We start from the raw sequence: 72,089 nt of genomic DNA on the forward strand, positions 1-72,089 counted from the left end.
TTCATCTTAGTCTTCCCTTCGAAATCCGGGGGTAAAATCAACAATTTGTTTAACAAATCCGACAAATCAGAAAGCAGAGGGAAAACTTAATCAACTGCAGTCATGTTCAGCTTCATTGAATCCAATGTAGTAATGAAATTTTGCACGCATTCCGCCACAATTGCAGCAGAGGTCACCCCAGAGGCGGCGGCTGCTGCCCTGTACCAACAATCTATACCTAAAAAATGCATTTTCTTTAACTCATAGCTGTTAGTTTTAGATGATACGATCATACGACAACATTAATTAGGTGATAGGATCATACAGAAGCATAAAAATCAAACATAAACAAATGATTGTTCAACCAATACAAACATAATAAAATTTCATAAACACTTACCTCCATTGCAGGGACTGAGAGGTGATGAGGGATTGTAGGAAATGTCGTTTCTACCCTCGTCCTCTAAATGTGAATTTACGGTTCCTTCCATCACCCTTCCTTAATAATATAATAATATAGATATAGATTATCTATATTATTAGAAAAATTGGTTTTATATATCTCAACTATCACCTATTGGCAAATAACATGCCAGATACATGAATTTGTTAAAATGGCTATGGCAGCAGGCTAACTCGATAACACTCGAAATGCCCCTGGATGAACTTTGCTATATGCAAATTTACAGTATAATGAAACTACCCGTAGCTTTGATGTTGGCTTTTCCAAGGTCAATGGATTGATATAGACTGTCAGATGTAAATGGTGAAATGATTTCAATTGTAAACGAACCCAAGCCCGAGCTTCATTTATGTTAAACGCTCACTTAGAAATAGATTTAGATCAACTTATTCTATTTGCAACAACTTTTTACAACTTAATGCAATGTTAATCTTATCTTCGGATTCTATGTTGCTCTTACCGATTTGGAAACTGAACTACAAGTCATTTGACTCTTAAAAGTCAAAAGTGGTCAGAAAGAAGGCTTTTGTGTAAGGCCCCAAATCTCGAGAATCCTACAGTTGGTAATCACGTCCACAAATTCACAAAAATTTAAAACCAATCGATTCGTTTTATTTAAAACAAGTTCAGAGTAAATAACAGCGGAAAAAGTGTAAGTATTTAAAAATCCCAAACACGGGTACAGGTGTCCAAAATCAAATGTAAATAAAATATTTGTTTTATTTGAATTCCTCGACCAGAAATGCCTTCAACCTCCCGAGTAGCATCCAGCACGTCCAAACAGTAGCATCCACTTCTTAACTTGAAAGTCAATCTAACATACACACAAAGTCAGCTTGAGCTGAGTGAGTTCAAGTTTTCGTAAACGACATTCATTAAAAATTTAAATTCCATAAGTATGAAATGTAGTGGAAAATCATGAGACCATAAAATCATAAATAGCTTTTCTTAACCAAATCATAAGTGAATAAAACATTAAACATCTTTTCACGCAGCACGGGCCTCCTTACCCCGGGTCTTTCCCGAGTAATATATTTGACCCAGCCGCGGTTTAACAAAACCGTTAAAATCATGCATCACGAGCCTCCTCACCCCGGGTCATCCCCAAGTAATATATTTGACTCGGTCACAGTTTAATAAAACAAAATCACACAACACGAGCCTCCTCACCCTGGTTCATCCCCAAGTAATATATTTGACTCGGTCGCGGTTTAACATCCAAACACGTGATACGGGCCTCCTCACCCCGGGTCTTCCCCAGGTAATATATTTGACCCGACCACGGTTTATAGAACGGCGGGCCTCCTCACCCTGGGTCTTCCCCAAGTAATATATTTGACCCAGCCGCGTCATAAACATGCAACACGGGCCTCTTCACCTCGGGTCCTCCTCGAGTAATATATTTGACCCGGTCACAGTTTACCATCACATACTCATTCACATACACATTCACATACGCACATACAAACATCCAATTCAAACATCCAACCAACAATATCATCACATTCAATCCATAAATAATGGATAATCTAGGAATTAATACTAGGCCTAATAGTATCCTCGAGCCTAGACCATAAATAATATATATAACCTTAAGGAATATAAGACCATAAACGAGTCTAAAATATGCTAAGACATAAAATATAAATCACACATATTTTCATAAATCCACATATACGAAAGAGACTATGTAATAACATCCAAATAGTTGTAACAAGTAAAATCGGGTAAAATTGTAATACGGTGTGTATGCTAGCCCAAAACGTAAAAAGATTAAAAAGGGCATCATGAACTCACCTGAAATCAATCGAACACCTGCAACGAGCTAGGAAATCCCTAAGTGCACAATCATAGGCAAGGGCCTGTAAATTATACACAACGGGTTACTAAACTAGACCGCAAGAACACACTTGCTTAATGGGCCGCTCAAGCCCAACACTTTGGCCCAAGGCCCAACACTTGGCCCAAGGCCCAACACTTTACCTCAGCCCCTAAACCTTTCAACTAACCAAATCCACCTTACGAATATGGCCGGGGCTAACCATGATGCACAACTCACCCGCCGGTAACCAAATCGAGTCGAATACGCGCGTAATAAATCTTAAAACAAATTGTCAAACGAATTAGCCCCAAATAGACCAAATTCCCATCTTAACCTTTTCTTACATCAAAATCATGTCACCCGAGTTGATAGGGTTGACGGTTCCTTTTTACAACTTTCAATTAACATTTAAACGAAAATTCGCGCACCGCCGACTCGATTGACCAATCACCAACCAAAACAGCCCCGAGTATCCAAATTTTAATTTTCCCACAGCCCTTAGACCACCCTAGGGCTGTACAAACTGATTCGGTCGGTCATCCGATCGATTAACGCATCAAACTCAACAATTGCCAATCCTACACCCGATAAACCCTAGTTTTCGAACTAAAATTGATTGACCGGCCTAAACACCTCCATTGGCCATGAAATTATAATATGATGTAAGTGACATACCTAAGAAGATGACGGAGCACGAACTTCAATTATAACAGCCCCGAAAGATGCGAGAAAGGGCAGCCACCGGTTAAGCCTAAAATGAACTTATCGATCAATAACGAATATAACATGCAGATTTTAGCATGCAAAGATGTATTTTATTACATATGAAAACCATGGAATTAAATTATTAAAATTTTACCAGTGTTGCATAAATATCTAAAGTTTATAAAAATATTTTTATTATATTTTTCTAGTGGACACAAAAATCATAAAAATTCTTCCAACACAAAAAGGTATGTGCAGCTATTTCAGCGCGCAACAAAATGGTTTTATTTTTATAAAATTCTTTATCGAACCAAATTAAACGATTCCAATTGGGTTTGATTCTTAACTCAAAATATTAAGTTCCAGAAGTGGAACCAACTAATTTGGACTTGTTGAAAAAGAGTTATGATGTCGGGAAGATAGACCAGAATCCGACATCCCGCATCAGCTTTGACACTTGATTTTATAAAATCATAAAAACCATTAAAATCTCGTCCAAAAATTACGTATTATACCTTTCTGGAAACTAGACTCAAGGTAGAACATCATGGAATCAAGAATCGATCAAAAACAGTGGATTAACATCGCGTTACAGACCCTACAATAAACGTATACGAATCTGTCAGCAAACTGTTATCATCAAAACTCAATATTAACGACCAATAAGCGGGTTAATATGATCAATTAAGGTGAAAAAGAGTTGTAGACACTTAATACCGACCTTGAGTTAGACTCGGGAGGGCTGGAACTCGGCTGGAGCTGCACGGAAAACGAGGTGGGAGGGCTGTAGCTGCTGCAATCGGGATTAGAGAGAGAGAGAAAGGAGTTTAGGGTTTATGATATAATATTTTTACATCTAGGTCCCCCAACTTGAAAAATGTATTATCTTGGACCAAAAGTTAAATAAATAGACTTACAAGAACGGCTAGGAGGCCCCTCAAGTTGAAGGATCGACTCTCTAATATAATACAAACTCCACGAATGTCTCATGCCGTTAAACAAAATTGTCGGGTGCTACATACTAATCTAACACTTTAAGTTATAACAGGCAATGCATTGATTAAAGGGATGGATAAATGAACTTTTGAAACGTATTACAAGGCTCAACATTAGAAAGATGTAACCCCGGCTTTTAAACGAACATTTATAAACGATCGAGCCGATTAACAAAATTTACGGGAGTTACATTTTGATTACTACTATTTAATCCAAGTTCTAATCAATTACAAATTACAAGGCCTTAGTGTTCAATTTTACATTACCTTCAATAAAAGACTTCTAGTTAAAAAAAGGTTTAATATCTGATGAGCAGGTTTGGCAATTGGCATCCATCCGATTTATTCTCCTTATGAACATCTCATATTTTAAGATAATCAAATCATCAAAAATCTTTTATTCTCGAGAAACTTACCAAAAACGATTTAATTATACTAAGCAAGCGTAAGTTACTAATCCAGTTACAGAACTTGTATCAACCATTTTACCTATAAGTGGGCCGACCGAACTATTGAAGTTCAAAGACATGAACCTTAAACATAATCTAGTGATGCAACGGTATCAACCTTGAGTTAAGTATTAAAATACCTTCATTTATTTTGATTATGAAAGTTGTTAGAGGCACTAAGAAGAAATTTACAATCAATAGGGTTGATCATATGTCGCCTTCTATATATTTTTTTCTTTGAGGGTGTCATTTATATAATAAGAACTAGGATCACGGGTAGAAAATATTTAAAAAGTCATATATATATATATAATATATATATGTATATATTATAAATTTAGTAAAATACAAATATCATATTTATATAAAAAAATGACACCTTTACATATGAGACATTAAATTGTATTTTAATTCAAATACAAAAACATACAAATGCTAACAAAGATAAATAAAAAGTTAAAACATTTTTGTAACTTATAACATGATAACAAAAAACACATATTAATTGAAAGTTAATCGTCTAACTAAATCAGCATCCAAAGTGTCATGCTTCATACACAATAACTGAAATACAACAAAAATAAGCTTTATGTAAATTTCAACACAGATACATTAGAAAAAAAAAAACAAGTAGGTCAAAGTCATACAAATACTTAGTTTACATGAATTAAACCACTACACATACCTGATCACATGAAGAGTATTCACATTTAAAACCAAGTCTTTTTTGCAAACACCCTTCATGTGTACTTGAACTACATCATTCACATGAATCCTTAAAATGAGATCTCTTGCTTACTGAATGCCCACATAACGAAAAATGAGGAATCTAATACATGTAGTCAAATTACGCGTATTAGGAACAAAAATCACAATATATAAACATAATTTTAAGTAACAAACAGATTAAACATTATATCGATTAACTGATAATTTAAAAAAAAATCATACCTTTAAACCCTAAATAGATTAAAACATAAATCGATAATAGAAATAGATTAAATATCAAATCTATTAACCGTTAGTATAAAAAATCATGTTGTTAAAACCCTAAATCCAATAATTGTGAATCGATTTGATGTTGTTCTTCACAAAAATCGATTAAACACTAAAATATAAATCCTACCTGATAATTGCAAACGATGAACATATATGATGATGTTTAGATTATGAAACTAACAAATCATGAAGAACTGGTTATAGATGAGGTGAAGAATCTAGTTACAAATGATGGGGAGCTTTGTGATTTTTAAACGAAACATGTGCCTTTTAAAAAAGGAACGATGAACAATTTAAACCAAGTAAATTTAATAAATTTTTTAATTCTAATATTAATTAGAATAATTAATATCATAATTACATTAATAAGTTACAAAAATATAAAAGTCAATATCATTGATTAAAATATTGTGAATATGTGGAAATTAGATTTATAGAAGGTTGATGATATGGAAGCCTATATGGACAACATAGGTGAAGGACATGTGGACAAAATTGTGTTGATTTAATATATTAGTTAGATTAGATTAGATTAGATTAGATGCATTATGGTATATCATTACTTAGCAAACAAAAGTTAGTGTTCTAGAAAGAAATAATTAAATTGACGTCTTAAAAGAAATAAATTAATTAGTTAATAACGTGATATATGAAAATTTCAGTTCTTGCAAATGAACGCTTAAAGTTTGAAATTCAAAAATGTCACCCCCCTCCCCCCGGCTTAGGGCCTGGGCGTGTGACCCATAAGTTGGTACCTGTTTTGTAAATATATCAAAGTTTAAGGTTGTAAAGCGGAATACTTAATAAAATATTATTATATTCATAAGACAGGATTTTTAAAACACCCGTTTGATTTATACAAAAGTGTTTGGAAAATGAAACCACGATTTACAATATTTTAATAATAATAAAACGTCCATTTGAGCCATCAGATCGTCTAACGGCTATCCAATCTCCAAACACTTACTCTCCATTACCTGTAAAACAGTTATAAAAATACGTCAGCAACACATACTGATGAATACGCTGACACAAAACATTTAAGTACTTAGTATCCCCTCTGGTATCTTATGACCCGGCCCATCGTGGCTTAGGAAACAACCAAGTTAAATTTACTATTATAAACCTCCAGTTATACTTGAAACCTCTCAGCGATACCGCAGTGATGACCGTCGTTTTAGTCATTCAAAAACCCAATTAAACTACATAGTTAGAGTAAGTAGGGTATCGTATCCACGAGGAGCATGTGGTTAGTGTTACACTTTTTTGCTTGATTATTTACTCTATTATTAACTATCTAAAGTGGACAAACTATGTCAAGCAAAAATTGAAAGATTGATTTTAAAAACAGTTTTAAGTAAAATGCAACCTCCTTCGGGTTTCAGGTTCTAGGTTTCACACAAAACTTGTTTGATTAATTGGACACCACATAGACATGGTGTTGGAAATTAGTTAAAGTAGCTATTGAGACAGACTTTTTTCATTAAGCCTCTGCAATTCAATTACCCGGTCTACTAGTATCAAGTCAACCCCTTTAGTCACCCAACCCGTTTCTAGGTTTTGTCATCAATCGAACGTGATTGTAAAGAAAGAACTCAAAATACCAACAACTGTTTAATTAACTAATACTTCAATGTGTTGTATGTTTGTCATCACATAAACAAATCCAATACATAAATAAAACCAGGTTAAATGTTTGGCCTAAACGAACCATTCACCCAGAGTAGATCACGAGTGGACTAGCCTTGCATGTAACGAACCTTTTCTTCTCGATTCACGTGTGTGGCAGCCAAAGGCTGCTGCCTTCTTGCGCTCTGCCCTACTGCCGTTCAAAAACCTCTTCCTCGTAACACCCTCTGCATTATTTTTATGTTTTTCGTATAAGCCAGCCCAACTTTCCTATTTCAGCCCATAAACAGTACTCAAAGTCCACATCTTCGTTTCTTTGCACCTCAAATTTAGTGGGCTGCCAATTATTTGCTATCTTAAGTCCATGTCCTTTTTGCCTTTATATTTGGTTCCTGTGGTGCACATGAGAAGTAAACAAATAGATGTTTTAAATCTAAATAGTAGTTATGTAAATATTACGTACTGCACACATTTAAATGTCACGGTTGTGACATTATTTCTTTTTCATTTATTTATTTAATCTCAAAATACTTTAACATTGAACAATAGATTTTTTAACTTGTTTGAGTTACAAACACATGCAAACGGAAAGAACTCAAAGTCATTGTATTCGATACGTATAAACAATTAAAACACATGAGATTAGACATTAAAAACGCATCTTTATACCTACTCATCACGCAACATCGAGGACTTAGCAACTACCAATATACACGAGATAATCCCCTCTCGGACATTACTTAGGTCTTGCCCAACGTGGCGGAGGCATTAGCAAGTGTTGTGCGGTGTGCCCACCGTCTACCCACATATGTAAGGATCCAAACAAACATATACAATAGCCTGAGGGCCGGCGATTACTTTTGTTTATAAAGTTTTAGAGATATAATCCCATGCAAATATTCACAGACTTGTTTTATAAAAAGTTGGATGTATTCACCTTTCTTTTTGGTTGGTGTTTCTCACTAATTTGTCTTGTTACCTCGGACCTATAGTACGAGAATAACGTTTTATAAGTACTAGATCAATGATCTAGCTTCAGACCTTTAGTTCGATTGCATAGCCTTTACCTACACATTTATCTCTTTATAAAATATAAGGACCTCTAGTCCTTTCTTTTGTTAATCATTTATAACCTTTGTTTCTTCTTCGTGAAGAAACGTATATTGCAAATTTCTTTTATTATAAGGAATATATAATAATAAAGAAATGTTATTTCATTTATAATCTCAACTTTATAAAAATCTATTTTCTCACTTTATAATATATTTAAGGTATGGGCTATATCCTCGACTAGGGTCTAAGCCATTTATAATATAATAACCGGGCAGGACCCCTACCTTGAACGGCTTGTAATACGAAATGCTTATGCTCTACTTGGACCGCACTTCTACTTGGAGGAAAGTCGAGAGAGTGTTTAGGTAGGGTTACGTCACGCATTTTGAGACAAAACTTGTCGGGATATCGACATATCGGGGTCGTGACACGTTTATCGAGGTAATGTGTGTGTTTTGGAGTGTGTGGGATGAATGAGAAACCTCCCCATGGCTGCCCTATTTATAGCGAAAATTCTACGTCTTCGCGTATCACGAAGATGCACTAGCTTTGATGAGTCACCGCGTAGGCTTGCCACGTGTCACCTAAGCCTTCCGCGTGTCACCGCTTGGTGACATGTGTCCCGTGACGTGTCTTGAAACTTCGCGTATCGCGAAGATGCAACTTGGATTCTTCGCGTATCGCGAAGATGCAAAATTTCAAAACTGTTCATTTTTAGTCCCTGATCTTTTGGTAACTTGTCATATTTTGATTTCATCTCATCATCCAAAAATACAAAGGGCGAAGTGCAAAGTGAGCCATCAAAGTGCCACATTGCGCCCATCGCCCTTCACCCGAGTCCGTGCCCGTGCGCGTCGGGTGCTTTGCACCCTCCGCTAGGACTAGGGAGAGTGGTTGGCCACATAAGAACATTATCATGGAAAGTGCCTTCCTTATAAAGTGATTTCTTTTCTTTACCACTTTCCATGTGGGATGAAGTCTCCTTACTTCATTCTCTAACATAAGCTTATTTCCATTCTTTGTCTTATTTTTCTCTTTACTTTTACCATGAATAATTTTAGTCCATAAGTTTTATTAGTTTGTCAAATTTGAACCAAATTTTTCGTGATGTTACAAAAAAGTTAAACAAGCTTGTAAAACAATTCATGAGTTTTAAATAAAATAAGAAGCTTATAAATGGAGGAGTTTATGGGGGAGTTAGAAAAATTAGAGGGGGTTTGTTTGTGGGCAGTACAATAAGCTAGAGGGGTTTCAACAAGTTCGGCAAGGGTTTAGAAGTTCAATAGGGCATTCAAAGTTCAGTAGAGGCTTTAGAAATTCAACATGTGGTTTATAATTGACCAGAAACACTATACATTAACCAGAAAATTTAGATTTTAATTTCATGTTTCAGAATTTAACTAGAAAGTCCACATTTAAAATAAATAAATTAAAAGGCGTATTTAAAAGATGTAAGACCCCGAATCCCGAGAATCCTACAGTTAGTAATCATATTCAAAATTTCACATAAATTTAAAACCCAACAAGTTCATCTTATTTAAAATCGATTCAGAGTAATAAACAGCGGAATATTAAATATCAGAATCCCAAAAACACCGGGAAGAGTGCCCAAAACCAAAATTTAAATGTTTAAAGTAATAAATGAAAAGAAACAATTTGCGTAATTAATCTCCGACTAGATATGCCTTCAATCGTCCGAGTAGTCTCGAGCACGTCCAAGCGGTAGTTCCCTACTTCTCAACCTGAAAATCAAATTTAACATACACACAAAGTCAGCTAGAGCTGAGTGAGTTCAAGTTTTCATAAACAATATTCATAATTTACTTCAAAGGTTTAGATCCAAAACAGTAAGGGGAATGATAAGAAAATAAATAAATAAATAAATAAATATTATTCATGGTCGAACACACGTACACGGGCCTCTCCACCACGAGTCAAGACTCAAGTAATATATTTGACCCGGACGCGGTAAGACATAAGCACGTGACACGAGCCTCTCCACCACGAGTCAAACCCGAGTAATATATTTGACTCGGTCACGGCTTACACATCCAAACACATGATACGGGCCTCTCCACCACGAGTATAACCCGAGTAATATATTTGACCCGATCATGGTTTAACATACAACGGGCCTCTCCACCACGGGATTTTAAAACCCGATTAATATTTGACCCGCCTTAATGATGATCACGTCACACAGGCCTCTCCACCACGGGGTTTGAAAACCCGAGTAATATATTTGACCCGGCCATAATCATCATGCACACACACATCAATGAGCTTACTCACATAATTCTTAGTCACAAGGAACTAAATAATATCAAAAATCGTAGGCTATAAGGTAATATATAATAGTCAGTCCAAAATATGAACCACAGTAAATGGGTCTGCTCTTATTCAGTTAACACCAAGCCTAATAACATCCTCGGGTCTAGACCATAAACAATGTATATAACCTTAAGGAATTTATGACCAAAACGTGTCTAAAATATCCTAAGGCATAGAATATAATCCACACCGGATTTCATAAATGCACAAATATTAACAAGACAATACAATGTCCTCCAAATTGTTTTAACGAGTAAAATCGGGTAAAATTTGCAGTTGAGTGTGTATGCCAGCTCAAAACATAAAAAGAGTTAAAAATGGGCATCATGAACTCACCTGATACGAGACACACAGTCAAAAACGAGCTAGAGAATCCCTAAGTATTCCCATGACTCAAACGCCTGTCGGATTACACACAAAGATTCCTAACGGAACCGAACCGACTCGTTTATCCTACGAGGCGTTCTAGCATGGTTTGATTTACCTAAAGCCTCAGCCTTACCAAGTTCAATTACAACAGCCCCCGGGGCCTTGTATTTTCCAAAACCTCCCTCAGCTAATCCCGGTGGTAAATGATTACCAAATACCCCCGGGAGTTGCTAGTTGAACGAATATGTGCGTTTATGAGTTGTTTATGCTCTTAACAACCAACTCAGCCCCGTGTGGACCAAATTTAATAAAATAACAGCCAACAAGTCCACACGACACTAAACGAGTTGGATGGGTCGGTAACTCGCAAACACAACGCACCAACTATCAAATAAACGCGAATTTGCGTTGTACCTACCAATTTGAATAACCGACAACCAATTCAGCCCCAATATGTACAAAAATCATTTTTCCACAGCCCGTATATCAAACCGAAGTTACACAAACTGAATTGGTTGTTAATTCCTTCAAACCTCGCGCTAAACGCAATAATTTAACAATCTAGACAACCGAACACTAGTTTTCAATCTATCACTAGTTGACCAATCAAACGAAAACCATAGCTCACGATATTAAAGTATGTTTCACTAGACATACCTAAGAAGATTATGGAGTGAGAACCTCAATCAAAACAGCCTCGAAAGCGTTCAAAAGGACAGCCACCGGTTAAGCCTAAAACGAAAGTATCGATCAATAACTAGTATAACATGCAGATTTTAGCATGCAAAGATGTTTTTTATTACATAGGAAAACCATAGAAATAAATTATGAAATTTTTACTAGAGTTTAATAAATATCTTTGACTTTTAAAAATATTTTTTTTATATGTTTCCAATCCATACAAAAATCATAAAAATTCCTCCAATACAGAAAGGTACGTGTAGCTATTTCAATGCGCATCAAAAGTGTTTTATTTGTTTAAAAATTATTACCAAACCAAATTAAGCGATTCCAATTGGGTTGTAATCTTAACTCGAAATGTGAACTTTCAGAAGTGAAATCAACCAATTTGGACCAGACCAGAATCCGTCACCACGCATCAGCTTTGACACATGATCTTATAAAATCATAAAAACCATTCAAATCTCGTTCAAAAATTACATATGATACCTTTCTGGAACCTAGACTCAAAGTAGAACATCATGGATTCAAGAATCAATCAAAAACAATCAATTTTCATTGAGTTACAAACCAAACAATAAACAAGTACGAATCTGTCAGAAACTGTTTTAATCAAAACTCAAACCCTAACATGATTTTGACAACTCTAGGGTTCAATAAAAGGTTTAATGGTGAAAAACACAATCCTTGATGTAATACTAACCTTGAATTAGAGTTTTAACCCTTAGGAATGGCTGGAAAAAAGAAAATTGATGGTGATGTGGCTGCCTCTTGCTGGAACGATCGGAAAAAAGAAAGGGAGAGGGAAAGCTAGGTTATAATATTATAAATGTTACACTTTGGCCCTCCATCTTGTGAAATGTGATAACTTAACTCGAAAGATAATTAAATGGGTTTTTAATAAGTACTAGGAAGCCCCTCGACTTGGAGAAATTCCATCTCGGTTAGCATAGCAAACTCATAGAGACACATAAGCCAATTAACGAAAATTCTCGGATGTTACAAAAGAATACAAAAATATTTTGCATCATTTTACTGGGTGTTCTTTATAACTAATTTTGTTAAACGAACATTTAATAACTCCAGTAATCTTTTAACATGTATGTATATATACATATCTTTTTATTCTAACCTAACCCTACATACATATACTTAAAACTAGCTAGTTAATACTATCATTATTACGAAATAGTACCGTTATAATTATTATTACTATAAGTATTACTACGTTATTATTCGAAGCGATAAGTATACAAGATTTAGAAATACCTTAGTCGGTTATGACGGTGAACGAAGACTTATCAAAGGTATGTATTCGAATAAGTAATTGTTAGACATCTCATATTAAACTTGTTTTATCATTTCGACATACAACATAAAGCAGTCAAGCTGTACGAAGTAAAAACAGTTATGATATGGGGTGCATCAAAATAGTATTGGGATACGGTATTTCAAAACAATATTTGTAACGGATGTCAAAACTATCGGATAAGACAAAACAATTACGATAGTAAAATAATTGTGGTTAAAAATGTAGTAAAAGATCTATGTTTAAATAGTAGTAAAATAGTTACATAAATGGTGGTAACACAGTTGTGGTTAAAACGGTAATCAAAATATGTATCGGTGTCTAAAAGCAGTATGAGTATCTGTAAGTGAAAATAAAAAAGCCGTATCAGTAAAAGGTAACAATATCGGTATCGGTATCTATAAAGGTAGGTGATGAAAACATTTTAACATCTTTATTGGTATAACAAACTTTTAATGAAACATTTAAATGAGAGTTCTACTCTTTATTAAAAAAAACGTTGTGCTTATCATGGTGGCGGAGTATGACCGTGATTGCCGAAAGGGCGGCGGTGCCACAATGGTGTAACCAAAAAAACAAATGGAACGACGGCAGTGTGTTTTCTAACGATAGATGGTTGGGATTGGTTCGCTTAGTACTGATTTCGTTTACGGTGATGATATCCATTCACGTACGGTAGTTGGTAAGATAACTGTCGGAAGTCGCCAGAGATGATAAAAATCAAATTCCGAGTCACCGGGTGAGGTGTGGTTGTTTTTACAATCGGTGTTTCTATTTATCTAAAGATGACGAATATTATATGAAACTATTAAAAGAATAGAGTAGGATGGGTGCTTTAGAAGAAATAGAGAAAAATGAAGGGTTGTATAAGAATTAGACACCATTTTATTTGCATACAAGAAAAAGGAAAGGTGGTTTAAACCCGTAATATTTTGTCAATTAGCCAATGCCTTCAACTCATTTTCATTTTTGTATTCATACTTCTTATTTTATCGATATTAATTAATTAATTAATATGTTTGCATTACTTATATATTATGTTTACGTTATAATCACTTGCAAAACGGATACGTAAGTAACGTTGTTTGACTTATTATAATGGCGGAGTTTTCAAAACATTAGTAAAAGCGCAAGTCAAAGGTTTCAAACGTGTTGACCTTATTTTGTAGGGTGTGTTTTTAAATTGGAGAGCAAGGAAGTTAACTCTATCAATGAAATGTTTCATCATATCATGAATTACTTTCACTTTCAAGATGATTTAGTTAAAAGGTCATTCTTTATTACCACACAAACGCAGTTGCAGACTCAGAGGTCGTCAGATATTCACCTACGGGAATGTGGCTTGGTAAAAGTGCAACAGTCGTTACAGAATTAACAGTAAGTAGACATCTACAGGTATGAACACATGGTTTAGTATTGCCTTGTAAATTGCCAAAACCACCGCTTCGCGCGGGTTCCTACTATGCATATTAATTTAACACAAAAAGCTTATTAACATAAGCTTGGGTCTTTTAAATCCCTTTAAATAAGTATATGTATTTTAATGCAACACAAAAAAGCCCATTAACATAAAGCTGGGTCTAAAATAATGGTATGTACTGCAAGTACCGCTCGAACCAGTATTCTTCCTTGCAGCAATCCATCATGACATCATATACCGCCATCAACAGATTAGGAAACCGTCTGCCCAAGTAGTAGTCAAGCTCTTTCAGCGGTTCAGACCACACCTGTGTTAAAACGAGTCAGCTAGATGGGTAACATGAGCGTAAATGTCCCGACCCCCCTCTACTCTTTTTCTTTTTTTCCAGAATTGTAAATATGCAACGCAGTAATGATTTAGTCGTTTTAAATATTTGAGAAGAAAATACCAGTTCGTTTTTTTAGTTAATGATTTAGTCGTTTTAAATATTTGAGAAGAAAATACCAGTTCGCATTTTTAGTTAAATTCAATTCTATTTTTTCAAACTCAACCCCCCCCCCCCCAAAAATTTATATAACTAGAGTGTCGTTAAAAGCAAACCTTGTTCTCACGAGCTCTGCGATTCAAATTTACTACTTTTAATTGAATGAGGCGGAGCAGCTCTTGAACAATGACGCGACGGAACAGCTTGTGTTGTTCCATTTCAGTGATAAATTCAGAATCGATTAAACCATTAAATGTTCCACGGAAGACCTTAGCAGCTTCCCTTTCTAATGCTTTAACAATGGCACGAGCTCCCTTCTTTTTACCATTTGCCCTCAAACTCGCATCTCGCAGAAACGTCATTCGCTTAAAAGAATTACAAAACAGAGGATGTAGCAGTACCTCTGACGCCTTTGGCCTGACAAATGTATGTATCAGTGAAAAAACCCTAATAAATATATAATAAACTTACAGAAAAATATGAAAAAGTTGTACCTGAGTTGAGGTTCAAATTTCTACAATCGAGAGATTAGATCCTTGGCTTCTGGAATGTGTTCCACCAGGGACAGATTGACTATGTTGTTGTCGGCCACATTGTTTTCGCTTCTTTCCCCAAACGGATGTTTTCCTCGAGTCAAAAGAAAGAAGAAAACACAGCCTAAATTAAACATGTCCATGGCCGTCGTTTGGGGCAAATTAAGAATTTGTTCAGGCGACCGCCATCCTGGAGTTCCTGAAACTGACATGTAATAAACCCATAACAAAAGTGTTGTAAATCAAGTTAAATATCTAAAAGGAATATAACAGCTCGCCCCGTATTATGTTAGTTACCAGTATCATCAGATCTCAATGATGTCTCATCCTCAGCAAGGCACCTGCAACTACCCACCATAGAAAGTTTAGCAATCTGGGTTTTGTGTATCAACACGTGGGAAGGGTTCAGATCCCCGTAAATAATCCCGTTACGATGCAAGTGTTGAAGGCCATCAACAACGTTCCTACGAAACAAACAAACAAAATTCATAAATAAATACATGTAAGAAAGAATAAAAAAGCCCAAAAACTCACCTCATCAACTTCAACAAGTAAGGTTTAGGGTATCCGTTTTCCTCCGACAACTCTGCATAGAGCCATTTGCTCTTCACCAAGTGATGAAGGTCATACTCACAAAGCGATACCATAGCGTATATAAAATTCTCATGTTTTTGGAATTCATACAAACGAACAATATGCACAGAACCGTCGCCCCCACTCTTAAGAGTGTCATATCCTTGTCTCTTAGCGTTGTATTGATCCTCCGAAAGGCGTTTCACAGCTACCCTACGCCCGCGTGGGTATGTCCCTTGATAAACGACCGTCCCATTGCTTCCCCGGCCAATTTCTTTATCTAGAAAACGGCTAAGTATGGAATTCGAGCAAGCCCAGACAATCGAGCATGGTTTTTACTACTTCGAGCAAGGTTCTGAATCTTAAATGGTTGATTCTTCTAAGTGTTGAAGGCTTCGAGCAAGCTACACTTCAACGAGCAAGGGTATTCTTCTATTGAGCATGGATTGCCAATCGAGCAAACAGCTTGATCATACAAGTTCCAGCCAAGTGTTACGAGCACAGAATGATCGAGCACATGGGGACGAGCATGGATGCAATAAGAGGATGTCACGTGAATCAAAGCAAAGACTTCGAGCACAGTTCAGTTACCGAGCAAGATTTACATCCGGGCATGATAAAGATTGCTGAATAAGAAAAGCTGAAGACATCAAGAAGAATGAGCTTGCTCGATGGACTTATTCGAGCAAAGTTTGAACAAGTCAAGAGGAATGAAGCTTACTCGAAGAGAATATGTATTCTCCGAAAGAGAATATATTCTAAGTAAAGTATGCTCGAGGACACTCTCCGAGCACACCTTGTATAGGAAGCTTGCTCGAGCAAGGTATATACCTTGCTCGAGGTCTGAAACACTTGTATTAGATTTATCTTTCATTATGTAATGTCTAGGACGTATACATGGAATGTTATGGTCTATATATAGACATCCTAGGGTACGACTAGGAGACGGTTTTTTTGGCACGCATACTGACAATCTTTGCAGACGAATATCAAAAGCCGTCGTCACACAAAACCCTAGACATTCCATTCACTGTATCATTGACGTATCATTTAATATAGTGAATCTTTGTCGTTGAAATAGTCTTTACCGATTATCATTTATTGTTTTGTGTTTGATAATTCTCCACAAGCTTTCATTCTCAATCATTGAATATCCTGATTCAGCCGGGATACTCAATCGGTCTTTGAGTAATTAAGTCGGTGTGTTCTTGTCAAACCTTTGCTAAGGTTGCACCCGAAAGACGGTCCTGACAATGTTTTTAATATAATTATAGAAATAAAGATGCGGAGCGGATCGAATATACCAGCCATTGATAAAAAGTTGATCCAACTATTAAAATATGCTCTGCTCTTTAAACCCACACACCACAACCTTATCTTCAACAGACCACAACCTTATCCCCAAACACCCCTACACACATTGATTGAATTAGCTCCAAAACTCACCTTCTTAACCAGGCACAACTTCAGATCCGCCACAACCATATTTAATTTCTGTCTTAAACAAATTGGTACTTACAATGCTCTTGACAGTTATATTTTTCAATACTCAGTCTGACCAAACGGTTTCTTCTTGTTTCTTGATAGACGGATTCAACTACAAATGCGGTTTATTAGGATTTCTCGAGCAAACCTACAATGGCGTCTTATTCAGCGCCATTCGAGGAAGGAGCTATCAATATATCATAACGTTTTTCGAAGCTTTAAAAGGTGAGTTTGATACTGAATTTTATCTGGTAATACATGACTTATAAAACAAATTTGTTGTACCCATACACAGACTTGCAAAACTAAATTCTCAAAATCGTTTAATTTTATATGATTTTATATTTACTTTATTTTATAAACTTATATTTTAAACCTTCAAATTTATATGTTCACCGGTGTCCTTGTTATTATGTTAAATGATCACCTTCCTACCCTACCTATCAAATGCGTATTATTGGTACCGGTCTTCGTTTCCTCGTCCCTAATATATACTACTTTTATTTGAATGAGGCAGAGCAACTCTTGAACAGTGACGTGGCAAAACAGCTTGTGTTGTTTCATTCAACAATGGAATGAGCTCCCTTCTTTCTACCATTTGCCTCACACCCGCACCTCGCAGAAACATCAATTTTTAGGTGTAGATTAAACTAAACGGCGCCACTCTTCTGTTCTTCTTCACTTCTTCACACCCTAGAAATGGATTTCGATGACTTTGTACCAGAGGAGCTACCTGAAGATGTACCAACAACCGTACAAAAAATACAGCATCTTGCAAGGCATGGCGCAATCATTTTCCAAGGGATACATTCCGCGGATTCGCATGAAGTACTTATTAAATGAATCGTTAAGTATCATACGAGGTTTGATAACAAAAATGATTCAAAGTTGCACGATGTCTTAGAAAACAGGCCTTACCTTCTCCAAACGAATACTAGTGTACTTTCCAAAGATTTCTTGTTTATAACTGGTACTTCAAACGTTGATTACGTATTTTAGGACATTGGAGGCTATGGAGCTTAACGAGGATATTTACGGGCTTGGAATGAAGATCAAGAAGTGAAAGTTGGAAGTGCACGCATCACGAGGCCTTAGAAATTGATCCTTACCTTCTTCAACTCTCAAATCTATAGGTTATAACGAAAGTAGTGACTACATCGAAACATAAGATAAGCAGGCAACAAGTTGCGCCGCTATTATGGGTATAGGTTCACAAAATTCCCGGTTCTGGACCCAGGCCGGTGTACCTAACCCGGAACCGTTCCTACTCGTACCCGACCTGTGCGTACGACCTGATATAAGATTTCTTCCCGTAACCGCACTCGGAATCAAAACCAACCTGGACCCGTCGAAACCGGAAATACCCAGTCAAAACCCTACCCACGTGTTTCTTAGAGCATTCCTAATGGATTCTCCAAATTATGTGAGGGGGTTCTCCATTTTTTAGAGATGGTTAAAAGTGGTTGTGAGAGGAGGAGAGAGAAAATGTTACCGTTCATGGTTAAATTTGGAAAAGCACACTGTTTGTCTCTATAATTTTTTAATGTTTTTGAAAGTGGTTGTGAGTGAATGAGAGAGAAAATGTAATGATAAAAGTATAAAAAAGTATTATTTAATTGAAAATGATAGAGAAATAATATGATGTTTTTAATATAATTATAGAAATAAAGATGCAGAGCGGATTGAATATACCAGCCATTGATAAAAAGTTGATCCAACTGTTAAAATATGCTCTGCTCTTTAAACCTACACACCACAACCTTACCTTCAACAGACCACAACCTTATCCCCAAACACCCCTACACACATTGATTGAATTAGCTCCAAAACTCACCTTCTTAACCAGGCACAACTTCAGATCCGCCACAACCATATTTCATTTCTGTCTGAAACAAATTGGTACTTACAATGCTCTTGACAGTTATATTTTTCACTACTCAGTCTGACCAAACGGTTTCTTCTTGTTTCTTGATAGACGGATTCAACTACAAATGCGGTTTATTGGATTTCTCGAGCAAACCTACAATGGCGTCTTATTCAGCGCCATTCGAGGAAGGAGCTATCAATATATCATAACGTTTTTCGAAGCCTTAAAAGGTGAGTTCGATACTGAATTTTATCTGGTAATACATGACTTATAAAACAAATTTGTTGTACCCATACACAGACTTGCAAAACTAAATTCTCAAAATCGTTTAATTTTATATGATTTTATATTTACTTTATTTTATAAACTTATATTTTAAACCTTCAAATTTATATGTTCACCGGTGTCCTTGTTATTATGTTAAATGATCACCTTCCTACCCTACCTATCAAATGCATATTATTGGTATCGGTATTAGTTTCCTCGTCCCTAATATATACTACTTTTATTTGAATGAGGTAGAGCAACTCTTGAACAGTGACGTGGCAAAACAGCTTGTGTTGTTTCATTTCAACAATGGAATGAGCTCCCTTCTTTCTACCATTTGCCTCACACCCGCATCTCGCAGAAACATCAATTTTTAGGTCTAGATTAAACTAAACGGCACCACTCTTCTGTTCTTCTTCACTTCTTCACACCATAGAAATGGATTTCGATGACTTTGTACCAGAGGAGCTACCTGAAGATGTACAAACAACCGTACAAAAAATAATGCATCTTGCAAGGCATGGCGCAATCATTTTCCAAGGGACACATTTCACGAATTGGCATGAAGTACTTATTAAAACAATCGTTAAGTATCATTCGAGGTTTGATAACCAAAGTTGCACGATGTCTTAGAAAACAGTCCTTACCTTCTCCAAATGAATACCAATGTACTTTACAAAGATTTCTTGTTTATAACTGGTACTTCAAGCATTGTTTACGTGTTTCAGGACATTGGAGGCTATGGAGCTTAACGAGGATATTTACCTGCCAGGGGCTGCCACCCCTAGACCCCGCTACCAGGGGCGCTGCCCCCGGACCCCCGTTAGTTGAGAGTCTCATTCACCTAGATGTAAGAAGTAGATGTGATAGATAATTGATACCCGTGCCTTGTTACACAGTTAGCCGTGCGCAGCTAAGGAAGGGCATTACACTTAACTCAGAGAGAAACAGGACCCAGGTGAGTTTCTAGCCCCATTTCTGCGTTATGTTTTGGGGTTGTGTGCATACTCAATGTGATTAGTTAATAGAGTTACCTTAATTGGTAAGTGTACGCCGTATGAATGTTTGTAAATACACCTAATTAGTATAGAAAGGGTTAAACGTATGAGTGAAGAGGTATATGAGAATAGATACAACTAATGAAAGAATGGTAAGTATGAGGTGTATAATGTATGGATGGTATGTATGATATGTATAGTTTAATATATAAACGGTTACATACCCTAATAATATATGCGAAGAATGAAAGGGTTGCATATCCTAATAATATATGCGAAGAATGAAAGGGTTGCAGACCCTAATAATATCTGCGAAGGTTATAGGGAAAAAGGCTCTTTAAAACGTAGAACGATATGTACGTACGAAAAAACTAAAGTAAGAAGAAGTATGAATGTATGGAAGTAAGAACGTAAGAGCGAATGTAATATGTGTCTTCGGATGTGTGTATATATATGTGTGTGTGTGTGTGTGTAAGAATGTGAATGAGAAGTATGTTACCTGCTTTGCTTAACTAGAACTCACTCAGCGTAGCTGACTTTTAGTATGCACGCAGGTAAATAGATTGAAGGAGCTGGCTTGAGGATGGCACGTGGCAGGAACTGGAAGACTGGCATCTTGGAAAGGAATGTCATGAATTAATATGATATGTTTTAAGACAAGTGTACTTTTGTTAAGACAATATTCGATGATGTGTAATGTAATGTATGAAGTTTTAATGATTCCGCGAAAAGTTTTAATGAACTCTGATTTTAGAACTATGTTTATGAGTAAATTCAACGCTAAAGTATGGTTCCGGGATCGGGGCCTTACAATCTCGGACACAAACACACCCACACTTCCATTCTCTCTCTCTCCCTTTACCTTCGGTTCAATCTCCAAAAACACACATTTTAAGGCTGAAACCAAGGTGTTACAGGTGGTCCTAAGCTTTCATAATCAATCATCTTATGCAAGTATATTCATTCTTTTTGAGTTTTGAAACCTTAAACTATCATGTTGTTGACAGCAACAAGAGCCTCATTTGGTAAGCTGAAAACCATCTTAAACTTAAATCTTAACATTCATGTGTGATTTCATTTGCGTACATCCCCATGTTACTAGGATATTTTGGAGTTAATTTTCAACACAAAAAGTAAGATTATTCTTAAAGCTATAAAACTACCGGTTCACAAGAAGGTATAATAATACTTTAAACCGTTAGCTTGCGCGTTGTTAATCTCACCCTTAACTTGTTCATATGCAAGATCTATGACTCTTACGTTTTATAAACTAAAAATAGTGTTTTTACAGAATGTTCAACGTAGTAAAATGTATAACCTTCAAAGAGTTACGAGGATAAATCACCTAGTTGTTTTAAAAATCCGAAAACCAACCTGGGTTTGGTAAAAACTAACCCCGGACAGTATGTATTATTAAGTTAACGAAAAAAGTTTTATATAACCTAGACAATCTACTTGTGTTGGTAACATAATGTTTCATAAGCTATGATTATCTAAACATGGTTTTGACTATTAGTTTCCTTGTGATTTTGAGATCATCACGTGACACTTATCACGTGGTACGTGCTATAATAATTACATATTGGTGTTTATCCAATGGATTAAAGAATTGCCATTTCAAGTGAGTAGGTGGGATATTAACTTGCCATATTTTTATCTTTTAAAACGTGATCTAGAGAAGTAATACTTTCTACAATAAAAAAACTTTTATCCTCCGTTTATGTAATTACATCTCTTACCCATCTTTATAATTATAATAAAAAATATTACATTTATCTCGCATACACTTATTATAAGGTTTCAAGAACTTGCGCGCTACACTTGTGCTTTGTGTACGTTCATGCATCAGTATTATTTTTAAGTTTTCAAAAAAAAAAATTTAGCGGATGAACAAACGGGTCTTACTACCCGACCCAGGCCCGAGAACCGACCCTATTATAAATAACCGGGCCTGTTTCATTTGGATCTTACCCTGTTTATGTTAACCCCTACAAAATATGGTTTTTCTATATAACTAAAAATCATGATTTTATAATTTATACGATATTAAGAGTAGCATAAGGTAAGTAAAACCCTGAAAAAGTTGTAACCAGCCACTTAGTCGGGTTAAACGAAACCGAACTTATACGCGTTAAAAAACCCGGAAACAACAAACCTTTTAAAAATCCAAACCTGGAAAGTTCGAAAAGTATCATGTTTTGTCTCCTAGGACTATTTTTCGTAAATCTAAATTTTATATAATCTTGGAAGACATATATATAATAAATACCTTGAAAATTAACATCTTATTTTTAAAAATCAAATTTTAATTACCAGAATCGTATAAGTGGTGGGCCCTGGCAATCAATATATTTACAGGAATCCAATCCTAGTTTATATCCCAACTAACCATGGTTAAAGTTAAGTTGTGTCCCATACAAAAATAAACCCGAGCCCTCTACAATTTCAACCCTATTTCATTTCTGTCTTGAGACAAATTGGTACTTAGAATGCTCTTGATAGTTAGATTTTTCAATTAGTTGTGATAAATCAGTCTGATCAAGCGGTTTGTTGTTTCTTGATAGACGAATTCAACAGCAAATGCGTTTTATTAGAATTTCTCGAGCAAACCTACAATGGCATCTTATTCAACGTCATTCAAGGAAGGAGCTATCAATATATTATGACCTTTTTCTAAACTTTAAATGGTGACTCCGATACCGAAATGAAACTTAACTTTCTTATCAAATTGATATTTTTATCTTTGGTAATACATAACTTATAAAACAAATTTGTGGATCGATACCGAAGACTAAATTAAGGAAATACCGGTACGAAAACTCAAAAAGGTGGTACCCATACATGATCTCAAACCGAAGAAAAGTTTAGCAATACCCATACATGATCGAAGCAAAAGTAACTCACTCTGCGGGTCACCAAGTTTTGGGAGAAGACGCATCAAATCAACAGCGTTAGTAGCTCTCTTCTTTGCCAAACCCTTAATAAACCCGGTGTCTTTACTAACAGCTCCCCCAAGAAGCTTCACCCCTAATAATGGTATCATCAGATCTCAATGATGTCTCATCCTCAGCAAGGCACCTGCAACTACCCACCATAGAAAGTTTAGCAATCTGGGTTTTGTGTATAAACACGTGGGAAGGGTTCAGATCCCCGTAAATAATCCCGTTACGATGCAAGTTTTGAAGGCCATCAACAACGTTCCTACGAAACAAACAAACAAAATTCATAAATAAATACATGTAAGAAAGAATAAAAAGCCCAAAAACTCACCTCATCAACTCCAACAAGTAAGGTTTAGGGTATCCGTTTTCCTCCGACAACTCTGCATAGAGCCATTTGCTCTTCACCAAGTGATGAAGGTCATACTCACAAAGCGATACCATAGCGTATATAAAATTCTCATGTTTTTGGAATTCATACAAACGAACAATATGCACAGAATCGTCGCCCCCACTCTTAAGAGTGTCATATCCTTGTCTCTTAGCGTTGTATTGATCCTCCGAAAGGCGTTTCACAGCTACCCTATGCCCGCGTGGGTATGTCCCTTGATAAACGATCGTCCCATTGCTTCCCCGACCAATTTCTTTATCTAGAAATACTTGGGAAGGTGACCATATGACAGTCTCCTCATATCCGTTGAAACTCTCCATCAGTGTTAATTAAGTCAACCAACAGATTATCAATTTGCTAGCATCATACAAACAAAAAAAAAAACATTAAAACCCTAATAATTCAAACATATATATATATATATATATGCAAAGTATAGAATGAAAACTCTGTGAAAAACTCGTGAAAACCATATGTAACATCGTTTTTTTTGTTACATGTAATATATGTTGTTACATTTAATACAAAACATCAAAAACATTAAAAAATGTTTTGCTATTTTTTACTAATTTTTATATATGTTTTCAGTAGAGAGAAAGTGTAAATTAACTTTTATATTTTTTTATTAACTTTAATTGTGAACCACAAGATTTAATATTTAATTAAAAACATGTGGTTGAGAATGAGTTTCTAGAGTTTTCACAACTCAAGTGGGTTTTTTTTCTAACCTATTTTTGACATTTGGCATTAAAACATATGGTAAAAGAATAATTCTAGAAAACTATGTCAGTTATAATTGTGAAAAGGTAATTTTAGGAAACTATGTCGGTTTTTGGTAACTTTAAATCTCAACCATTGATTAACATGATCCCTATGATTTATTTTTACTTTTCCTAGAAAACTAATTATTTTTAGAATAACCCTCCCCTATATATATACACACAAAAAAAAAAAGAAAAATAAGAGAGAATAATAAGTGTGGATGATCTAACCTGCTGCAACTCCGATTATTCGATTATGGATATATGCGTATGAAACAAGGAGAGGAAAAAGCCTTAATATTATTACATGCAAGTTAATAGTTAATGGATTTAAATACTTAATGGGTTGGGTATTATATCTCTATAGTAGTAAAAAAAAAGCTATTTATGAACATGTGTCATTTAGAGAAAGCCCCTCCTTTAAATTCTGACAAGTAGCATATTCTTAATATTTTCCTTTGTTTAACGGTTACATAGATTAAACATTAAATAAACAAAACAAATATCACAAAAAATAATAAAATTCCTCAAATAAAACATAAAAAAAATAAAATAAAACATGTCAGCTGTCACGTTCATCTTCATCAAGCCCTAATCCCTAATTTCTTTCTCCCGTCGACACAAGACCGCCTCGTCCGTCCTTCCGCCCGATCAACAGCTTTCGAGATACATTTATGGTAAACCCTAATCCCTAATTCAAGCGTTTATAGATAAATCATCGGATATTGTTTAAATTGTTTTTTTTATGTATTTTGGGTTTTGTAAAAAATCTCTAATCGAATTCTTTTAATTTTTCGCTAAACGCAACAATTTAACAATCTAGACAACCGAACACTAGTTTTCAATCTATCACTAGTTGACCAATCAAACGAAAACCATAGCTCACGATATTAAAGTATGTTTCACTAGACATACCTAAGAAGATTATGGAGTGAGAACCTCAATCAAAACAGCCTCAAAAGCGTTCAAAAGGACAGCCACCGGTTAAGCCTAAAACGAAAGTATCGATCAATAACTAGTATAACATGCAGATTTTAGCATGCAAAGATGTTTTTTATTACATAGGAAAACCATAGAAATAAATTATGAAATTTTTACTAGATTTTAATAAATATCTTTGACTTTTAAAAATATTTTTTTTATATTTTTCCAATCCATACAAAAATCATAAAAATTCCTCCAACACAGAAAGGTACGTGTAGCTATTTCAATTCGCAGCAAAAGTGTTTTATTTGTTTAAAAATTATTACCAAACCAAATTAAGCGATTCCAATTGGGTTGTAATCTTAACTCAAAATGTGAACTTTCAGAAGTGAAATCAACCAATTTGGACCAGACCAGAATCCGTCACCACGCATCAGCTTTGACACATGATCTTATAAAATCATAAAAACCATTCAAATCTCGTTCAAAAATTACATATGATACCTTTCTGGAACCTAGACTCAAAGTAGAACATCATGGATTCAAGAATCAATCAAAAACAATCAATTTTCATTGAGTTACAGACCAAACAATAAACAAGTACGAATCTGTCAGAAACTGTTTTAATCAAAACTCAAACCCTAACATGATTTTGACAACTCTAGGGTTCAATAAAAGGTTTAATGGTGAAAAACATAATCCTTGATGTAATACTAACCTTGAATTAGAGTTTTAACCCTTAGGAATGGCTGGAAAAAAGAAAATTGATGGTGATGTGGCTGCCTCTTGCTGGAACGATCGGAAAAAAGAAAGGGAGAGGGAAAGCTAGGTTATAATATTATAAATGTTACACTTTGGCCCTCCATCTTGTGAAATGTGATAACTTAACTCGAAAGATAATTAAATGGGTTTTTAATAAGTACTAGGAAGCCCCTCGACTTGGAGAAATTCCATCTCGGTTAGCATAGCAAACTCATAGAGACACATAAGCCAATTAACGAAAATTCTCGGATGTTACAAAAGAATACAAAAATATTTTGCATCATTTTACTGGGTGTTCTTTATAACTAATTTTGTTAAACGAACATTTAATAACTCCAGTAATCTTTTAACATGTATGTATATATACATATCTTTTTATTCTAACCTAACCCTACATACATATACTTAAAACTAGCTAGTTAATGCTATCATTATTACGAAATAGTACCGTTATAATTATTATTACTATAAGTATTACTACGTTATTATTCGAAGCGATAAGTATGAAAGATTTAGAAATACCTTAGTCGGTTATGACGGTGAACGAAGACTTATCAAAGGTATGTATTCGAATAAGTAATTGTTAGACATCTCATATTAAACTTGTTTTATCATTTCGACATACAACATAAAGCAGTCAAGCTGTACGAAGTAAAAACAGTTATGATATGGGTTGTATCAAAATAGTATTGGGATACGGTATTTCAAAACAATATTTGTAACGGATGTCAAAACTATCGGATAAGACAAAACAATTACGATAGTAAAATAATTGTGGTTAAAAATGTAGTAAAAGATCTATGTTTAAATAGTAGTAAAATAGTTACATAAATGGTGGTAACACAGTTGTGGTTAAAACGGTAATCAAAATATGTATCGGTGTCTAAAAGCAGTATGAGTATCTGTAAGTGAAAATAAAAAAGCCGTATCAGTAAAAGGTAACAATATCGGTATCGGTATCTATAAAGGTAGGTGATGAAAACATTTTAACATCTTTATTGGTATAACAAACTTTTAATGAAACATTTAAATGAGAGTTCTACTCTTTATTAAAAAAAACGTTGTGCTTATCATGGTGGCGGAGTATGACCGTGATTGCCGAAAGGGCGGCGGTGCCACAATGGTGTAACCAAAAAAACAAATGGAACGACGGCAGTGTGTTTTCTAACGATAGATGGTTGGGATTGGTTCGCTTAGTACTGATTTCGTTTACGGTGATGATATCCATTCACGTACGGTAGTTGGTAAGATAACTGTCGGAAGTCGCCAGAGATGATAAAAATCAAATTCCGAGTCACCGGGTGAGGTGTGGTTGTTTTTACAATCGGTGTTTCTATTTATCTAAAGATGACGAATATTATATGAAACTATTAAAAGAATAGAGTAGGATGGGTGCTTTAGAAGAAATAGAGAAAAATGAAGGGTTGTATAAGAATTAGACACCATTTTATTTGCATACAAGAAAAAGGAAAGGTGGTTTAAACCCGTAATATTTTGTCAATTAGCCAATGCCTTCAACTCATTTTCATTTTTGTATTCATACTTCTTATTTTATCGATATTAATTAATTAATTAATATGTTTGCATTACTTATATATTATGTTTACGTTATAATCACTTGCAAAACGGATACGTAAGTAACGTTGTTTGACTTATTATAATGGCGGAGTTTTCAAAACATTAGTAAAAGCGCAAGTCAAAGGTTTCAAACGTGTTGACCTTATTTTGTAGGGTGTGTTTTTAAATTGGAGAGCAAGGAAGTTAACTCTATCAATGAAATGTTTCATCATATCATGAATTACTTTCACTTTCAAGATGATTTAGTTAAAATCTTAAAAGGTCATTCTTTATTACCACACAAACGCAGTTGCAGACTCAGAGGTCGTCAGATATTCACCTACGGGAATGTGGCTTGGTAAAAGTGCAACAGTCGTTACAGAATTAACAGTAAGTAGACATCTACAGGTATGAACACATGGTTTAGTATTGCCTTGTAAATTGCCAAAACCACCGCTTCGCGCGGGTTCCTACTATGCATATTAATTTAACACAAAAAGCTTATTAACATAAGCTTGGGTCTTTTAAATCCCTTTAAATAAGTATATGTATTTTAATGCAACACAAAAAAGCCCATTAACATAAAGCTGGGTCTAAAATAATGGTATGTACTGCAAGTACCGCTCGAACCAGTATTCTTCCTTGCAGCAATCCATCATGACATCATATACCGCCATCAACAGATTAGGAAACCGTCTGCCCAAGTAGTAGTCAAGCTCTTTCAGCGGTTCAGACCACACCTGTGTTAAAACGAGTCAGCTAGATGGGTAACATGAGCGTAAATGTCCCGACCCCCCTCTACTCTTTTTCTTTTTTTCCAGAATTGTAAATATGCAACGCAGTAATGATTTAGTCGTTTTAAATATTTGAGAAGAAAATACCAGTTCGTTTTTTTAGTTAATGATTTAGTCGTTTTAAATATTTGAGAAGAAAATACCAGTTCGCATTTTTAGTTAAATTCAATTCTATTTTTTCAAACTCAACCCCCCCCCCCCAAAAATTTATATAACTAGAGTGTCGTTAAAAGCAAACCTTGTTCTCACGAGCTCTGCGATTCAAATTTACTACTTTTAATTGAATGAGGCGGAGCAGCTCTTGAACAGTGACGCGACGGAACAGCTTGTGTTGTTCCATTTCAGTGATAAATTCAGAATCGATTAAACCATTAAATGTTCCACGGAAGACCTTAGCAGCTTCCCTTTCTAATGCTTTAACAATGGCACGAGCTCCCTTCTTTTTACTATTTGCCCTCAAACTCGCATCTCGCAGAAACGTCATTCGCTTAAAAGAATTCCAAAACAGAGGATGTAGCAGTACCTCTGACGCCTTTGGCCTGACAAATGTATGTATCAGTGAAAAAACCCTAATAAATATATAATAAACTTACAGAAAAATATGAAAAAGTTGTACCTGAGTTGAGGTTCAAATTTCTACAATCGAGAGATTAGATCCTTGGCTTCTGGAATGTGTTCCACCAGGGACAGATTGACTATGTTGTTGTCGGCCACATTGTTTTCGCTTCTTTCCCCAAACGGATGTTTTCCTCGAGTCAAAAGAAAGAAGAAAACACAGCCTAAATTAAACATGTCCATGGCCGTCGTTTGGGGCAAATTAAGAATTTGTTCAGGCGACCGCCATCCTGGAGTTCCTGAAACTGACATGTAATAAACCCATAACAAAAGTGTTGTAAATCAAGTTAAATATCTAAAAGGAATATAACAGCTCGCCCCGTATTATGTTAGTTACCAGTATCATCAGATCTCAATGATGTCTCATCCTCAGCAAGGCACCTGCAACTACCCACCATAGAAAGTTTAGCAATCTGGGTTTTGTGTATCAACACGTGGGAAGGGTTCAGATCCCCGTAAATAATCCCGTTACGATGCAAGTGTTGAAGGCCATCAACAACGTTCCTACGAAACAAACAAACAAAATTCATAAATAAATACATGTAAGAAAGAATAAAAAGCCCAAAAACTCACCTCATCAACTCCAACAAGTAAGGTTTAGGGTATCCGTTTTCCTCCGACAACTCTGCGTAGAGCCATTTGCTCTTCACCAAGTGATGAAGGTCATACTCACAAAGCGATACCATAGCGTATATAAAATTCTCATGTTTTTGGAATTCATACAAACGAACAATATGCACAGAATCGTCGCCCCCACTCTTAAGAGTGTCATATCCTTGTCTCTTAGCATTGTATTGATCCTCCGAAAGGCGTTTCACAGCTACCCTATGCCCGCGTGGGTATGTCCCTTGATAAACGACCGTCCCATTGCTTCCCCGACCAATTTCTTTATCTAGAAATACTTGGGAAGGTGACCATATGACAGTCTCCTCATATCCGTTGAAACTCTCCATCAGTGTTAATTAAGTCAGCCAACAGATTATCAATTTGCTAGCATCATACAAACAAAAAAAAAACATTAAAACCCTAATAATTCAAACATATATATATATATATATATATATATATATATATATATATATATGCAAAGTATAGAATGAAAACTCTGTGAAAAACTCGTGAAAACCCTATGTAACATCGTTTTTTTTGTTACATGTAATATATGTTGTTACATTTAATACAAAACATCGAAAACATTAAAAAAATGTTTTGCTATTTTTTACTAATTTTTATATATGTTTTTTCAGTAGAGAGAAAGTGTAAATTAACTTATATATTTTTTTATTAACTTTAATTGTTAACCACAAGATTTAATATTTAATTAAAAACATGTGGTTGAGAATGAGTTTCTAGAGTTTTCACAACTCAAGTGGGTTTTTATTCTAACCTATTTTTGACATTTGGCATTAAAACATATGGTAAAAGAATAATTCTAGAAAACTATGTCAGTTATAATGGTGAAAAGGTAATTTTAGAAAACTATGTCGGTTTTTGGTAACTTTAAATCTCAACCATTGATTAACATGATCCCTATGATTTATTTTTACTTTTCCTAGAAAACTAATTATTTTTAGAATAACCCTCCCCTATATATATACACACAAAAAAAAAAAAGAAAAATAAGAGAGAATAATAAGTGTCGATGATCTAACCTGCTGCAACTCCGATTATTCGATTATGGATATATGCGTATGAAACAAGGAGAGGAAAAAGCCTTAATATTATTGCATGCAAGTTAATAGTTAATGGATTTAAATACTTAATGGGTTGGGTATTATATCTCCATAGTAGTAAAAAAAAAGCTATTTATGAACATGCGTCATTTAAAGAAAGCCCCTCCTTTAAATTCTGACAAGTAGCATATTCTTAATATTTTCCTTTGTTTAACGGTTACATAGATTAAACATTAAATAAACAAAACAAATATCACAAAAAATAATAAAATTCCTCAAATAAAACATAAAAAAAATAAAATAAAACATGTCAGCTGTCACGTTCATCTTCATCAAGCCCTAAGCCCTATTGAATAATTGGTTAAAACTGTTTAGAACTTCTTTATCGCATTTTATTATTGAATAATTGGTTAAAACTGCCTTTATTCAGTTTCTTTGCACATTTTTAGCTTGCACGATCTTATTTTGCAGTTGACTAGAATGCCTATAAATATGAACCCTCACACAAACATACTTATCCCCATCTGGTTTCTGTATGGCGAATATTGGTGGCAGTGTTTCTCCAAAAATGAGTTCCAGGTATATTATACTTCTTATATCATATTTTCTTCATTCAATTTTGATACATAACTTTGAAAAATAAATACATGTTACTTGACAATTCTGAAGTTAAGTGCACTTGATGTATCAACCCTTGATGCTACTATTAAGGTTAGAATTGTCATGTAGTGGAAGCTACCTTCATTCAGGCATCCTAATACTACTCACGCAGTAGAATTGATCCTTTGGATGAGGAGGTAATTTTTAAAATTTTCAGTCAAGTATTTAATTATTTAATGATTTTTTTAATCCTTTTCAGCTAACAATTATACTCATGTTCAGGGTACAAAAATTCAAGCAATTGTTATAAATGCTTACTTATCCAAGCATGAAAGATTCTTGGTTGAGAAAGAATGTGTTTTAATTCAGAAGTTTGCCATTGGCGACAACCTTTGTACCTATCGATTGACAAATCATCCTCATAAACTGTTTTTGAATGATAATTCTGTTGTTAAGAGGTGCAATGATCCTGTTGGATCTTTATATGGCTTCTCATTCATTGACTTTGAAATGCTTCTGAACAATTCTTTGACTCGGAATTCTGTTGTTGGTAAGTAGTAATAATAACTTATATTATATAATTTTCATTATTATCATATAACATTATTTTACACTAACCTACTATTTTTCCTTTATTTTGTAGATATCATCGGGTATGTTTATACCTATTTTGACATGGTTGATCACAAAACAAAAAACGGTCAACTGAAAAAGAAAATGAATCTTCAAGTTCGTGACTCAGAGTAAGTTATTTTAAATTCCCTCTTTTATAAATTTCAAAATATGTTACTTATTTGCATATAAAAGTAATTGTGTATATTTTATATTATGTAGGTTACGTACTATTTTTGTTACCTTGTGGGAAAGCTTTGCTGAGAAGATGAGTGATTTCATGTCCCAAAATCCAGACGGTGTTACTGCTATCATGATTTTGCAGTTTGGAAGATTCACTTATTCCAGTAGTTTTAATTTTTATAATTTTTTAGTATCCATTCATTATTCTTGCCTTCTAGTAGTTTTGACATCTCTTTATGTTACTTCCATGTTACTTAGGGCGGGCGTATGTTTCTTCTTCCTTTCACGGAAGTACCTTGTACATCAACAATGCCATTGACAACATAAAGGCTTTTAAGAAAAGGTACCATGTCTTTAATATTACATGTTTTTGTTAAATCTATTTTTAAATATTTAAACATGTTGGTCATTTAGTAATTTATATTTCTTTTTTCTTTATGTTCAGCATTGCTGACAAAGACCCTCATGAAATCTCAAGTCGTCGCTTGGAGGCAGCACAATGTACTAACAATGTTGAAGATGATTTTTTGAGCCAGACTGTTTTTAACACCATTGAACAGGTCAACAAATCTGTTGAGGTAAGTTTGTTTGTTAATATATTGTTACTCATATTGTATTTATAGCAGATGAATATAACGAGTAAATTTTATCATGTTTTAGGTTAAATCTGTTGTTGTTACGGCACTGTGATAACTTTCTTACCTGGTTTAGACTGGTACTATAACGCCTGCAGCACCTGTAACAAAAAGGTTACAACGCAACTGAATGTAAGTGAAACCGATGATGGAACTCATGTTGTCGAGGCAAAAAAGGTTATTGAGTGCCCAACTGAGGTATGTAAGAAGAAAAGTATCAATACTGTGCCAAGGTTAGTTATTCATACTTCATTATCCTTTGATTCCCACTTTATTGTTTTGAATAACTTAATTTTTTATATTGTTTATCATATCAGGTTACAAGTAATTTTTTTAAATTATATTGTAGGTTTAAAGTTCCTTTAAGGATACATGATTGTACCGGTGTTGTTTCTCTCATAATGTTTGATCCTGTGGCAAGGAAGTTGTTCAAAAAGTCTGCTAGAGAATTACTTGATAGAGCTGTTGAGGTTAAATTTTATGAATCTGTGATTCTGTTATTTTATTTTTCTCTATATTTTTGTTTTATGTCTTTATTAATGCTTTCAATCTATATTACAGGATGATACTCTTAACATGGTTCATTTATAGCCCTAGAAAATATTTAGGATCAGGGCCGGCTTCGAGAAATTAAAAAAATTTTTGGGTCGAAGGCGAAAATTTTTTTGGGTCTTAAGTAAAAGGAGTATTTTCTTGAGTTTAAGCAGTCTAATTTTTATACTGGCTTACTTGATTATAATTTGGGTTGTGTAAAAAACTTTTATATATAAAAAAAGATTAAACATGTCTCAAGTGAGGATAGAACCCACAACCTCTTGATTATGAGTAATACTCGTTTACTACTAGACCAAACTAGTGGTTATATAATTGTGATTAAACATTAACTATACATATTGTTTTTAATAAAAAGACATATAATTTTTTTCAAAAAAAAAAAAAAAAATTTCGGGCCTAGCGGGGTGTCGGGCCTGTGGCCGTCGACCACCCAGCCACACCCATGGGCCGGCCCTGTTTAGGATTAACGTTAACATACTTTTCTCATTTTGTATGAAAAAGTCCTCAACCTGATGATGATTATTTTGATTCTTGTTAGAGTGACGGCGCCTTTTCACTAGTAGCTGGGAAAAAATATATTCTTCAATTGATGTAGAGGTGCACCGGATATCATGTTCCTGACCTGACCTACGGGCACGACCTGGTATAGATTTCTCTCTGGATCACCAGGAACCGGAACCGATATGGACTTGCCAGAACTGAAACCGGAAACACCCGGTCAAACCCTGACCCGACCCTATCCAAAAAAAAAAACCGATATACCTGGAACCAATTCCTACCTGATCGGGTTTTGACATTTGTTGAATATACTCAGAACCGGTTCCTACTGAGTTCCGATTCCTGAAAATACCCGGTTTAGAGGTGCACAATTAGGTTTTTCAAATACCTAGTTCCGAGTATGGAACCGGGTACGTCACGGGTATGATCGAGTATAGGAAAATCAGGTATTGGCATATTCGGGTCGGGTTCAGGTATTGTCTCTAAAAACCATACTCTATGTATTCGGGTTCGCGTCGAGTATCGAACCAGGTATTCTAAAACCGGATATTTTAATACCCTATTTTCGGGTATTGAAAAGACCCTATTTTCGGTTCCGGGTACATTTCGGGTATAGATTGAATTTTTGAAGGGGTTGCACTTTTAGGGGTAGTTTTCAGGTATTTTTCGCGTAATTTCGAGTATAGATTTGGTATTTGAAAAACCCGATTTCGGGTATTGGTAAAACCCGGTTTTGAGTATGGAACCGGTTCTGGTTTTCGGGTACGGGCTTTGCTACTGAAATACATACCCTATCCATGCTCTACGGGTAGGGTCGGGTATTAAAAACCCGAGTATAATAAAACCGGTTTCGGTTTTTTTTTTGGGATCCGGTTCCGGCCGCCGGGTTCGGTTTTTTTTCTCCACTAACCCGGTTTGTACACCTCTAAATTCTAAATTGGCGTATCTTATTCCATTTCAAGCCCAGCCCAGCTCACACACCATCTTCTTCTTCTTCTCAATCCATAACCACCGTAACCGCCTCCACCTAACCAACCACCGTTAGATCTGATCTCATGTGGCCATCCGTACGACACCGAGCCATTAATCAATTGAAATCAGGTTTTAATCGGTCATTTTGTTCGTCTCTAGTCAACATTCACACCGATGTAAAGAGCGGTGAGTTATTGAAGTTAGAGGAGGTGGAGAAGATACTCAGTGACGTTAGAGCCGATGACGTCAGAGTCATACCTGTTAATAATCACTCGGATTTTACCAATTTTGTCGTGGTTGCCACCGGCAAGTCGCAATGGCACGTTCGTAATATCGCTCAAGCCCTGATTTACAAGGCATGTGTTTTTATTTTTATTATTATTATTATTATTATTATTACTATTATTATTATTATGTACTGATTGAGTTAGGGATTATTATTATTATTATTTGTTAAAAATTATAGTTTGCTTTGCTGCTTCCATTTTCTGACTTTTGACCTGTAAATTTCGTCAACCGTTAGGTAGGAAGTGCGGTGCGTCTATTTAGTATACGGACGAACATGGACAAAACTTTTTGTTTCGTTAATTAAACAAACAAACGAACATGAACGCATGGTTTGTTTGTTCATTTATGTTCGTGAACGTTTGTTTATGTTCATTCGATTATGTTTGTTTGTGTTCATTTATGTGTGTGTATGTTTATGTATGCTTTACGTTCATTTATGTTCGTTTAGATCATGAACACAAAGATTTGTTTGATTACCTGGTTGTGTTTGTGTACGTGTTCGTTCAGTTTGCTTATAGGCTTACTTGGCTTCTGATACTCCAAAGATTCATATTGTTATCTTATGATCTTTAGATCTTATTTTAAAGATATTTGTTAAACATTATAATTTGTAGAATCAGGGTTTCAAAAATGTGCTGATGATTGATTTCGTTTGATTTGTGAAGAAGAATGCAGTTTATTTGTTAAAACATTATAATTTACTGGACGATCAAGTTTTTTTTTTTTTTTAAAAAATACTCCATTTTATGGCTTTAGGCCTGCAAAGGAATTGTTCGTGAACCGTTAGGTGGGAAGTTCGATTATTTAGTAAACCAACGAACCTGATCACATGCTTTGTTCGTTCATTTATGCTTGTGAACGTTCGTTTATGTTCATTCATTCATTTATGTTTGTTTGTGTATGTTACATATGTTTGCCCAGTTATGTTCATGAACTGTTTGTTTAGATACGGACATGAACATGAACACGAATATCTGTTCGATTATCTGTTTGTGCTTGTGTTTGTTCGGTTCATTTACTGGCCTACGTGGCTTCAATACCTCGAATGATCCATATTGTTGAAATTTAGAAGCCCCGATTAAAGGATCTTATGATCTTTAGATCATACTTTAAAGTTTATTACAAATAGAAATGTAAATCTCATAGATTTTATAACTTATCTGTACCATTTAAGGAGGCCGCGAAAAATTTGTCAACTTTTTGATAAAAAAACTGAGTCTACTGTAAACCTTATTTAACTGCATTACAGAGCCAAACAAGGCACCCTGCTTTCCAATGTTTAACACAAGCGGGAAATGTTGAAAAACAAATGTAAGGTATGGATGGGTTCATAAGTTCATTACATAAAGTTTAACAATATTCTCGTTTTATGTAACGAACTATAGTTTCTTTTACCTTTTAATGTAAAAATTGGTATATCGCTATCATTTAGTGCAATTGATCTACTATAACCAGGTGGTTTTGACTTGCTATAAACCCAATGTTTACAAGTCTGAATATTTACAAGTGGTTATTTGCGTTTTGGATCAGGTGAAGCAAAAATAAACAGGAGCTAAGAGAATGTTGCTACCAAGTGTGGAAGGCGAAGAAGGAGGAAATTGGATCGTTATTGATTCAGGTGTATATTATATGGAAGTAACTTTGATTTATCTTTTATACTTTATATAAAGAAATGAAAGAATAAATGGTGGTTATCTTTTGCACTTTTCAGGTTCATTAGTAGTCCATGCTCTTGATGAGAAAGCAAGAGCTTATTACAACTTGGAGCAGCTATGGAGTTCAAAAGAGTCAACTATTGGCAAAAGTCAAAGCCAAACTCAGGTAAATGTGAATATGAAATATAGGTTTTTTTTGACATGTTTACCTTGTTTTGAATCTTTTTCAGTAACCAATTTTGATATGTTAATCAGGACTTGGGTCAAGCTTTCGTGAAGGTGCGTCGAAAGAACAATTCCAAAAAACCAGCAAAGTGATTTGTTTGATCATCAAGTTGTGTGGTAATTGGAGGAGTTGTAAATTAATAAAGACATGCTTTTTTTTCGTTATCTGTTTTTGAAGTCTAAATTGTAGTGAACTCGATGCGTTTTCCAGGTTCATAATTTCTCTTATATGCCTCCTTCTTAAACATGAACGTGCTTGCCTGGTTGTATATATTTTTTTACAAATATAATAAGAGTGAGGTTATATTTAGGATTAGGACTTGCATATAGGTTTATTTACATCATTCGATACAGCCAAACCTTATCGTGGGCGATGAGTTCTAAAGCGAGTTTGCAACACCTTGGTTGGATCTTATAGCATTCAGTTCTATCACTAAGTAGGATGTTTTAGTTGCTGACAAGAGTTGAAGTTTGGTAATGGTTGATGTGATATCTATAGTGAACCTCCATTCTACTTATGGAATGGGGACATGCCAACGGAATTGGCGAGCCTGTGACGGAGGCTAGGTGCTTGAGTGAGAGGAGCAAACAACTTTGGCTAGAGATGCTTGTGCATGTTTCAGCTAGCAATGACATGCTAGATCTAGTAAAAGTCCAGTATCCACCACCTTATGATCAGCGTGGATGCGTGGTGTCATTTGTATGCTTTCTTTTTAGTATAAGTAGAAGTCTCCTTGCCACTGTAAGTGTTTGGTTATTGATCATGCCATGGTTGCTTGCGGCAACATGCAACGCCCTTGAATACGGTAGGAAGTATGCGGACAAAGAGGGTAAATGCATTGCACTTTCAGCCTACAAAGCTGAGTTGAAATGCAGTTGATGTTCCCTCAGGTAGTATGGCTTTGGTTTGGTCAACTCTAGATAAGAGTTTGCTTTGAAAGAGAGGCCCTTAAATATTATTTTGTGAGTAATGGCGATTCTGGAGAAATCCAACGAAGAAGGGGTGGTTGATGTTAGGCAACAATGGTGTGTATGAGAGGGGAGGTTGACGATGGTGGGTGGTAATCGAAAGTTAACCAGTGATTTGGAAGTTAGACTGACAAAGAAGAATATGTAGAGAAGAATAATTAAATTAGGCGCAGTTTGTTTTTTAAGAGGTAAAATATCTGCATCTGCAGATCAGTGGATCACACATGCAGACCTATGTAGAATAATAGGTGTACCAAAAGTATGTAGTATATAATAAGGTTGTTTGTTTTTTAACTTCTCCAGACTACTAAAATAAACTGTAACTTAAATAAACCCATTTTTTAAACTTAAAAGAGCTTTTCAACATTGGTTTAACATGTCCAATTACGCACGTTATTTATATAATTTTACTAATAGCTTCGTGCTTACTCACGGGCCTGGATTATTTATATAATTTTACTTTATTATTAAATATATATTTATATGGCGTTAATTATTATGCATAAAAGAAGTATGCCAAAGATGATGCAGTAATAAGGTAAATAATATTATTTTTACAATGTAGAATTAGGTCATAGCCTCACACCACAATCCGTATGTACCTAAATAGCTGCAAAAACGGAATCTTTTCTATACTTTGCAGTAAATCATTCGCTCATTTATGTCTGTGAACGTTCGGTTATGCTCATATTCGTTGGTTTAACTTGTCCATTTACGTGCGTTCACTCATATATTCATTTAAAGTATCTAGACCCGTTACAATACAAGTCTAGTTTTATAATTTTAGAACCCAACATACTTACTTTACGGTTAATTGGTGTTAGCTTGGCTATGCTCATTCATCTATGTTCAAATAACTTTGCATGTTTATGCATACATCATCAACTATGCAAACTATCATGCATAGGAGATAGCGATCTGCATATGGGATACATACAGAGAGATGATTTTTAAAATTATGATATTTTTTATGAAATTCATTCATTCATATACTTATATACTGAACAAAATGATCCAATTACAATAGAGAGATGGTAAACGAGCAACAAGCTGCTCCACCACCCCTTTTGAATAGCAAACTCTGTTGTGCTTTGCTACTTGTTAAGTTCTTAAAATTCAACTTCTCTCTCATATATCTATTATGTATTAATTTAGTAATTTTTTTTTGATATCCTTTCCACATAGAAAACAACCAAAAGATTTACAATAAAGTGACAGGTAAGCGGACAACAAGCTGCGTCGTCACCCCCTTTTTGATAGCAAATCCAATTCTACTAAAAACAAAGTTTTGGCTCTTATGGGCCGATAAATTACTATGCTCGACTTTCTGAACTCTGTTCAGAAGGTCCACGGCATCCGGAGCTAAGAAACCAAATATAATACACTACCAATTTTTCTTCAAAATGAACCTTAAACAAAAGTCATGGACTAGAATGCAAAATGTTATAAAAATTTATATTTATAGCCGTTGTGATATGAGTGGGGCCCACAATTAATAACCAGATTTTCTTATTTAATTACTCTTTTAACACAAACAAATCAGAAAATTAAATTAAACACAAACAAAGACGTTGGTTTCAATTCTGTTTAATGGCAATGGGTGAAGCAGCAGAAGCTCCTTGCTTAATGCGTTCGGTTTCGCAACCGTTATTCGCGTCTCGCGAGTTCAAAGTGGTCGGTTAGTTAGTTAGTTAGTTTGGTATCAAAAAGTTTGAATTTTGAATATGTATATAGCATTTTCTTGGTTTTTAATTACTGGGTTTTTCATTTCTAGCATAATTGGAGTTAGGGTTTAATAGTTTATGTAATGTAGTTAGTAGTATATGTTCAAGCATTATTATTGGTTATTGTCAAGATTTTCTTGAAAAAAAAAACCCTAATTTTTTATTCATCTTTAGGGTTTACTTTATTTACAATTGATGGGTGATTTGAATCTTTATTAGGGTTTGATTATATTAATATAATTTGTGACATTTCTTTCTTTATATAGTTTATTGGAATTTCCGAGTTTAAATTAGGGGTGTGCAAGAAATCGAAAAAACTGAAAAATCCAAACTGAAAAAACCGATCCGAAACAAAAACCGAACCGAACCACATTTCTAGATTTTTATTTTTTTTATGTATTATATTAAGTAATTTACTAGAATTTAATAAATATGTAACTCAAATATATTTGGCTAAATCTATAATAGTCATTTAGTTAGTAATCAACACAATTACCTAAATTCATTATTTTCGGTCTAACTTTTTTTTTGGCCTAAAATTTTCAAGCTCAAACGGCAAAAACTGAAAACGCCGAAACCGAACGGTTTCAAAAATCCAAAAACCGAAGTTTCGGTTTTTTGTTTGGTTTTAGACAAAACCGCACCACGCATGCCCCTAGTTTGAATCAAGATTCTTAATTTCTGGTGGTTGTTAGGACTTCTGTACTAAAAAGTCTGGATTTGGCTTTATTAGAGTCAAACATGGTAATTGTTAAGTATTATATCTGTGATATTTTGCCACAATCTAGATTTTTGCATTATTAGTTGTTGTCAAGAACCTTTTGATTTGACTTTATTAGAGTCAAAACATGAAATTGTTAAGTGTTGACTATTATATCTGTGAACTTTGTGTTCAATTCACTTTCTTGAAATTCATGTGTATTTGTCAAGATTCTGTATGTTTACTAGCTTTGTGTCTTATCAGATTCAACATTTGACTTTCAGAGTCAAACATTCCAATGAGATTCAAGAAAAGTCAAAGTCTTGAACTTTTGAGTGTCAAATTAATTATCATTTTTAACACATTAGTATCTAAATCCTGATAATTTTAGTTTTTGCCCAAGAATTTGTATGTATATATGTCATTTTAATCACCACCACCTTCCAAAAAGTCCTGTTTTGACTTTTTGGGTGGTCAATGAAACTGGTTATTAACTCTGTTACATCACTATCTAATACAGGGAGACCCACTTCGAGCCTTAACAACTTCGGTTTCATTCGGGCGGTTCGTGAACGAAACATTGGATTGGGAAAAATGGTCTTCATTTTCTCATAACCGAATCCGAGAAGATGTTCAGAAACACTCTAGACCGGGCGTTGTTGCTGAACAAAAAGCCTTTTTCGAGGCTTACTTCAACAAATCTGCATCCAAAAAATCTTCAAAATCATTTAACAAGGAAAACCGACCCCCTAATTACCCCCCTCAAACAAATGTGAGTCCTGTTACTATATCGAATAAACGAGAAAAGCAGTCTCCTGCAGTTGCTAACAGAGGTGCAGCATCGGAAATAACATCGAACCAAGATGTTACATCGCCTAGCATTAATCTAGTTTTGTCAGAAAAACAGAATGTTGATAACATCATCTCGAGTGGTGGACAAATGAATCAAGAAAAAACATCAACTGGAGATGTTTCCTCGCCTTTAGTAATAAGTGACAGAGGGGCAAAACAGGAAATGTCATCAAACGAAGATGTCCGCTCACCTTTGATCAATCTAGTTTTCTCAGAAAAGCGGAATGTTAATGGCATTATCTCGAGTGGTGGACAAATGAAACAGGAAAAAACATCAACTGGAAATGTTTCATTGCCTTTAGTTTTAAGTGACAGGGGGGCAAAACGGGAAACACCATCAAACAAAGATGTCCGCTCACCTTTGACCAATCTTGTAATCCCTGAAATCGGGAACGCTGATGAAAATGTGTCGAGTAACAAAGGGGCAGAAGGGGAAATAGCATCTAAGAAAGAATTTTCTTCGTGTACTAGTAATCTAGTTTTCTCAGAAGTTGTGAATATTGATGACATCATCTCGAGTGGTGAACAAATGGAACAGGAAAAAATATCAACCGGGATTGTTACCTCGGAGAATCATTGTTTAGCGGTCAAGGTTTCAAAGCAGTCTAGACATGCTAATGAAAATAAGAAAAGACATATCAAGGTATGTAATATGTAATATGCTCATTATGTTCTTGATATTGACTAATGTTTTTGCTAATGTTAAATGATGTTGTGTTTATAGGATAAAGTATCAGCAAAGACAAAAACTGATATTTCTTCGGTTAAATCATCAAGTAGAAAAGCGCTGATCCCTGAAATTCACCCGAAAAATCAAATCTTGAAGTGCAATCCCAGGGTAATTCATTTTATTTCCTTGAATTTTGATATATTATTGTTACTATTATTTTTATCATCATCATCATCATCATCATCATCATCATCATCATCATCATCATCATATTTAAAGTATTATTATTATTAGGCCTCACAGTCATTTACCCATTCTTAGATGCCCGTTTCAATCCGAGCTCATTTTGACCCGAACCGCTTGTTTTGCCAGGCTTAGTTATTATTATTAACGGATTGATTGTTTGTTTTGATTTTTAGGTGCCATTGGTTAATGCGGTAGAGAAAAATACCCGGGCACTCCCGAAATCAGAAAAGAAAAGGTAAAGTAATTCATTTCCAAATCCTAAATATATTTTAAAAGAAGTCAAATTTATCTTATAAAAATTTACACTAAATTTACAGGTCTAAACCACTACTTGACTATTTGGTCAATGCCAACGAAACAGTTGTCTTGAAGAAAAATACTCAGCTACTCTCAATATCAGAAAACAAAAGGTAAACTTATTTATTTCATAATCCTAAAATATGTATAAAAGAACTCGAATTTTATCGTTTAAAAATTTAACACAGTTTATTTTTTTCAGGTCCAAACCACTACTTGACCGAACGGTCAATGCCAACAAAACAGTCATCTTGAAGACAAATGCTCAGCCACTCTCAATATCAGAAAACAAAAGGTAAACTTATTTATTTCAAAATCCTAAAATATTCTTAAAAAGAAATTAAATTTTATCGTATAAAAATTTCTTAAAATTTTTACAGGTCAAAACCGCTAGTTGACCGCTCCCACTCGGTCAATGCCAACAAAACAGTTGTCTTGAAGAAAAATACTCAGGCACTCCCAATATCAGAAATCAAATGGTAAACTAATTCATTTCAAAATCCTAAAACAATCTTAAAAAGAAGTTGAGTTATATTCTATAAAACTTTAGTCTAATTCTTTATAGGTCAAAACTGCTACTTGACCGTTTAGTCAATGGCAACAAAACAGTTGTCTTGAAGTCCCATTCCACAAAGTAAGACTTCATCAATGTTACATATTTTTTAGATGTTTTATACTTTTATATTCTCTAATAATAATAACAAAAATATGTTACACAGTCATACAGAAGCAGCATTAACCGCGTCCACAAAGAAACCAAGATCCGTTACCGTGCCATCGTCATTTACTTTTAAAAGTGATGAAAGAGCAGCAAAAAGAAAACAGGTAAGTCTGGAATCATATAATTACTAAACCAAAACTAATATTTCTGTAATCTTGAATTTTTTAATTTTTTTTTATGATATAGTTCTCTCAGAAGCTAGAAGAAAAACCAAAACTGAAGGTATATTAACCTCATTTTTGGTAAAATGACTAAAATAACATTCAGTTATGACAAAATAGCTTTCTTCTACAGGAAAAAGCTAAGGGTGACGAAAGAAAGTTGCGTTGGAGCACAGCTCTGGAAGCTAAAACGAGTACAAGTGAAGCAAAAGGTCCATCTAATAAGCTACAGAAGGTAAAAGAAAAAAAAATGCTATACATCAATTATCTGATTGTGAAAATTGGCTAAAATTTTCACCATAAGGGTAAAATGGTAATTTGAATCCGTTTTTCTTTTAACGGTCTTACAGAAAACAACTTAAAAGAAATGTGTATGCATCTTTTTATGAAACACTATAGCCAGATAAGTTGTTTAGACAAGCAATCCTAACATTATTAAAAGAAATGTGGAATCATTAACCGTTTTTTAAATTATGCAGGTTGAACCAACACGAACGCGCCCACAAAAGCTTGGAATGAAGCCAAAGAATTTTATAGAAATAAATAAGAAAAAGTTAAGTAGCTCCATGGCTTATTTGCCAAGTAAGAAATCACATTGATTGATATCATAGAAATAATGTTTTTTTCAAGTGTTGATTTTTCAAGTGTATGACACCCGAAATTGGTTATATTTCTTATAATGCAATAAGATAATGCATGGTTGATTATAGATAAATAAACAAAATAATAACATTAGCCTTTCAAAACACAGCATTTACGAGAATATAGAAGAAAATAGGTTTTTGAACAAACACTGATATAAAAAGCAGATACTTGAATCTGATTCGCGTAACATGTATATTTAGCATGTCTTTGTAATAACATTGTCAGACGTAATGGGTGATACGCAAGTAAAATCACGCCTATTATAGCATCCAAGTACAATGATTTATTTATTATGTTTTTTTGAACTTAACAACTAATAACAATATGTTTTTTAAAGAGATATTGTCACATCCACCATTTTTTAAAAACTAAGGGTGTTACATTACATATTGCTTCTTTAACATCATTTATCAAGGGTTAGGTATTGTAATGGTTATTTTAATATTTGTATGCAAAGTGTAAAGTATTATTATTATTATTATTATTATTATTATTATTATTATTATTATTATTATTATTATTCTATCTTTTAACAAACAAGTTTCTATCTTAATTTGTTTCAAAGGATCATCAATTTATGTACCCCAAACAAAATTAGTAGCACACCTCAAATTCTTGCTCAAGAGGATCCCCATAACTATCAGCGTCATATGATGACGTGGACGATGACGTGGCAGGTCAGACTATGAACAGTCCTTGACCTACTACAGGATATTCCCATAAGTCAGGATACTCATAGTCATAGTCAAATTTTAGTGCGTCGTTTGTGAACTCTTGCTCGTTAAACTCGGTCACGCCTTTGTTTTGATGGTCAACGGTTGTTGAAGAACAATGTTGACCTTGAAGCAAAAAAGGCGATCGTTCCATGTTGTTTATCGTGTTTATCGAAGTTTGTTCGGTACAAGGGTCTTGTTTCAGGGTCCATGTTGGACCGATGACCGGATCAGGTGGTTGGAAACTTGGTATGCTCGTGGTCTGCTGAGCTGGCAGCCCGAGCCCGGTGAAACAACCGTTGTGTACTTGAAACTGTGAATGGTTGTTGTTTTCTTGTTTGAATTGTATTTCTTTAAAACCGCCACCCCAAGAGTACTGAGTCGGTAACACTGAGTTAAACTGCGAGTAATGAGTTGACTCGAACGGGTGGCTGATACCAGTCTTGGCTGCATAACCGGTTATTATTTTCTTGGGCTTTATTGTCTGCAATGCAGCATTACCTTTGATGTCAACTTCATGTATTGTAGATTTGGGATTTTGGATAATAAGGTTGTTGGTGGTTCGGTGGCTGCTAACGGCTTCATTTTGTTGAATTTTTATAGGTTCTGAACCTTTATCGGTTGCATCTCTTGGATTAATATCCGGATGTTTTGGCCCGCTAGATGAGGTTTTAAGATCATCTTTTTGTAATCTTGTTAAGTAGAGACGATATTTCTGCACTATTTAAAAACAATTTATGAGAAAACCGGTTATAATATTGTGAAAGCTACCGAATAATTCAACTTATTTCATTAAGGTCAATGTCTCAATGATATATTGAAACTTATGAGTAGGCTAATACCAAATGCTGCTAAAACCATGCAAGATGATGAAAAAACCCAAAAAATGTTTTGACAGATCGGTAACTGAGGGTATTTTTGTGTTTTCAAAAGAATTTAAAACATTTTTGTCAGTTACCATTTTTTTTTGTCAAGTTTGGTATAAAGTGGTCTACAAACTCGATGCGTATTTAATACATATGCAACCTTAATGAAAAAAGTTGAATACTTGAGTGACCGACACATAAATTATCAATGAAACGAATAAAAACATGAAAAGATAACAGTTGCCAAGAGTTGAAGAAATACCTGCAAGTGGCTTGCTACGTTCTCTCTCGTTAACCATGGCACGTTCATGAGGTCGAGTATTTTCTTGGGACCAACTTCTGCCATAAAATTATGTAAACAATTTTATACCCAAAGTTTTATGGAAACCATAAGTTTTTTTTTTTTTTTTTTTTTTTTTTTTTTTTTTTTTTTTTTTGCATAAAAAAACAATGTATTTTGGGACCAGCTTTCTTAGTACATATGAGCGGTTAAAAGATTCGTTTTTTTTGTCCCGTTTGGGTCATTATGCTGACATTTTGTACCGTTCTAATCATTATGCGAACTTGTAAAAACTCCAGTATAATGGCCCGAACGAGACAAAACAATAATTTAAAAACACGAACAAAAAAAAAGTAAAATGAGAACTCACTTTCAAAACCAATAAGATTGACAGCTTTAACAAACTTCTGATGAAGATCAACGGTCCAAACAACGCGTGCTTTCTTGACCGAAGAATGATCAGCAAAGTCTTTCTCTTCATACTTATTATGTTCCGAATCTTTTCTTTTCCTACTACCCGGTGTCATATCACCACCACAAAACAAGTATCCATCATCAGATTGTTGTTCAGACACATTCCTCATCATCAAAATCTCTTCAAGTCCTTCATGACTTTCGCTATCCTTCACCTCGTGTATCTTCTTTCGGTAAACATGCTGCCATATGTTTCTCAACTCCTTCATTCGAATCGGTTTTAGAAGATAGTCACAAGCACCATGCTGCACACCTCTCATAACTCTGCTTGTTTCACCATCAACCGACATCACTGCATAGAATTTATTAAAGGGATGTCATATTCGGACACCAGCTTGTCACAGCCTATACAACCTGTATAGGCCTATAAAAGGCGTATAGGTACAAAGGTACGCCTCGTTAGAGCATCAGGCCTATACAAATCGTATATACGCCTCGTTATACTCTGGAGGACGTAGCCCGGTTATCATATAAAAAGTAACAAAAATTATGGTATATTTTTAGGATTTATTAAGAAATCCTATAAAAGTTACAATTTTTTTTCAAAAATAAAAATCAAAGTAATAAATATACGACTCATATAGCTCATATAGGCCTATACTAGGCATATATTTTACTGGTCAGAATTAATATAATGTATATGTGTATTAGTGTATAGAGTTAACTGACTTATGACAGGCAGATCCATCTCAAGTCCAACATGCTCCAAAAGCTTGAAACCATCCATGTCAGGCATGTTAACATCACTAATTACTATGTCAAACCCGTCTTTTCGCTCACGAAGCAGATCCAACGCCTCGATAGCTAGTCCACATGTAGTAACTGAAACAACAATAATCAACAAAAAAGAAGACATCACTAGATACATAATATTAAAAAGAAAAAAACAATATAACTTGGTGAACATAAATGCTAGAAAACTAATGGGCTGAACTTGCCTAGGCCCAAAGTGAGCCCAAGCCCAATATGCATCAGATGCTCAAAACTCAAGAGAATCAATATTACAAAAAGACACTTGTCTACCTCAAAACATTCCAATCAAGTTATCACAGTGTCTGACAACTATAAACTAGTATTGTAAAAACATCATATCATAATAATTTAAAAGGCAATTAGGCATATTGAAAAAGTAAGATGTAAAAGAGTGTCAGGATCATAATATTATTGAAACTTTAATCTTCTCTATGACATTTTGTAATTTTTTTTCTTTCATAAAAAAAAAAAAAAGAAAAAAAGAAACTTTGATAGACTGACTCATAAAAGAATACACATATTAATCATGTTTCTAATAACACCTAAAATCTTTGAATCAAAACATTTATCCAAAACTTAACCTATATGACAGTTTAAATAACTAAAATTAGAGCTATATTTAATATTTATGCTCCATACACATCAAAACCATAAATAATTCATAATTATAATGATGTCTGCATAAACACACACACACTATCACTCAAATAAACTTGTATACATGACCCAAAACAAATACAAAATACACACACACAAATAATAATAATAATAATAATAATAATAATAATAATAATAATAGTGAAGAAACAATAACCTTCATAGGAGCATTTCTTTAGCATCTTCTCAAGAATTTTCAACCAAGTAGGATCATCATCGACGACAAGAACACGAAGACCAGCAGGAAACACATCCGCTCTAGGCGATGAGAATCCATGTAGTCCTTCAGTCATCAGCTAACACAAATATGTAACAACTTTGTGATCAAATAAACACAAGTCTTTTGGTGATCTTTCGGGTAGTTGTTCGGAAGCCGGGCTCGGATTATTAATAAAGTGAGGGAGTGTTGAGAGTTTGGAAATTATCAAGTGAAGTTTGTGGCCAGATTATTAATAAACAGAAGGAGAAGAATATTTGGCGCCAGTAGAAAGCTAGCAGTTAATAACGGTCCCCTGTGTTATAATAATAAAGAATATTTTATTTATACCCTTTAAGATTATGGTTTATGCTAGTTACATCCTTTATATTTTATAAACTACCAATAATATTCCACCATCCATATAATTTAATTTAAACAAGTATTTGTACCCGCGCGTTATGGTGGACTGCGTTATACGCATTACATGATCAAAAGAACCGTGCGTAGAGGAGGGTATGCGACAGGAAGTTGGTGGGTATTGTTTATTTTTTAACGGTAAAAGTTTTGTGGTCAGGTTGAAAGTTTAAAAGTTTTATTGTAAAAGTGTAAAAGTTTTGTGGTCAAAGTTGAAATTCTAAAAGTTTTATAGTAAAAGTGTAAAAGTTTGTGACCAAAGTTGAAGGGATAAAACTATTGTGGCTAAAAATATTATGGCAAAAGTTGAAAGGGCCAAAAAGTATATATATGTTAAACTGAAGTTGAGTGCCGTGACCAAAAAGTCATAATGTAAAACAAGAAGCCAAGATATAAAACTTTAGTGGCAAAACTCTAAACAACAAAACTTGAATCTACATATATGTTTAAATTCTATTAATCATTTAAAAACATTCTATATCCTGATACTCATCTATGTTAAATTAAAGACAAAACATCAAAACTAGTTCTTTATGTTTGTATGGTTTTTCAATGGTTGTTTTTTCACAAACTTAATGACATAAAGCATCCTTTATGCTCAAAAACTCTATCACGTTATGTCCTTTGGCACTAACTCGGTTAGTTTTTCTTGTTAAATCCGGTCATGTGCAAGACATATGAAGGTAGTATTGTAAATTTACATATCCCTTTGTAAAATAACCCCCCCCCCTTTTCTTTCTTTCTTTCTTTCTTCTTCCTCATCTCTCCATTTCACAACCATTTCTTCTTCCATCTTTAAACCACCGCTCCGGCCACCACCTCCGCCGCCACCACCTGCACCACCTCCGCCACCGCCGCCACCGCCTGCACCACCACCAGCACCACTGCGATACCACCACCAAGCACTTTATTATTAGACCTTAATAACAACAATTAATCAATAAACTAGCATGAATCAATAAACACATTTTATCTCAAATTAGACCTTAATAACAGCAATTAATCGATAAACTAGCATGAAATCTAACGAATTGAATGATAATTTAAAGAATCAAAAAATTAGTGGTTTTTTTTGGAAAAATTGGGGGCTTTCTTAAGTAGGTTGTGAAGAGAGCAATATTGCTTCATCTAGAGGCTGAGGGTGCTTCATGCCCTTGATCTCGTCTTCAATGTCGGTGGCCATCGTTGATGGTATCTTGTCGCCAGAGAGAAACTGGTGGAGAAGAAGAGGTTTCTTGGAGAGCAAACCAAGATGAGAGAAAGAATAATAAAGTGCTTGGTGGTGGTGTCCCGGTGGTGCAGGTGGTAGCGGCGGTGGCGGCAAAGGTGACGCAGGTGGTGACGGCGGAGGTGGTGGCCGGAGCGGTAGTTGAAAGATGGAAGAAGAAATGGTTGTGAAATGGAGAGATGAGGAAGAAGAAAGAAAGAAAGAAAAAGGGGGAAAGGGGGTGTTATTTTACAAAGGGATATGTAAATTTATAATACTACCCTCATGTGCCTTGCACATGACTGGATTTAACAAGAAAAACTAACTGGTTAGTGCCAAAGGATATAACGTGATAGAGTTTTTGAGCATAAAGGATGCTTTATGTCATTAAGTTTGCGAAAGGACAACCATTGAAAAACCGTACAAACATAAAGGACTAGTTTTGATGTTTTGTCTAAATTAAATAATATCTATATATTATTATTTTTTTATCTTCTCTTTCTTTCACTCATAAAATATGGAGTTTGATTGATAAGAATGGATAGTGGATCTATAAATATGAATAATGAGAAGTCCCTAAATCTCATTTGTATTTTGGAGAACGGGATTAAGTGAGAAAAATATATGAAAACAATTAAATTTTAGAGATGATGTTGATATGGAGATTCCATTATAGAGATAATCTTGCTCGATACTACATATGAAAATTGGTCGGTTTTGATGTCAAGTCAAGCTGCAACACATGAAGAACTCATTAGGAGGAAACTAGAGACCAAAGGTTCGAGAACACCATCTTAACGTTCAAGTGAGTAGTCAATATTAAGATAGACATGTTAGGGGCTGTTTGGCAACATCTGAATCAGTAAGTCTGAACCATTAAGCTATCTGAATGGATAAAATAATCTGAACCAGTTAGACATCTGAATCAATAAGAGCTGTTTGGTTAGACATCTGAATGACTATGCAGAATTACTTACCCCTCTGTAGAATTATGTACTGAATGAAATGTATTTGTTTGATCAAAAATCTGAATGACTATACTGAATGACGGATAACTAAAATAAAGAGAATTCATAATATAACCTTCAACAAACAAACATCCAAAAAATTCATAACATAACCTTCAACGAACAAACATCCAAAAAGTTCATAACATAACCTTAAACAAAAAACATTTAAAATAATCCGTATTTCGCTCCTGCGTTTTTCACCCATGGCTCACAAGCTAGCGGATTAAGAAGTAACCACACCCTCAAACAATTGAGTACATAGTTCGGGGTAAGCAAGTGGCACGGTATTTAAGGCTTCTACATACTTGTTAGACTGTTTGGAAAAAAATATTATAAAATTCTATAAAATTCTTGAAATATATTAAGAACTACTATTCAGAGAGAAAAGATATGATTGTTTAAAAATACCTTCATCTCTAGTTGCCGCTCTTCTTCCGACAAATTAAACATGTTTGTCATGGTTTTATAAATATTGCCTGTTTTGTTTTTAAGCTTTCTCCAAGCTGAAAATCTTCCTTTTAGATAGTCATAACGGTTCCTCCTTTGTTTTTGTTCCACTATGAAGTTATGTTGCATTTTTAATTTTGTCGAAATATTATTCCATGACAATGTTTTAAGGTTACCTCCCTCACGCCCATTAACGGTTAACTTGTGAATACATGCTTCAAGAAAAGTTTTCTCCACACCTTCTTGTTTCCAATTAATCCTAACCATTTCTTTGAACAATAAAAGTATATGAGTTTCCACAAAATCATGTTCATATGAATTCTATAGTCAAATCATCCAAATTTTCATTTCAAATCACATATTTTCATATTCAAGTATTCTATTTCAAATCACATATTTTCATATTCAAGTATTCCATTTCAAATCCCATGTAGTCCACATATTTTTATTTTTTTCTATTACATCTATTCCTGAATTGAAACATGAAAGCAAATACAAGAGCACATATTATTCAGTTATTTATAAACATGGATGCAAATACAAGAGCACAAGATCGATTTACCTCGTAAGAACGGAGCGGCGGTGGTCGGGTTGGGAACGATAGTGGTCGGAGCCGGGAGAAGCGGTGGTGGTGGCTGGGAGAAGCGGTGGTGGAGGCGCCGATCGACTGTGGTGGTGGCTGGACGGAGAGGTTAGGGTTTGGAGAGGATTTGGTTTCTTACGTGATTTGGGGTAAAAGTGAGAAACAAAACATCTTTTTCATTCAGCTAAAAAAATAAAGCTGGACCATTCAGACCTTAATGATCCCATTCGATAACTTTTTTTTACGAACCAAACACCTATTTAGCTGACCGGTTCAGCAAAACGTGTCTGAATGACCTCATTCAAACACAAACAAACAGCCTCTTACATGTACACAATATGCCCACAATATATAGAGAGGCATGCAATGAAACACAAATGGATAAGAGATGAGAAATAAATGATGAAGTTTAAGTAATAGAATCACTAAATAGCTTTAGAAATAAATCAAAATTCAAAATGGATCAACCACCAAATGCTTATTTTCTCCAATATATTATTAGGAAAAAAAATTATAAAAAAGGTGTGTAAAACATTGAGGTGTCAAGATCTAAGTTGTGGCAACTAGTTGCCACCCTAGTACCATCTATGCCTAAAAGATGTGTGATTAAGAATTAAAATGGACAAGCAACACTAATAGGTATTAAACATTAAAGTTTTGGCATGTGGCTTTATATAAAACAAAAATCATGAAAGGTATTTTTAAGAAAATGTTACACACTATTGTGTTAGAATTACCTCACAAGAATGATGTCAATTTTTCATTACATGTTATTAAAACTTCTAATGATAGTACAGGGACCTAACTTATACAAATATCTATCACGTAGTAATAAATTTATTCACGTGTCTTCTTTATCAAATTGGACTTAATATCAAAGTAGATACGTATCTGGTCTATATTGGTGTAACATGTTCTATCAGTACTTTATACTCCTGAGTCCTGAAAGATTCAAATTTATAATATTGCCGTACAAAAATAGAATATAAGTATGAGAATGCGAAGATAGTCCTAGTTAGCATATGGTTTTTTCATTGATAAAATGTGTTTCCACACTTATACTCGCCTATGATAAATCTATTATTATCATATGTACCCGGTAACATGTAAAACACATGATCGTATGACCTATAAAATAGAATACACCCCACGTCACCTATCTTCCCCTTCTATCCCCCCCCCCCCCCCCCCTTCCCAAATTTACTACTTGCAACACGCCCTCTCTCATCCACCCTCTTTCTTCTCCTCATGGTGAAGCCCTCTCTTAACACTCAAGAAGGTTGATCCATCAAATGATGTCAAATATACCATGCAGTATGTTTGTTGGTTATTTTAGTAGACATTCAATAATATAATTTTGTAAGTAGACAAAAATTAATAGATCAATCACTTGTGAAAACAGACCCTTTGATAAAGAAAATTAACAAATAGATAAAACTATCGGCATAAGTTAATAGTTTTAAAGCAATTTCGTTTTGCTTAATATTACATCTATACTTCACACTAAGAGCATGTTTGGGATTGAGTTTGAAAACATGAATAAGATGTTTTCAAACTCAATCCCAAACATGCTCTAAATACGTTAGTACGAGTATATTGTAATGATTCGTTAGAATTTTGATCATTATGGTCAAGATTTTACAACTTTCAATGAAATTACATAGATAAATTTGTTACAAATTATAACAAGTCCATACTTTCCTAACAATATGTCACATCAGGATTATGGCCATTTTGAATATTGGGTTTATATATTAATGTAGGTGAGTGCGAATCATGGTTAATGTTGGGTTTAAAAGTAAGTAGAGTAGGTTTCTAATGCTTAAATAAAGTGAAATGTTGAGTCATGTTATCCCACACTAAGCCTAATGGCCATTCACACATTCAACTCCTATCTTTATCTACATTTCTATTAGCAACAATAACCATAGAACTTATTGAAATAAAATTTAATATGTTATTTTTATTCTCAGTTATTTTTATGGGGTTAGGTTAGAATAAAAGCCCATTTGAGTTGTAAAATCTCTAGAAACTCATTCTCAACCACATATTTTTAATTAAAGATTAAATCTTGTGGTCCACAATTAAAGTTAATAAAAAAATGTAAAAGTTAATTTACACTCTCTCTCTTCTGAAAACATATATAAAAATTAGTAAAAAATGTAAAAAAATAGCAAAACATGTTTTTTTATGTTTTCGATGTTTTGTATTATATGTAACAAAAAAAAACGATGTTATATAGGGGTTTCACGGGTTTTCATAATTCAAGTGGGTTTTCATTATATATATATATATATATAAATGGGTTATTACATATATGTATACTCGTGATAACACATATTTAAACTTGTGATTACGTATATGTAATCACATAATTACGTATACTCGTGCTAATAGTACAAATAACTATAGTAATTATTATTACTCTATAGTTTTTGAACTATAGTAATTATTATTACCCCATTTTATTTTTTATAACATGATTACTTTAGTTCAAAACGATAATTACTCTAATTATTTGTATATTTAATATGTTGATTTTATTTGTTTCGGATTTCACTCTAATGATTTATTGTTAAGAGTTTACACACACACATACACACACACATATATATATACAGAGAGAGAGAGAGAGGAAGGTTAGGATAAAAAACAAACTTTTGTGAGAAGTGCAGAGATCTGGATCATTGGATTAAGTAAAACAAACCTTTTTTTTTAATTTGGTAATTGATTGATAATTATCCCTAATGCCGATTATCCAAATGGCAGCGATGAAGTAATAACAAGATATGGAGTTTTTGTCAGCGGTGTGGTTTTGCTATTTAATGCAGCGATCGTCGTAGTCGTAAAGGAGGTCGCTATTGTTCGCCGGTGATGTGTTTTTTAGGGTTGATTTGCAGGGATTTGCATCTGGTTTTTGTAAGAAGATTCGATGATAGGGATGAAAGATTTTTCTTAATTTTGTTTTAAGACCTCGAGCAGTTGATTTGTAGGTCTGGTTTTTTTAGAGTTGATTAGCAGACATTGTGTTTTTTTTTCATAAATATTGTTTATGCTCTTTTAATTCCTAGTTGTTTATAGTGTTTTTGTTCATTAATGTTGATTATGATCTTTTAATTATTAGTTTGTATATAGTGTTTATGTGTTGGTTTAATTCATAGTTTGTATATAGTGTTTTTAGTTTATTAAATAATCTATAACACGGTCAACTTGCATGAACGGATGAGAAAAAAAAATGAAATATAGCACATTGAGCATGCAAGAACATATATGCAAAAATGTTGATAAAATAACACAATGAATCTCCACAAATTTTGAAATTTTAGATTTTATCTATCCTAATAAATTGCAATTATTAATTACATATTATACGATTATATCCTTAAAGTGTTATAAAACAAGTATAAAAACATAACACACCATGAATTAGATCCCTTTTTCATCTTAATCATTGAAACACCTCATCTAATGGTCAAGATCTTTTTCTACATTTCTTAGACACAATTAACTTCTTAGAATAACCTCACCCTATTTATTTATTTATTTATTTATTTATTGTGTAAGAGTAATAAATTCAAATAAACGCATTATGTTCTTTTGTATAGCTACAATTTTGTTTGTAGTTTGATTTATTTATATGGTTTTTCCAACTTGAACGGAGGATATCCTTTAATTATACTTTTTGTTGCATAATAATTTTTTTTTTTGTAATTTTTGTCTCTTTCACTTTTGCATAATCCACTAATTAGGGAATAATTAACTTTTAGCTAAGCTAGGTTTCAAGCTCTAATTTTTTATGGAACGACCAACTAAGTAACGCCGGGTGTTCTGTACGCGGCCCCCATTGGCTAAAGGTAGCCCGAGCCGGCCATGAGTCCGGACGGACGGAGCCCATAGCGGTCCACCTATTGAGGGATTCCCCGAATAAAACCTGACCCCCACGCCCGCCAAACGGCACGACAGCGAGAAGCCGGTAAAACCGGATGAGATCAGGACTCGAACCCTGACAAGCCAGGGTCATCCCTCATATCTCCCATATAAATTGATGATAGTAAGGTTTGAATCCCCTACCTCTCACTAGTAAAGTGAGTGCTCTACCATTGAGGCACATCTAATTTATTTTCAAGCTCTAATTAGTCATTTAGTCCAACCAAAATAAACAATCCTTGATTAATGGCATTAATAATGTATTTAATGCCTTAATGGTATACAAAGGATAAAATAAACGCCAATGGCAATCTCATGTATGATTTTTTAATTAAAGGCATTTTCGTACTTTTTCATACTTAATTTATAAATGTCTAAAAAAAATATTAGTCTAACTAAGTTGGTCAAGCAAGTTTCCTCGTCTATTCGACATAAATTTCAATCGTTTTGTGGGATCCCCAACATGATTTGACATAACTATGTCATTAGCGTGGATTCTCGACATGATTTGACATTGATTAGAGCTTAAACTTGCCACAAACGTACTTAGTGTGCATTAAGATGATTTTTCATTAAATTGCAAAGCATACTTCTGCATTGAATTGACCTTTTAACATATTATTCATTTTTTATTGTCAAGTATGGTTATTCTATTAAGATAATAATTTAACAATGGTATTGTGAGTATTTGCATTTTCCATTTGACCGTTTAGACAATTACTTCGTTACTAATTACTATGAACCGGTTGTTTTCCTTTGAAAACACATACTTGGCCTATATCTTTTACTTTCTTTGAGTACGCGAAATTTGTTGATAATCTGAATTTTCTTTCAAGTACAAAATGATTAGATTTTTTAATTTCAAAACATTTTATGACGAGCCACGAGTATAAAGTTAATATGTTACCGTTCTACATATATTATATCTATTGTGTAAACTAATTAATGAATCAACTTTAAAAACACTATTTAAATAATTTATAATGAAGTGACAAGTAAGTGAGCAACAACAACTTTAAAAAAAACTATTCAAATAATTTACAAAGTGAAAAATAAACGAGCAACAACAGCGACAACCTACTTTTGGTTTGAAACATATTTGATTTGATTTTCTGATTGCATTAAATGATCTACTATGATAATCAGAATGATTGGATGTCAACGTGTAAGGACTCTTACCACACATGTGTGTTTTTGTTTAAATATATATTTTACATATGAAGTTGTATACCTACTTTATGAACAAATTAGAAAAACATAGATATTATTATTTTAGAAGCACTAGTTCTTGTAAGGTGAAATAATCTATAATTAGCATTTTCTTTGAAATTAATAAAAGCACAATAATTACACTAATGAAGTACCATAATCAAATAACTATTCCAAATTTTAATGAAACCACTTTCCCACTCCCCCAATGCAATGGCTTTCTCCAAATATAATACGCAAGTTAAAGTGGCATTTTAAAAACTGATAAAATGATCAGTTTTGAGTGAATCAGATAAAATAAGTGAAAATCGAAGTAAATCCAATGCAAATTCGTCAATGATTACCTTTTCTTTTATTGGCCAACTAGTTTATAAGAATAGTTTGAATATGTTGATCACCAGAGATACCAGTTTAATAGTTGGTCCATTTTAATAATAATATACATTATTGATTACTTATTCTTGATATAAGTATTGATTTTGAAGCAAATAGGAAGAGGGTTTTAAGGGGATTAACTTTATAGAGTGGGGTATAGAGAATGGGACTTTCAAAAGACATTTATATTGGCTTTTAAGGGAAAATGCCCACTATCAAAAAGTCCTTTTTGTTTCTTGAAAATAAATTATTTATTAAAAAAATTAAAAAAATGAGGGTAGGGTGAATAATTGAGGACTTGTTAACAAATTGAAAGGATGAACACAATTCCTCATAAGTGAAGTGGAATTCACTTTTAATTAATTTAATAAAAAGTTAGAATTTCATCTCTCAACCTTTTTATATGGTTGTCTTTGTGTCCTCATGTATTTGTTCTCTACTTATTAATATATAAATAAACAAATATACATACACACACACTTATATTATATGAATAATAACAAAATATAGATATAAATTTCTAAGAGTCAAGTAGTAAATAACACATGCATATAACATATTATTCAGAAAAATTGTTTCTTTTTTATTGTCGATGAGAGTTGAGTAGGGACTTCCCCATTTCCTTGTCCTGCTTACCCTCATATCGAACCCAACTTGCAATATTATAACGATCGGGACTGACACTCGATTTTAACTAAATAAATTTAAACGGTTTATTTAATCAATAAGTGTAGTGTTCAATTTTGAAATGAAGTGAAATTGAGTTGATATTCAATTATTAATGAGTCACATTTGTTATTGTTAATACCATAAAAGCCCACAATACAAGTGTAGGCCCGTTATAAGGTTAACATTTACTTGCTATGTTATGTTTAAAACCCCAACAAAGAAACAATATAGCAAATGCTTAGCTTATATTTATTAATTGATATGGATTATATATTTATACAACAAAAAATGGGTGTTGTGGTTCAGGAACCATAAATGACAAGCTCTTGATGTAAATATCAAAGATTTTTTTACTCGTGCACTATAGTGATCAGATCAATCAAATAATTTCCACGGGTCAAAACCCGTAATTCTCCCGGGTGCACCTTCTTTAGGCTTCATCTACAAAACGGGCATGAAATTGACAGTTGACACCATGTTCATGTGTTCCACATAATTTTAAGAAACTATACTTACATTACATGTATAAATGAGCAAATGAGCCTAAAAATGATCGCAAAAGTAGGCCCATTAAGGCCCGAAGGCAAAATCATCAGTCATTTCAGTCCAAGAATTTAAACAATGGCCCATGGTTGTGTTCAAGTCCAGTTAGGCCTGATTTTGAGCCAGAAATTATGCCAAAAATCCTGTTCAGTTTTTTGATTAAGATTTGCCAATAACCAAAAATAAAAAACAATAATAAAAGTAATGATAATAATAATAATAATCATAACGTCGAGTTGACTTAGCAAAAACGGGTCATGTTTGAGTCGATTTGACTTAGTTCACGTGTTGACCCGTTTAATCTGTTTATTTTATATGTTCTTAAAAGTGTTTTTCACTATAACATAAATTTAGTTGACTGTTTTTAGAAAAGTTTAAATAATTAAAAGGAAACGGCCATCATTTTTTTATTCTTTTTACAATTTAAACGTAACGGTTTTGTGCGTATCTAATAAAAAAACTCTACACATTGCCTCTCACTCTTTTATGATTTACAACGTACAAGTAAAAACTTAAGGTAAAACTTAACAATACATAAAACAAGATATTTCAATAACTACTTGTTTACAACTAATTTATTCACTTGGTAAAAAAAAATATTAAAATTATAAAATCAAATAAACTAAACTTATTATATCCTTTTTAAACAAAACAGATGGAAATGAAATAATGTAGGTCACTGAAATTAAATCTAGCTGGTTGTTAGGTTTAAGGAAGTGCCAAATGTATTTGAGTTGAAATGAATGGGTATATTGACTTGTTCAATGATACCATTTATTAATTTTGTTACTATAAAAAAGATGGAAATGATTGAGGTTAGGTTTAAAGTTGTGATGAAAATATTGGGACCATCCAACTAATGGCCAAACATAGCAATGTGGGCATCCATTCTATATCCTTACATATTTTAAGTAATAACTTTAAAAGCAACATATTTCAGATTGATTTTAATTACCAATAAATGATACACTTTTGTAAGAAAGCAAGTGAAATACAATTGAGGTGTTTTCCTTTAAATAGTTTTGAGAGTAGTTTAACTTATATAACAAATTTATCCTGTAGATATGTAAAGTTTTTGTTTTTACAAATTGTTGATATTATTATTTGTAATTAAAAAGATCAAAAAATGATTGAGTAAAAAAGTAGGGGTGTTCAAGAAATCTGAAATTCAAAAATAATTAAAATCTGAACCGAAATCGAAGAAAACTTATATGAATTCTTATTCAGATATTCGGTTCGGATATATCTGAAATCCGAGTTACTTGTTTGGATATTTGGAGCGGATTCGGATATAAAATATTAATAATTTAGATTATTTATATATCCGTTTAACCTGAATAAGCATGTAACATGCAACATATTAGAGTATCTTTTGAAGTTTGAACTTTGATTTTGTGTTTAAGGTTAATTTATATTTTCTAGTACGTGTCTAGTGATTCTGAAAATAAGAAAAAATAAACAATGAATTAAAATTTAGGAAAATTTGTTGTTCGGTCAAATCTGATGCGAGTTCAATTCGGATCAGGGCCGGCCCCTGGGGGTGGCAGGGTGGTCGACGGCCACAGTCTCGACACCTCGCTAGGCCCAAATAAAATTTTTTGAAAAAAATTATATGCATTTCTATTAAAAATATGTATATTTAATGTTTAAACATAATTAAATAACCACTAGCTTAGTCTAGTGGCAAATAGGTATTATTGGTTGTGAGTTCTAGCCTCACTTGATACATGTTTAATTCTCTTTATATACAAAAATTTTTTACACAACCTAAATTATAACCAAGTAAGCCCATATAAAAATTAAACTGCTTAAACGCAACAAAATACCTCTTTTACTTTAGGCAATTTTCGTCTCCGGCCCTAAAGTTTTTTGCTTTCTCGGAGCCAACCCTGATTCGGATAGATTCGGATCGGATATGAACATCTCTAATTCGATCTGGATCAGATTTCAGATAGGATTTCAAATATGAGTAATCCGATCTGAATAAACCGAATAACCTGTAATCCGATGAACACCACTAGTGAAAATTGATGGTGAAAGTATTTTCATGATTGATCTTTTAACAGTACTTTAGCATTTTATGAGTTTTTTCCATTTATGTATGGAAGATTATAGTTTGTTTGTTTTTTATTATTCGAGATTTGCTTCTAGTGGGACAATTAGTCTATACCGATGAACCTATATATATACAATACCGGCGTCGCGTGATATTAATATATCTTGTTATATGCTATCGAACACAATTTTTGAAAAAATATTGGTTCAACTTGTCTACACTTAGGGTTCTAAGCTTAAAAAATTGTTGTAATTTCATATAAAAGTTCTAGTATAATGGTTTAATAACAATACCTATTAATAAACCTATGTTATTGGTGTATCAACGTAAACTTTACAAGACAGGTAGTACCATCATCTAATAGTTGTCCTATTTTGACTTTTTTTTTTATTTTAAATAAAAATTTATATTTTTTCCAAAGTAAAGTGTTTTGGTGTAAAAAATTCAAAGAGTGACAGAAGTACTATGCTTTTAGTATGAGTTTTTTTTGTTACTTTATTATAAAAGTTAAAAATCAAAATACTTAAATAAAAAAAGTGGTGGGGTAAGTTATTTCAACCCCATGAATGACATCCTATTCCTTAATTTATTAATAATCTCAACTTGAATTATAATGTTTGCAAACACAAAACAAATACACACAATATATATTTAGCCACGTACTTAGATTTACAAGAAAAAAAATGATTAAAAAAACCACCCAGTTATTCAATTAAGTCTATAATAAAGAGAAGAAAAGCATTTTTAACAAGAAAAAATTATTTTACATTATAATGTATTAAATTAGATTAAAATATAACAAAATATCCATAAAGATTGTAATTTTTTTAAGTACCGTCTTATTTTCTGGAGTTAAATATATCTGCCTGACCAACATAAATACAATTGCCATGATCATGATGATCATCTAAGGATTCTTTGATGCTCCACACGAGTAAAAAAAAGACCCTTATATACAAATTTTTATCTCTAAAGATCGACTATAAATGTAATAACAATAAACAAAATCCTCCTGTGGGCTTAAATTAAGTCAGGCTCTTGGTAACGAATCACCCATATATGTTATAAAACAATTGGAGCTGAAGTTACTTAAAATTAATAAAAATATCCTAATCTCTAACATAACCTCGACAAAAGCGGGCCCTAGATTGCGGGTGAGGCTTGTATCCTCTCCCAAACGAACAATTATACCACGTTTGTTGAAGATTTACACATATATTAAGTAATGAAGCTTAACTCAGGATATAAGGGAGTTGAAAGTCATAGACCTTGTTATGTAGGAGGTCAGACTACATGATATAAAAATTTTCAGACGAAAACACGTAAATATACATACCGAGCCAAAGAGGTGTTTGAGGGTCTCTTAGAAGCTCCCCCTTGTATATATTATTAAATTCCATAATCTTTAAAAATAAAACTCATATCAAAAACACTTTCATGATATTCATAACTATTTTACTGTATTTTTATCCACATTTTATATGGTAATATAATAAAAAAAATTATGCGTTCTTAGATGTCTTGTAAATACCAACCAAAGACATAAAAACATAGATAAAAAAAATGAATAAAAAGACAACCATTTAAAAAAAAATCAACTTTTAACAAACCCACCCAAACCAACAAACACACTCTTATATTTTAATCAAAATCAATACCAAATTTCTATAAGATTCATTAATTACCATCAAGAACTTAACTTACTTTAACTATCCAACTCAAAGCCACCCATTTCAAGAAAGTTACAATAAAAGACAAATCTTCCTCCTCTTTCTCCTCCCACTCTTGTCTTTTCCTTTTATTATTTTCTCTTATTATTTTAGAACAAAGCCAAGACTTCTTTTTATTTTCATTTTCTCAAAAAGAAAAGGTCTAAGCTTTTATTGCTTCTGAGAAAACAAAGACACACAAACACACATACATACATACCTGTGTATATAACTATATACTGTGTGTTTGCATAGGTGAGCATTATTATTATTGAAGAAGAAGAAGAAGATGGATATGGAATCTTTGAAGATTCTTGAGGCTGATATTCAACATGCCAATGCTCTGTAAGCTCTTTTCATTCAACTTTCTTTGATTCTTGAAATGTTTTTTTTTTTTTGGGTTTTGAGTCTTTTTTGGTTTCCAAAAAAGGGTGTTTCTGGTTCTTGAAAATCTTGAAGGTTTTAGTGTAATTCTTGAGTTTTAAGTGTTAAAAAAGCTAGAAGCTTTAAGGGGTTTGAGTTTAAGCTTGTTTATGGCTTTATGCAGCTCATGTATAATTTTTTAACATTACTTTCTCTTGGTAAAAAAGATGTTTTTAACTGTCAAAAATCCCAAAATAAACACCAGGTGATTAAGCTAGGAAGTACTAATTAGGTAGTGTCTTGAAATTGTAGTTAGTTTTCTTATAAAAATTTTAGTTTTAAAAAAATGGGAAAATGACAGTCTATGGCTAAGAAACTTATAAAACTGTAGCAAATATTTTTTTAAGAATTTAGTATAATTATTTTATGAGAAAATCCTGAAAGTAGCGATTTTTCGGTCGATTATGATTTATGGCTAAACACTACCCATGTGTAACCAATTTGTTTTTAGCTTTAAAAAACTAGTTATGTAAACTTGGAAATATATATTCATGTGTTTGGACTATAATTTCTACAAACCTAAATGTATGCTTTTAAGTTTTATCAAGTTATGATTTAATTAATATAAGCTTCCTTATGTCTCCTATGCTGATTTTGGCATTAAAGAAATATATATTAAAAATATCATTTTTAAATTTTGTTTTATTTAATTTTTGTGTTAATCAAATCTTTGTATTTGCAGGGCAGCTGCAATTCCTAGAGCTAAAGATGGTGCAAGATTCCAAATGAAACTAGTTTACAATGAATTAGCACCGCTCGTTATGTTCTTGCTTCAATGGATCGATTCCTCTTGCACTTGCTTGTTGCCTCGATACCTCAATCTTGTTCATGTTCTTGTCTACAAGGTTTGTTCTCCATAACTTCCGAATTCAAATTCGTTTATACGTTTCAACAATTTGTAAACTTGAGTTGCAAAGGTTTAGGTTTGAATCCAGCTTCCACTGGTTTTCTGCCTTTAACCCTCTTTAGCAGGGTATTGGTGGGCCCGTGAATTTTCTAGTAACAGGTTCTCACGGTTACAAAAAAATATCATCATACGAAAATCTTGTGTTGTAGGTATACACGGATGGAAGACCGAAGATTTCTAGACATGGAAGGAAGGCAACAATAAGTGAATTTTACGGTTTGTTATTACATATTTACTACACTTAATGCATTATTTATCCGTTATACTTAGTATTTCATGTTTAAGTAGAGGTGACGGTTTTGACCCGTTTACATGCGTGAGCCGGCCAAAATGTATTTTTACTGCATGAAAAATTCTAAATAGTTTTATTAAAAATCCAAAAAATCATTTTAGTAAGAGTGTTTTGTAAACATATTTATAGCATTAATTTTTGCTATTCCTTTTAGAAAAGACAAAAAAAAGTGATTTCGGGTTAACCCAACCCGATTTGGCCCGTACTGAAAATTTACCTTGACGCGCCTATTTTTACCGACTCTCCTTTCAAAAGAAAATATATCTTAAAAAAATTGATATTTACTATGGTTTGGAATATTTTTGCTGAAAATGTCAAAAAGTTTCATTTTTTTTAACGCATACAGCCTCCTAAAGAGTTTTATTAAATATTCAGATTATTATTTTGATGATAGGTTTTGTAAACATTTTTGGAGCATTAATTTTTTTTATTCCTTCTAAAATAGACAAAAAGAGTGTTTTCGGGTCTACCCGACTCGACATGATATGTACTTGATATTTACCAACTCTTCTTTTAGAAAAACTAATATACCTTTAAAAATTTGATAACTAACACTCCTTTTATAAATTCCTTAGTTTTCAAGTGATTACCATTTAAATATTTTTGATGAAAAAGACAAAAAAAAATTCATTTTTTTTAATATATATTTTTTTTTCTGATGAAGACTGATATAACATATATGCAGCTGTTATTTTGCCATCTTTGAAAAGACTACACCTTGACTTGGTGGAGCATGAATATCCCATGTTTGGCGGTTCACAAGAAGCAAGATCAAGTACAAATAAACCAGAAAACAAAATTGGTTTAAAAAATCTCGATTTAGAAAGAGAAAACGAATGTGGGATTTGCTTAGAATCGTGTACGAAGATCGTTTTGCCTAGTTGCTGTCACGCGATGTGCATCAACTGCTATCGAGACTGGTATGTCACTAACATTTGAAAACTAGTACATTAATAAACGTGACAAAATGGTCAATATTGGGTCAAAACATTTTATTTTTTTATAGAATTAAACGGGTCGGGTTGTGTTGATCCGAAACACTTTTTTGTTCACATTAATAATATTATGTCAATAATAATTTTCAATAAAGTTACTAACATGTTATTTATTTATGTTTTTAGGAAGACAAGATCGTCATCTTGCCCGTTTTGTAGAGGTAACATAAAAAGAGTAAAATCGCGGGATTTATGGGTTTTGACATGTGACGAGGAAGTCGTGGATGCTGATCGGGTTGTTGACGAGGATTTGTTCCGTTTCTATCTATACATTAATAATCTCCCAAAAGATCACTCTGATGTGGTTTTCTTTATGTATTATGAATATTTAATGTAATGTAACGGGTATTCGGCTTAGAAAATGTACGAGGAACAAGGAACACGAGGACCCTAAAATTGTATATAGAGTCTAATTATATGGAATTTTATGTTAACATGATTCGGGTTACGTTAAAATCGGTCTTTTTGTGATCTAAGGATTGTTTATTACGTTACTATAGGATTTTTATTATTTTACACATAAGCAGTCCACGTCATAGAAAAACTAATGGGGTTAAATTTCAGTTACCATGAGATCACTGGGGGAAAATATGTTCAAAGTTAGAACACTTTGTAAACATTCCCGAGCTCTTTAAATCAAAGTTGAGATTATTAAAATCCAATTTTTCTTTTATATTAAATCTGATTTATCACATTTTGCTACAATAATAACTTGCTTGTTTTGTTTGAGTGTATTTGGGTTATAAAGTGGGTGGAATCATTGGGCCAGCATCTGGGCTGAAAGTCCATTGTTAACAGTGCCTATCAAATCACCAATTTAGCATATATTCAATTTTATTCTTAGAGGTGTATAAAACCGGTTTTAAATCCAACCGAACCGGTTTGGTCAATGACTGGTCAGAAGCAAGATAGGCCGGCCTGGTCACGTCGGTTTGGTCCGGTTTATAAACCGGTTTAACCGGTTTTTTTTAAACTGGTTTGGTTTTAAAACCGGTTTGGTAGATCTTAAGGGGAACCGGTCCTGAAACTGACGGTTTGGGTCGGTTTGGGTGAAACTGACTTTAAACCCAAACCGATTCGGTTCGGTTCGCCTAAAACCGGTCCCAAATCGGTTTTTTTGTACACCTCTGTTTATACTTACTATAAAACTAATAAAAACCAGTAATTAGAATACTACTTTAACTGGTTTCCAATTATAACTTTTAAACATGCTGAGTTATAGTATACCGTAGGTTAGGAAGGTATCGACAAATGTATGAGTTTTCCATTCTTACTATGTGTACCCGAGTCTAATCTAATGATGTGAAATAAGAATTGGAAGAAAGCCAGAAAAAAGTTTTGTTCCCGCATTTTTTTCATAAAATAAAAAAAGAAAAAGTAAATAAAATAAAGAAAAATGATACTTTCCAACTTGAGGTGAGAGAGAGAGTAAGAGAAAAGAGTCTAATTATTTGAAAAAGAAGATTTGTATTTTTTTATTACTTTTTTTGAAAAATAAAAAAAAAACACAAGCAAAGGTTCATTTTATTTTATTTTATTTTATTTTGTTTGTAAGAAAGAAGCAATTGGGTGTATTTACAACCAAAGTACCATCTTCTCCCTATCTGCACCTGCACTTATCTCTTTCATTCCACTTTTATTTTATTAATTCATTGCTGTATGTATTTCTTTTTATTTCCATAAACAAACACCCAAATTTTGATCTGCTGACTGGTGTCTTTGCATATTGAATTTATTTGACATGACACCAAAAACTAGGGGCTCGTTTAACTTATAGAGTGCTCGAGTAGTTAGTTTTTGAAGCTCGAGCAGCATTTTGTTGTTTTTATCATATATTTTATATATAATAATAATTAGTATTAAATAAATATATATCAATTATCAAATATATTAAATAAAAATTAAATTAGCAACAGGCTCGCAAGCCAGCTCCTGCTCAGGATAATTCAATAAACAAGCCTGTTTTTAGGCTTGGGTTCGTCGGCCCAATTCGAGGGTTTTTTTTTTTTTTTATGCGAGCCGATCTCTGGTTGGCTCATTTACACCCCTAAGAAAAGCACAGAACTTTTTGTGTGTGTGTATGGTTTCAGAGATAGATGTAGAATACTAGTGGAATCTCTATATTGGATGTTAACCAAATCACGAATTTTATCGACCATGAACTGTGTTTAGACCGACCCATTTGCACAAAACCGGTTTGAAACTAGAACTGGTTGAAAGGCTAGCAAAATATATGCAAATGCTTTAGTACTATTAAACCACTTGATCCAAAAAGTTTTGATTTTAATTTCAACAAAATATAATATAATGATTAAAGTTATTGATACTAAAGAGTGATCAGATGTATTGATGTAATAAACCATTGTGCAAATTGTTGTAAATTTGAATAACTTTTCGTGCTTTTATTGGGTAGGAGGTATGAACGCGCATACTTTCAAAATGTTCGACCAAGATTATTGTTTATGGTATGTTTTCATACATTATGCTCCTTATGTTAGTGAAAACTGCAATGTTTAACTATATATGTAATATGTTTGTCTGTGTGTTTGACTACAAATAAAATGTATGTAGTGTAATATTATAACGAAAAAAAATTCAATTTTGCAGCGATTTCATGCCGACACTCGGATATACGCAAGCAAAAGTGCACCAAAAAGGTTGAAGAAATCAAAAGAATTACAAAAAGTTGCTGAAAGTTCACTGGATGAACAAAATGGAAGTTCGGACAAATCCTCATCAACTGATTCAGTTAATAATTTGGAGTCACGGGCTTCGGTTGCTGTTGCTCCTAGAAGTTCTGTTATACAAGCTTGCACCTTGACTTCTGGTTTCATAGCTTTCGTGGGAGTAGTTATTCGACAGGTGAGATATTGATTCGCACTGCTTTTAGCAGCATCATGCATATTATTACGTTGTGAAGAGTTGAGGAATAAGTTTTTTAAAAAATATGAAAATATGTTGTTGCCTTTTGCAGGGTTCTCATCTGGCATCATTACAAGGATGGCCTATAGCTGATTGCTCTTCTGAGATATCATGTAAAGTTTCTAAATTTCATTATATTTACATGTTTAGATTGTAGAATTTCAAGAAACTTTCGGGCAAATGTGAAAAATCCTTTCGGGCTTTCATTGAATTTATGTATCCGTCCGTACGCTTTACTTTTGCACGATTGCGTTCCTAAACTTACGATAATCAACGAAAAGGTCGTTTTTATGAAACGTTAAACCTTAATATGCAAAAAAGGAAGGTCTATTTTTCATGATTAAATCCCTTAAATTTAAAACTTGTAAGATAAACTCTTTGGATTCTATATTCAACATAAAAAATAGTTTTTTTCTGAAAAAGAACGAAAAGATCAATTTTTGTGTGATTAAATCCTTAGGGATCTAATCGTGCAAAGTAATAGTCTTATAGTCCACATTTTCAGCAATTGTACCCTGATTTTTATAAGTTAAGGGGCTTAATTATGCAAAAATGATGACGTAATTGTTAGAAATAAGCCCATGAATTTTTCGTTGAGTTTGTACACGTTATGGGATTTATTAACAGTAAACTAAAGTCCAGGGACTTTATTTGCAAATTCGGCAAAAGTTCATATGATCTTTGAATATGGGTCCCGTTTACGTTTGAAACAGAAACGGGACCACAAAACAGAATGTATAAAAAATAAAAATACAAACTTATTAATCAAAAGCACTTTTGTGATTACAGTTAATTTTGAGATTTGGCATCTGCAACTGATAGTGGGATTAGTCGTACTCATATCGTCTTCTCGGTTATTATTACTGAAAACATGGTCTGATTTTGCTGAGTCTAGTGAGGCATCCAATCAACAGGTTCTTTGTAAACCATGACTCTGATATTATAAGTGGCAAAATGGACGGGTTGGGTGATAGGTTAAGATTGAGTAATACTTTTAACGGGTCAAAACAGTTTGGGTTGACCGTTGACCCGAAATGCTTTTTGTCCAAAGTTCTATAAAATTTTGTACAAATAATTTGGCGAAAGCTGCGTTTTCGTCCCTGTGGTTTGTTCAAATTTGCCATTTCAGTCCAAAAGTTTAAAATTTGCGATTTTCGTCCCTAAGGTTTCATTTTTATTGCAATTTTCGTCCTTTTTGTTAACATATTTTCGGCTGAAATAGAATATTTTAACAAACCACAGGGACGAAAATCGCAATGAAAACGAAACCTTATGGACAAAAATTGCAATGTAAATGAAACCTTAGGTACAAAAATAGCACATTTTAAACTTTTGGACAGAAAATGCAAATTTAAACAAACCACCGGGACAAAAACTATAGTTTTCGACTTCTCTCAAAAATTTGTGTATCATACTAAATTCAATATTTTAATATTAATAAATTTGTAAATAAAAGGTTTTAGAAGGTTTTATGAATTAAAAGTGGGGCAATTGTTGAAAAAACTTCTTTGAATTTGCCTAGGGGTCCTTGGACTTCATTTTTGCATGATTAACCCCCCTAGACTTTTGAAACGAAACTTAAAGAGGTCTTTTTACATGAAGTTAAGGAGTTTAATAACGCAAAAGAATGACCTTTTCGTTAAAAATAAAGTCTTAACTTTACCATTAAGTTTTGTAAGTTAAGATAGAACATGACCCGAATCGAGCTATCCATAATTGATTTTGTTGTATATTTATGCAGGTCTTAACATCGCTTGAGCCGCTGGATTATGCAATTGTGGCATTTCTTCCCGGCATTAGTGAGGTTAGAGTAGAGAAAGTTGGATTTTATTCGTTTACATCATTTAACTCCATGCATTATATTGTGGGGCCCGTTCCGATTCTTCTACTCTTAACTTAGTGGGACCCACACACAAATCTTTATTTCTCTTTGTATTATGGGTATGTTTGGCACGTAGCTTAAAGATCTTAAACTTTTGATAAAAAAAAGCTCTCGGAAAATTACCCAAATACCCTTTCACGATAATCATGTACCTAGCATAATATCCGTGTTTCATATTTTTGTGTCATTTTGCATTTATAAGTAATACAACTACTTTTACAAACACTTCTATACAACTGACTAAAAGCTACACCTAATTTTGCCAAATGTACCCTTTGTAAAAAAATTTTTGAAAATAAAATATTTTCGTGCGTATAGGAACTCCTTTTTCGTGGTGCATTGCTTCCGCTATTTGGAACCAACTTGATAAGCGCTAGCGCAGTTGCTGCCTTATTTGGGATTTTACATTTAGGAAGCGGTCGCAAGTTCTCCTTTGCAATCTGGTATGAACTCTTTTTTTCTTTTTAGTAAATTACACTTTTGGCTATAGGTAAAATGACCAAAATGCCCTCAAACTGGTATGGCTTAAACAAACTTTGCAATTATTTCCACTTGATGTGATGAACTTTTTTGTAATGTTTTTAGGTAACTTCTAATTTTAGTTTCTGAACATATCAGCTTCTATTTTCTATTTATTGAAGGTAACCAGCTTTTAAAATATATTTATAGAAAAGTCAAAAGTGTCGGTGGGTCAACAGTCAACACGAACCGACCCGTGTTAAAATGTGTTGTTTAACGTTACTATATTATCGCGGGGCGACTTTCGTTGGATTTGCTTATGGTTATGCAACAATCTTATCATCTAGCCTTCTTGTGCCTATGGCTTCTCATGGAATTAATAATTTGATAGGAGGTATTATATGGCGCATTACGCACCCCAACTACGAAAAAACAGATGTGCAATGAATGTAAATGTATGAGAAATTTACAAATTGTAATATTACTTGTCTGTATGTTCTTTAGAATTCAATGAAATTGGAATCTGAATTTTATTCCGCCCGGCCTTATTTCCCATCACCATGGCTGTTTCCGAGAATCCCTGAAAATCCAGGGCCCTGGGTGACTATAAAATATGGGCCCCTAAAATATATTTAAAAAAAAATAAATAAATAAATAAACAAATACTAAATGTTTTGGAATGGTGCACGAGGTGTACACATTCTTACTCTGTATTTACACAAAAGTCTGTTTTCTGACTTCAACTCGTGACCTTTTGGTCATTTGACAACAATCTTACAGTTGCTCCTAGGTTCACCCCAAATTCATTAATTTATAAACTTTTTGGGTATATACTGAAACTAGTTTAAAGATCGTTAAAACAACCGTCTGTCTATAACCAAATATGATTTCTTTTTATAGGCAGTCATATTGAAACTATGTTATAACCAAATCGAATGCATATGAAGTAAATCATAGCAATAGTCGTTCTATAACCCAATCTATCGAAATTTGAGGAGCCCGGTGTGTCATAGTATGAGGTGGTGGATCGTGCAGCTATGGTGCCCGGCTTCCACATGGTTGTCAAGAATAGGAGGTGGTTATAAACTTTATTTAAAACCGAGCTTTCACAACACGATACCTATTAGACCATGGTGGCATTATCTATATATAGTAAGATGAATGTTGGTGCCGCAAGGCCCTGATTGGGCCAAGTGGCACCACATTCATCCAACTATTTCCTTTTGTTTTTTTATAAGTTTTAGTACCGTAACCAACGTAACGGTAACCGTCTGAACATAAATTTTTTTTGTTCTAACCGACCCAATTCGTTACTCTCATTGTTTCAATGCCTGGGACTGATAATGCTAGGGTTTGAACAACGTCCGAGCTTAGTGATCGCACCACCCCATTGGTCCACCTAAATTTTTATGTATTTTCGCATTAGTTCCGGTATCGTGACGAATGTAACCGAATGATTTTTTTTGTTTTGTTTTAGTTCCGGTACCGTAACGAGCATGACGTAAACCTACCAAATTCCGATAGAATCACAGCCTCAACGACCGCGATCGACGACATTTGGGTTTTATCAACACCTGATTTTAACGACCGACGCACCCCATTGGTCCACCTCAACTTTTATTTTGTATTTTGTTTTAGTTTTGGTACTGTAATAAGCACAACCGATACCGTAACAGACGTGATGAAAATTGACCGAATTCACGTAGACTCACCGCTTCAATGTCCAAGACCGACAACGTCTGGGTTGTAACAACGTTGCATATACTGTAACGAACATAACCGACATTGACAGAATTCGTGTCGACTCACCGTCGGGTTTTACCAACGTCCAGGCACCAGCAACCGGGTTTTGCCGCTACTTATTTTTTGTTTTTTATTTTAATCATGTTGGTTTAGTTCCAATACATAACGAACGTAGCAACTATCGACCTAATTCGCGTTGACTCTCCGTTACCACCTTTGGATTTTATTGACTGATTTCCCCGCGTAACGCGCGGGTAATTTACTAGTTAGTTTAGTTTAGAGACTAGACATGTAATTTAGGTAGCGTTTTGGTAGAAGGAAATGAGAGGTGGAATGGAAT

At 33.7% G+C, this 72,089-nt stretch overlaps 6 protein-coding genes, 2 long non-coding RNA genes and 1 pseudogene across 10 annotated transcripts; 5 read left to right on the plus strand and 4 right to left on the minus strand.

Annotated features, from left to right (window-relative positions):
• Positions 1-14,970: 14,970 nt before the first annotated feature.
• Positions 14,971-15,678, minus strand: LOC143636531 (uncharacterized). Its single transcript, XR_013154255.1, has 3 exons — positions 15,519-15,678; positions 15,183-15,426; positions 14,971-15,105 (listed from the first exon to the last, which is right to left on the minus strand). It is a non-coding gene; the product is annotated as an uncharacterized LOC143636531 (long non-coding RNA).
• A 7,732-nt stretch (positions 15,679-23,410) lies between these two features.
• LOC143636511 (serine/threonine-protein kinase/endoribonuclease IRE1-like) lies at positions 23,411-24,061 on the minus strand. The gene is made up of 2 exons (XM_077104087.1): positions 23,682-24,061; positions 23,411-23,612 (listed from the first exon to the last, which is right to left on the minus strand). Exons 1-2 carry the CDS (start codon positions 24,059-24,061, stop codon positions 23,411-23,413), a joined length of 582 nt encoding a protein of 193 aa, XP_076960202.1.
• A 4,871-nt stretch (positions 24,062-28,932) lies between these two features.
• On the minus strand, positions 28,933-29,651 carry LOC143636532 (uncharacterized). Its single transcript, XR_013154256.1, has 3 exons — positions 29,492-29,651; positions 29,156-29,399; positions 28,933-29,078 (listed from the first exon to the last, which is right to left on the minus strand). It is a non-coding gene; the product is annotated as an uncharacterized LOC143636532 (long non-coding RNA).
• A 1,656-nt stretch (positions 29,652-31,307) lies between these two features.
• On the plus strand, positions 31,308-32,449 carry LOC143636512 (replication protein A 70 kDa DNA-binding subunit E-like). Its single transcript, XM_077104088.1, has 6 exons — positions 31,308-31,406; positions 31,497-31,538; positions 31,710-31,977; positions 32,071-32,170; positions 32,262-32,412; positions 32,444-32,449. Exons 1-6 carry the CDS (start codon positions 31,308-31,310, stop codon positions 32,447-32,449), a joined length of 666 nt encoding a protein of 221 aa, XP_076960203.1.
• Positions 32,450-34,965: 2,516 nt separating this feature from the next.
• LOC143636534 (protein Iojap-related, mitochondrial-like) lies at positions 34,966-37,166 on the plus strand (annotated as a pseudogene). The gene is made up of 4 exons (XR_013154257.1): positions 34,966-35,238; positions 36,701-36,788; positions 36,882-36,991; positions 37,081-37,166. The product of XR_013154257.1 is annotated as a protein Iojap-related, mitochondrial-like (transcript).
• Positions 37,167-39,615: 2,449 nt separating this feature from the next.
• On the plus strand, positions 39,616-44,060 carry LOC143636533 (uncharacterized). Its single transcript, XM_077104104.1, has 10 exons — positions 39,616-39,693; positions 40,964-41,460; positions 41,605-41,938; positions 42,020-42,133; positions 42,385-42,446; positions 43,074-43,142; positions 43,228-43,333; positions 43,416-43,451; positions 43,524-43,625; positions 43,870-44,060. The coding sequence occupies exons 1-10, from the start codon at positions 39,616-39,618 to the stop codon at positions 43,987-43,989; spliced, it is 1,518 nt and encodes a 505-aa protein (XP_076960219.1). The 3' UTR covers positions 43,990-44,060.
• A 490-nt stretch (positions 44,061-44,550) lies between these two features.
• Positions 44,551-48,079, minus strand: LOC143636535 (two-component response regulator ARR11-like). 2 transcript variants are annotated; one of them, XM_077104106.1, is made up of 5 exons: positions 47,936-48,079; positions 47,038-47,190; positions 46,265-46,660; positions 45,877-45,950; positions 44,551-45,463 (listed from the first exon to the last, which is right to left on the minus strand). In XM_077104106.1, exons 1-5 carry the CDS (start codon positions 48,069-48,071, stop codon positions 44,714-44,716), a joined length of 1,509 nt encoding a protein of 502 aa, XP_076960221.1. In that variant the 5' UTR covers positions 48,072-48,079; the 3' UTR covers positions 44,551-44,713. The 2 variants fall into 2 exon arrangements, with proteins under 2 accessions (XP_076960221.1, XP_076960220.1); XM_077104105.1 differs by having other exon boundaries at positions 45,877-45,953.
• Positions 48,080-62,387: 14,308 nt separating this feature from the next.
• LOC143636536 (E3 ubiquitin-protein ligase AIRP2-like) lies at positions 62,388-65,113 on the plus strand. Its single transcript, XM_077104107.1, has 5 exons — positions 62,388-62,471; positions 63,232-63,394; positions 63,606-63,672; positions 64,434-64,668; positions 64,870-65,113. Exons 1-5 carry the CDS (start codon positions 62,416-62,418, stop codon positions 65,078-65,080), a joined length of 732 nt encoding a protein of 243 aa, XP_076960222.1. The 5' UTR covers positions 62,388-62,415; the 3' UTR covers positions 65,081-65,113.
• Positions 65,114-67,437: 2,324 nt separating this feature from the next.
• LOC143636513 (uncharacterized) lies at positions 67,438-70,113 on the plus strand (the record flags this gene model as incomplete). The annotated part of the gene is made up of 5 exons (XM_077104089.1): positions 67,438-67,605; positions 67,718-67,778; positions 68,455-68,579; positions 69,407-69,469; positions 69,866-70,113. Coding segments are annotated over 5 exons (567 nt in total), but the record flags the coding sequence as incomplete, so codon positions are not given.
• Between the last annotated feature and the right edge of the window lie 1,976 nt (positions 70,114-72,089).

Source organism: Bidens hawaiensis, unplaced genomic scaffold, assembly GCF_021521415.1.
Source record: "Bidens hawaiensis isolate Kalapana, Puna unplaced genomic scaffold, B.hawaiensis_p1.1 tig00007984_1, whole genome shotgun sequence".
Classification (NCBI taxonomy): Eukaryota; Viridiplantae; Streptophyta; class Magnoliopsida; order Asterales; family Asteraceae; genus Bidens; species Bidens hawaiensis.

What these genes read in the sequence shown, in the direction of transcription:
- LOC143636511 (XM_077104087.1), bottom strand. Translation starts at nt 24,061, where the DNA reads ATGGAGAGTTTCAACGGATATGAGGAGACTGTCATATGGTCACCTTCC. An exon ending in TACTTGTTGGAGTTGATGAG is followed by an intron (nt 23,613 to 23,681) that starts GTGAGTTTTTGG and finishes TTTGTTTCGTAG; the next exon opens with GAACGTTGTTGATGGCCTTC.
- LOC143636512 (XM_077104088.1), top strand. Translation starts at nt 31,308, where the DNA reads ATGCCTATAAATATGAACCCTCACACAAACATACTTATCCCCATCTGG. An exon ending in TCTCCAAAAATGAGTTCCAG is followed by an intron (nt 31,407 to 31,496) that starts GTATATTATACT and finishes ACAATTCTGAAG; the next exon opens with TTAAGTGCACTTGATGTATC. An exon ending in CCCTTGATGCTACTATTAAG is followed by an intron (nt 31,539 to 31,709) that starts GTTAGAATTGTC and finishes ACTCATGTTCAG; the next exon opens with GGTACAAAAATTCAAGCAAT.
- LOC143636533 (XM_077104104.1), top strand. Translation starts at nt 39,616, where the DNA reads ATGGGTGAAGCAGCAGAAGCTCCTTGCTTAATGCGTTCGGTTTCGCAA. An exon ending in TCTTGAAGTGCAATCCCAGG is followed by an intron (nt 42,134 to 42,384) that starts GTAATTCATTTT and finishes TTTGATTTTTAG; the next exon opens with GTGCCATTGGTTAATGCGGT. An exon ending in TTGAAGTCCCATTCCACAAA is followed by an intron (nt 43,143 to 43,227) that starts GTAAGACTTCAT and finishes TATGTTACACAG; the next exon opens with TCATACAGAAGCAGCATTAA.
- LOC143636535 (XM_077104105.1), bottom strand. Translation starts at nt 48,071, where the DNA reads ATGACTGAAGGACTACATGGATTCTCATCGCCTAGAGCGGATGTGTTT. An exon ending in CAATCTTATTGGTTTTGAAA is followed by an intron (nt 45,954 to 46,264) that starts GTGAGTTCTCAT and finishes ATTTTATGGCAG; the next exon opens with AAGTTGGTCCCAAGAAAATA. An exon ending in ACGTAGCAAGCCACTTGCAG is followed by an intron (nt 45,464 to 45,876) that starts GTATTTCTTCAA and finishes TAAATAGTGCAG; the next exon opens with AAATATCGTCTCTACTTAAC.
- LOC143636536 (XM_077104107.1), top strand. Translation starts at nt 62,416, where the DNA reads ATGGATATGGAATCTTTGAAGATTCTTGAGGCTGATATTCAACATGCC. An exon ending in ATTCAACATGCCAATGCTCT is followed by an intron (nt 62,472 to 63,231) that starts GTAAGCTCTTTT and finishes TTGTATTTGCAG; the next exon opens with GGCAGCTGCAATTCCTAGAG. An exon ending in ATCAACTGCTATCGAGACTG is followed by an intron (nt 64,669 to 64,869) that starts GTATGTCACTAA and finishes TTATGTTTTTAG; the next exon opens with GAAGACAAGATCGTCATCTT.